This window comes from Peromyscus eremicus, chromosome 1 (assembly GCF_949786415.1).
Source record: "Peromyscus eremicus chromosome 1, PerEre_H2_v1, whole genome shotgun sequence".
NCBI lineage: Eukaryota > Metazoa > Chordata > Mammalia > Rodentia > Cricetidae > Peromyscus > Peromyscus eremicus.
In genome coordinates, this window is record NC_081416.1 from 159,212,896 (window position 1) to 159,273,843 (window position 60,948).

Sequence of the window (60,948 nt, forward strand, 5' to 3'; positions counted from 1 at the left end):
TAAAGAGAACAGGGCCAAGATCTTCCACACTGAACTGCTACCTCAACCTGTCAATCTACCACAGCTCCTCCTCAGGGGATGGATCTTTCCACACACACCCAAGCTTCTGGGGCTCTGGAGGCAACTTTCTCCTCGTCTCTCCTGGGCTCTGGGCCCAGGTTCTTGTCTGAAGATCACTGGCCGAAGCCCATGAACACTAGTGGGTTCTTTTTCCAGTAGGGAACCACACAAGACACACTCTCCCGAGCAGTTTCAAGCTAAGGCTTGTCTCCCAGAGCTCCGAGTTTGTTTAATCCCAGCCCCACTCCTTCCTGTTCTGTGAGGGAGTCTACAAAACTACCCATCTCAGAGGAACAGCAACTAATGAGAGAGATCTTTCACTTTAAAATATTGGGGATGGGGGCAACATACCACACTGCCCATGAGATGCTCAGAGAACTCTCTGGAATCAGTACTCCTTCAACCTCAGAGGCTCCAGCAGTCTAAAATAAAATGTCTTCCAAACAGGGGGAAATCTAACATCCTAAAGAGGCTAAGCGAGTAAACGCTTACAGCAGAAAAGCAGCTGAACAAGAGGGCATTGTTTGTTTGAGAAGGAGTCTCACTATAAAGCTCTGTCAGGCCTGGAACTCACTACGCAGAACAGGCTGGCCTCAAACTCAAAGAGATTCGCCCGTTTCTGCTTCTAGAGCACTGAGATTTAAGGCCAGCGCCACCATGTCCGGTAGGAGGAGGACTTTTAGAACACTTTTAAAAGGAGTGCGGGACTGCAGCCCAACACAGAAATCAGAACTGTGCCTTTTAGGAGAAGACTGAGTAGGCAAAATGCCTCCGTGCATGGCCACAGGACCAAAATATTTTAGTTTATAAATGCCCCTCTCCGGGAAACCGAAAGCAAACTGAGCGATGACTTCTAAGCTCGGCTCACAAACTCTCTTCCGTTTTACAACGCACATAGCATCAGAGGTCAAATATTCTAGCCTGGTTGGGCGTTATAGTCTCAACAAGTCAACTCCTGTAAGACGCGACCGTGATCCGGATTTCGAAGGGGCGGAATTGCCGACCCCACCGCCCACCCACTTCCCGCTCACAAGAGCTGGTTGCAGAAGCGCGCTTGCGCATGGGGACATAGACTGGAAAAAAAGAAAAAAAAAAAAAAAACTGATAAAGGGAGAAAGGGGAAAAAAAAGTCCCAGCCGCGTGCCTGGGCCCCCCACATGCCAGACCGCGGCGCCTGCGCACTGCGCCGCCTGCAGAGGCAGCCGCTTCCTCCGCCCCCTCAAGCCCCGCTACGGGTTGCGCGCACGCGCAGGCGACTGTCCTCGCGCAAACCCCGCCGTTTGCCCAACGCCTGCCCCTCCCCCACCCCACCAAAAGCGCGAGGGCTGCAGCGCGTGCGCAGAGGTCCCCCGCAAAAATAAATCGCTTTAAAGTAAGAAATTTCCCCTTTCTTCCGGGAGTCTAAAGCCCTGGCCTCACCCCGCCGCCGCCGCCCGCCGCCCCGGATCCTCCGCCGCCGCCGCCTCCGTGCTGGTCGCCGGCGTTTTCAGTCTTCAGCCGTTTAGGGGCTCGGCCTCCCTCGTTGCCGCCGCCGTAATAGCGACCACCGCCGCCTCCGCCGCCCGCCGCCGCCATCTTCACCATCGCTCCCGCCCGCCTCAGCTGCTCGTCCGGCTGCTGCCTCTGCTCGAGCCGCCGACGCCGCTTCTCCGCCCGGGGCAGCAGCCTCCGCGACATGGCGGCGCAGAACCCGCCTCCCCCCGCCTCTCATTGGGGGAGGGACACGCCCGTCACTCGCCGCCCCCACCCGATAGGGGGAGCCACTGGCCCTGCCGTGGGGGGAGGGGAAGGCCCCACACGATCCCTGCCTATTGGATAGAGCCCATGCCGTTCTATTGGAAAGCCCGCCCTCGTCCGTCAATCGCACTTCTTATAGGTGAACGTTTCCTGCCAGTCATTCCGTCAAGCCCCGCCTTCTTAAAATAAACTTCGATTTGATAGGTCGGCTTTTTGGCATCGCTCCGCCTTCCCACAGACAGCAAATGGAAGCGGCTCCCCGAAGGTCCGCCTCCTTCCCACTCTCATTGGTTTCCTCCCTTATCGATCACTCTGAAATCCTTGCGTCCCCCAGTCACAACGATTACCTTCCCGCGCCACTCCGCTGGGATACAAGAAAGGCCTTCCCTTCTGTGTTCCTGCAGTGGTTCCCGCAGGTGCCCATCTTCTACGTCACCACTCGATTGGTCAATGGAGAGTGGAAAGAAAACCCTCTTACCAGATGGTATAGGGCGACTGATAGTCTCTGATTGGTGAAAAAGGGGGAGCCCGTAGGCGCTCTCTGGCGCAATCTAGGAACGGGCCGAGGACGCATGCGCTACCGTACTTTTCGGGGCCTCAGGAAAAGAGGTGACTCTAAGGAAGCGACTGCTGGACTACCCGGACGATATTTTGCTTGCCTGCTGTTTGCAAGCTCCGGAAATCTAGACCAAGACAGCAGTTTGCAGCTATAACCCCATTAGTACGTTTCCACTTCACCTTTATCCTATCCAAAGCTAGAGGGTTGTTATTCTTTGAAAAAGAACCTCCAAATCTGAGCACTTCTAACTATAAAAGCACTCATTGCCAACTGACTTCGGACCCTGCCAAGCGGCATCATTTTACTTTAAATTCAGACACAATAGATCTCTCAGTTTAACTCGATTCGCACGTGGTAACAGCACCGCGTCCTTGGGATTGCTTTGTAGCCCGGACTAGCTCCCTGGAGACTGCCCTGAAGGGATTGGTCTTCCTCCTAGGGTCCTGCGAAGCCCGAGAGCTGTAACGCGGCCCAGAGCCCATTGGGGAGCGGGCAGGGAAGGTTACTGACGGAGGATCCTGACCATAGTCCCGTCCACAGGCGAGTCAAAAAGGCTGTGGAACGCTTGCCTAGCACAGACAAGGCGCAAGTTTACACACCACCACCACGACACACACACACAAGTCTGAAGGTCGTGGAAGATTCACAGGACGCCCCAAGCGTGCTGGGGTACCTTTCCACCAGGTCAGTGGGATCCCCAAAGCCGGGATCCTCTTAGGACTAAGTTTAAAATGTAAGGACACAGGGACTGGAACCCCGTTTGTTTGGAGAAGTAAAGTTTTGAGCATGGCGTGGTGGTTGCAAGCCTATAATTCCAGTGCTCTGCAGTCAGAGGCAGGATTCCCTTGAGTTCAGGGCTACCCTGGGCTCTAGTTTAAAAAAAGAAAAGTTTGGAGGCATCAGATGATCTAAACGAACCTCCACCCTATTCACTGGACGGATACTCCAAAGCTGGCACTCCCAACGTGGGGTGCGCCGCGGCGCAGCAGGTGACGCGCGGCGGCGGGGCGGGCCGCTCCCGCGGAAGGGCGGGGTCCCGCGGAGACGTCAGAGGTGGCGGTGGGGGAGGGGAGCGGGCGGTCGCCTCCCCGCCCCCGCGCCCGGCCCGGACGCCCCTCTCTCGGGCGCGTCGACGGCACTCGACCAGACCCTGGACAGTGCGGGCCGCTTGCGGACCACGCGCGCCCGGGACAGCGACTGGCGCCCGTGCCGGCTGCGCCCGCAACCAGTCCCCCGCCCTCCCGCCGGCGCGGCGACGTGCGTCCCGCCGGTCCCCCCGCGGCCCTCCCCGACCCCGCGGCCCTGTCCCCTACCAGCTCGGCGGCGAGCCTGGCCGGCCGTCCGGGATCGAAAAGAGCAGACACTGGGAAGTTTTGGGGGAGGGAGGGGCGGGCCTTAAAGGGACCACGACCTCTTTTCACTGGGGGAGTGGGGGAACCGAGGAGGTACCGAAGCTGGAACGGAATGGGAAGAACGTTGGGCCGCTGCGTTCGTTCTGGCTCCGCGTTCCCGCTCACCCTCAGTCCCACTCTCCACCTTAGCCAGGAAAAAAAAGTCCCCCAGTTGCTTGGGGTTCACGTGGCAATTTTCCCCATTTGCTGAGTGTTTTGGAGGAAAATGTAGACATGTATGTTGTACAAATGAGTAAGCAAGGCTCAGAGCACCCAAGGTGCCACAGCTGCTAAGTGTCTGACATCGAAAACTATTGCAGGGTGATGTCTGTGTGCTTATCAGAGAGCACTAGAGAATGGTGGAGAACAGCACAGGCTAGACCCCACGGCCGGGTTCAGCTACCCAGTGGAGACAGAGAATCTCGAGTTTAAGGACAACTTGGGCTATATATCTGGATCACACCGACATACCAGCAGGTCATCTGACTCTCACAGCCCTTGTAAAAATCCCCACCTACCCAAACCTGCCGATTCTCTGCCTGCCGAGATCAGAAGAGGGTTGTCTTCGGATTCCAGGGGACTGGAATAACAACAGCTGTGAGCTGACATGTGGGTGCTGGGAATTGAACCCTGGCTCCTCTGCAAAAGCAACCAGTGCTCTTAACGGCTGAGTCAACACTCCAGTCGTGTTCTATGTCTTTGCTTCTTTTCATCTAACGGCCTTTGACTCCATCTCAGTCCATCCAGTTAACCTCCACACACAGTTTTAATCATGGCTCATGCATAATCCCTGAAAGAAACCGGGTGCCGGCAACAACCGTCCTGTCTCAGAGACTCCTTTTCATTGCCAAGGTTATAGCCAAAGAAAGAAGTGATTAAAAGTGTGCCAGACAGGTGGAGACTGGCACACTGGAACATGTTGCTGCAAGGCTACCTGAAACCATGGATTCCCCTCTTGTGCTGGGGCCACCCCAGAGCAGGAAGGGTTATGAAAGGAACCTGCTTGCTGCTGGCCTGCTAAATTAGCTAATCCTCGCTAGGGGTACAAGGACAAAGCAAGCTAAGCTAATGAGGTCACTGCTAGATGTGGTCCAACCTTTAAACCCTCCCTCCTAGCCAGAAATTCAGTGGTGCCAACATCTACCTGTAATCACAGTTCTAGGGAAACTGAGTACAAGGTCATCCTCTGCTCCTAGTGGATTGGGGACAAACCTGGGCTGCATGAGATCCTATCTTCTCAAGAAACAAGAACATTTTTTTTTTTTTTAAATCAAAGTAATTACAGCCAGCGAGTCTGGCCAGATGGATTAGTAAAGCTGCTTTGGTACACAAGCCAGATGACCTAAATTGATCCCCAGAACCCAGTAAAAGTGGAAGGACAGAACTGACTCACAGAGTTGTCCCCTGCCTGCCACACGTGTACCATGGCGCTCAACCCCACACACACATCATGCACACACAACAATAAATAAAAGTAATAAAGTAAAACCCCTCTTCCGGGGCTGGGGCTATAGCTCAGCAGTAGACAGCTTGCCAGAATCCACCAGGGAGCAGCCAGGAAGCACAGGTCAGAGGCAGAGCTCCGCCTAACATGTATGGCACAGTGAGTTCCATACATAGGACCACACTAAACAAATCAATAAATACTTCAGGAGTGGAGAGAGATGGCTTAGTGGATAAGAGCACTCACTGGCCGCTTTTCTAGAGGACTCAGGTTCAACTCCCAACACTGACATGGTAACTCACAATCATCTATAACTCCAATTCCAGGGGGGTCTATGCACTCTTCCAGCCTCCTCGGGCACCAGGCACACGTGTCATATGCAGACATTCATGTAGACAAAACGCCCAAATGCATACAATAATAAAATGTAAAAATACATTAAAATCCCTCTTCCTTCAGTAACGGGCAGAAGAGCTGCAAACAGATTCCACCTTGCTCTCGTTTGTCTTCCCGTTATTGTTATTTTTTGTTTTGTTTGTGTAAGAGTGTCTCATTATGTGTGTAACCATGGCTGACAGAATTCTCTATGTAGATAGACTGGTTTTGAACTTACTCCCTCTGCCTCCTGAATTCTGGGAACAAAGCCCTGTGCCACCATGCTCAGCTTCCCTGTTGATTTTTTTAAAAATTATTGTTATGTGTATAGGTGCTTTGCCTGCATGTCTGTGCACCACATGGATGCTTAGTGCCTACAGAAGCCAGAAGAACTGCAGTTAGCAGACAGCTGTGAGCTGCCTTAGTGGGTGCCGGGAATCAAACCTGGGTCCTTTCGGGGAGCAGTCAGTGCTCTGTTTGTTTGGTTGGTTTGGTTTATTTCATGACAGAATCTCCCTATGTACCTCTGGCTGTCTTGGAACTCGCTCTGTAGACCAGGCTGGCCTCGAACTCACAGAGATCCGCCTGGCTCTGCCTCCCCAGTGCTGGGATTAAAGGCATGCGCCACCACCGCCCAGCTTGCAGCCAGTGCTCTTAACTTCAAAGTCATCTCTCCAGCTACTTCCCTTTTTGAAATGGTCTCATTTTAGTTTTGGCTGGCCTCAAGCTCTGTAGCTAGACTAGGGTGGCCTCAACTCAGAGATCTTCTTGCCTCTGCCTCCCATGTGGATTAAAGCCATGGGCCACCATGCCCAGCTTCCCTGTTTATTTCCACAATGCCTTTGGATAAAACACCCAACTGGTCTGTAGACCAGGGCTTCTTCTGGTTCCTTTTTATCCCCAAATTTTTCCTTCTTTTTTTTTTTTGTATTTAAATTTTTCTTTATGTGTTTGTTATGTATTGTGTGTATCTATGTTGTTGCATGGTTTATATACAGCACATCTGTACAGCTGCCCTCAGATCTTTATGTGTTTGTTATGTACTGTGCGTATCTATGTCACTGCATGGCTTATGTACAGCACATCTGTACAGCTGCCCTCAGAGTCCAGAAGGTGTTGAATGCCCTGGAACTAGAGTTACAGGTGGCTGTGACAAGGTCTTACTGTAGAGCCCTTGCTGGGCCTGACCTCGTGGCAATCGGGACCTTGCGTCCTCCACCACGCCTAGCTTTCCCTCGGAAAATTTTATTCTCTAACTCTAGGTAAATAGGTATATAAAATATGTGACCATGCCGGGCATGGTGGCCCACGCCTTTAATCCCAGCACTCAGGAGGCAGAGCCAGGCGGATCTCTCTTCAAGATCCCTGGTCTATATAGCGAATTCCAAGTCGGCCAGGGAGATAGAGACCCGGTCTCAGAAAACCAAAAAGAAAGGAAAAAAGAAAGAAAGAAAGAAAGAAAGTTGCAGCCACAGCATGTTCAGAAACTTTATTTACTTTTTTTTGTTTTGTTTTGTTTTTGTTTTTGTTTTGTTTTTCAAGACAGGGTTTCTCTGTGTAGTTTTGGTGCCTGTCCTGGATCTCGCTCTGTAGACCACGCTGGCCTCGAACTCACAGAGATCCACCTGGCTCTGCCTCCCAAGTGCTGGGATTAAAGGCATGCGCCACCACCGCCCGGCCAGAAACTTTATTATTGCCAACTTTTCGCCAATCCCACATTCAGTTATGCAACCCCAATATGGGCTTGATGGGCACTTCTGCCCTATGCCAGCCGCAGCCTTCCCAGCACAGCTAGGCTGAGGTATCACAGGTCCCTGCTCACCTACTGTCATGGTTAATATCGCCATCTTGACTAGATCAAGAATCTCCCAGGAAACAAACTCCGGCGTGTCTTGAGGGATTGTGTTCCTCCCAAAATGACCTAAACCTAAATGACCACTGACCTAAATCATCATGACCAAACTCATTAAAGCAAGTAATTACTTCAAGTCAGCTTTTTTATTCATGTCCACAGGCTGCCTCTCTCCCTAAGGTGGGGTTTGAGAGGTCAGCCTTGGAGGTGAGGGAGACAAGGCTTTTATAACTCAGGGGAAGGGGGACTTGGCAAGCGAAATAGGTGGGGTTACAGGACTAGAACATCATAACAAGTTAGTCCTAACAACCTCCTGAAACAAAGACATGGTTGCAAGGTGGGCATGACAAGGTAGTCATAACAACAGGTAGTCATAACAAGGCAGTCACAGGGGTTCATATAACCTTTTTTTTTTTTGGTTTTTCGAGACAGGGTTTCTCTGTGTAGCTTTGCGCCTTTCCTGGGACTCACTTGGAAGCCCAGGCTGGCCTCGAACTCACAGAGATCCGCCTGGCTCTGCCTCCCGAGTGCTGGGACTAAAGGCGTGCGCCACCACCGCCCGGCTCATATAACCTTTTAAAACAAAGATAGGGTTGCAAGATGAAGATGGTTATAAACAACTTTTTGAAACAAAGGCATGATTGGCTTTCCTGGAGCAGGCAGTGCAGAACCATTTGTAGTTAAGGTTACAGGTGGGGCACAGCCCAGTCTTTGAGAAACAGAGGTTTAATCATAAATAGGAATGAACCTAGTTTGTCTTTACTATAAGGTGGCTCTTAAGCCTAAGATGGAGGCAGGCTGGTTCTTCAGTTACCTAGATCAGGTTAGCCTCTGGACATGCCTGGAAGGGATTTTCCAAATTAGGTTAATTAAGGTGGGAAGACCCACTTTAATTTTGGGTGGCACCATTCCATGCACAGGAGTGTCAGACTTTATAAAAAGGAGAAAGTTACTGAGCACAAGCATTCATGACTCCCTGCTCCCTGACCGGTGATGCGAGGGGACCAGTCAGCTTTCTGCCCGGGCTGCCAGGCCTTCCCCTCCCCATCAAATGATCCCCTCAAACTGAACTGTCAGGCAGAAGAAACCCTTCCTTCTTTAAATTACTTTTTATCACAGCGATGAGAAAAGTAACTAACATACCAAATAATTCTTTCCTCCCACGTGGAGCAATTTGTTAATTTCTGACCCCTGTCTAGAACCTGGGCTCTTTAGGGGCTGGGTAAGCATAGTCACGCATTGTTTAAGGACACTGTGTTCCACCACAATGGATAGCACATAACACCAGGGCCCCTAAGATTATATTGCCTGAAATGTCTTGTTGAACCAGAAAACATAGATGTGTCCAGAAAACATCCAACGGGCATATGAACAAACCTGAAAGATGCTTCCACTGGCCAGATCTTGAACAACCAGGGAATCAAACTAAACCAGGAGGAAGAAGAGATGGCTGTGGTGGTGTGTACCTACAATCCCAGCACCGACGAGGCTGAGGCATGAGTCCCAGGTAACCCTGGGATACATAGTGAGACCTGGTCTAAAAAAAAAAAAAAGTAAAGTCTGGGGAGATGGCTCAGCAATTAAGAGGACCTGAGTTCAATTCCTAGGACCCACAACATGTGTAACTCCAGTCTCAGAGACTTCAACACCCTCTCCTGGCTTCTGTGGACACTAGGCACACAAATGGTACACAGACATACATGCAGGCAAAACACCCATCCACCTAAACATACATATGTGTGTGTGTGTGTGTGTGTGCATGTGTGTGTGTGTGCATGTGTGTGTGTGTGCATGTGTGTGTGTGTGTGTGTGTGTGTGCGCGTGTGTGTGGGAGGCACAGAGGTTCTTGTGCTCACAGATAAGCTCTAGGGGAACCAGGAGTATTAAAGATCTCTTCAAAAGGAGAGGGTTTTTATTTCAGCCCAGAAGGCTAGGAACAGATGTGGTTAATAGCCTGGTGACCCTTGCGCTATCTGTGTGGCTGAGACCACACCAGATCCTCCTCTCAGACCCATGATAATCATGAGCCTGTCAATCTGTAGAGCCCATCTTTATGGGGTCACCTGCAGTCAGTCTACTGACCCCATCTTTAGGGAAGATGTCACATGTACCTTACAAAGAGTTTTGTTGTGGTCACATCTTTTTAGGTTTTTCGGGGGTTTTTGTTTGTTTGTTGTTTGCTTGTTTTGTTTTGTTTTTCTGAGACAGGGTTTCTCTGTGTAGTTTTGGTGGCTGTCCTGAAACTTACTCTATAGCCCAGGCTGGCCTTGAACTCACAGAGATCTGCCTGCTTCTGCCTCCCAAGTGCTGGGATTAAAGGTGTGCACCACCACCGCCTGGTTGTAGTCACACCTTAAGCTTTATTGTGCACACAGGACTGAGTTATTATCACCAAGAAAATTTCCACCAAATTGTACTGTGCTTAAATATGCCTTTAAAGACAGACTTGGGGTCAGACTTTCAAAGTTTGAACCAACACCAAGTGTCAGAACTGAATCCAGTTAGACAAAAACTAGCTGGTGTCTAAGACAGAATTACTTGCTCCATAGTGGGAGAAATGGGGGATGGGAGGGCATGCGTGCGCACAGATACACGCAGGCGCACGGACACATGCATGGACATGCGCACCCTGACCAACAGAGTAATGATCTGAGACAGGTAAGAAAGAAGTTCAGTTCAGCATGACCAACAGAGTTGGGTACAGTGTCAGGTCATATAGATTAAGGCCTCAATCCCAAGACTGCTTCCCCACTTTAGATGCCAGTCGGTGACAAGCCACACATGTGGCTTCTGTGCTTCTGGTGGATTACCTATGCTACCACTTCAATCTGCAATGTCCCCTGTTAGTTCCTGTCGTGGAGCCCTCGTGCTCTGGCTGGTGGACGCTACTTGGGGACGATGCTGTGGAAGCTGAGGCCTCCCTGAAGGAAATGGGTCACTGGGGGGGCGGGCTTCTGAAAGTCAGACTTCGCCCAGGCTCCTATCTTGCTATCTGCTCCCTGGTCCATGATGTGCGAGCAGCCTCCCCTACACACTTGCACCTCCAAGAACTGAGTGGTTCCTCCATGCCTTCTGGCCACCCTGGGGTGGACCGCTCCACAGTCCTGGGCCAGATCCATCCTCCCTTCTTTAAGCTGGACTTGTTGGAGCGATACAAAAATGGCGAGTACAGGCTAGAAATCAGGGGTCCCATCTGTTCTCTTTCCCTCTCCGCTGCTGCGGATAAAGCATTCCAGTAAAGCAACTAGGCGGAAAGAGTTCATTTCACCAGGTCATCGTCCATCACGAGGGATGTCAGAGCAGGAACTCAAGCAGAGACCGTGGAAGATTACTGCCAGCTGGCTCGTTTGGGCTCTTGCTTAGCTGGCTTTGTTAGAGCGCCCTGGACCAACTAACTGCCTGGGGAATGGTGGCCTCTTGACAAAATAAGACTGATCTAATCTCACCTCAGGTGAGACCCCCTTCTCAGGGGATCTGGGTTGTGTCATACTGGCAGTTAAAGCTACCAGAATACTACCACCATCTTCCAAGCTGGTTAAATTTGCTGAGCAACTGTGGCTTCCACATGCTCTGTGCGGTATAGTTGGCCATTTGGGGTGTGTGTGTGTGTGTGTGTGTGTGTGTGTGTGTGTGTGTGTGTGTTATTGATGATTGACCCTAATACAAGGTCCCTGCCAGGCAAGTGCACTGCTGCTGAGCCTCCGCCCCCAGGAAGTTGGGCTGTTTGGAAGCTCTCCCAGCCTTGTCCTTTTGAGGTCTTATGGAGGCCGCACGGGCAGGATTGCTAACAGATGGGGTGGGGAAACCCAGAAAAACCTGTTGGTTCAGATTCTCCCGGCCTCCCCCGCAGCATTCCTTTCTCCAGGGCAAAGGACAGGATGTGTGGGGACGCAGGGTTAAAGTTCTCCCAGTGAGAATTTACTCCAAACGCTCAGGGAATAAGGAAAAAATTCTTTAGTAGTCCAAAACCAGCCACAAACGGACGTTAGTAAGGAATTATATAAGATTTAGACTTTAACATTCCACATACACCACTGTTCACCTGCATATGTCATAAGGTCCCAGCCCCAAGTTACGCCCAACAATTAAACAGGGACAAGAGAGTGTAAACCTGGCCATTTTCAGCTATTGGGAAATGTACACAGCAAAGTTATGGTCACAATTACTTTTTTTTTTTTTTTGGTTTTTCGAGACAGGGTTTCTCTGTATAGCTTTGCGCCTTTCCTGGAACTCACTCTGTAGCCCAGGCTGGCCTCAAACTCACAGAGATCTGCCTGGCTCTGCCTCCCGAGTGCTGGGATTAAAGGCGTGCGCCACCACCGCCCGGCTCACAATTACTTTCAAAATATACCAGTATCGTTCTTTTTGGGTTGGCTAATATTACCCAGGGCCATCCTGCCTACCTGGCAGAATCATTACCTCATCCTGATAAGAGAACCAGGACTTAATGTCAGACTAGAACTCAATGGTGGCTGCTGGCCAGTGCCATCCCTTTGAACTGCCAGGCCGAGGTGTGTGCTTTGATAAGGGAATGGAGCCTAATCGGCAGCAATCTTGGTGGACAGATCTCAACAGAAAATTTTCTCAGCAAGCCCGAACTGCAATTATGTTCGAGGTATGACATTTCCCTACAGTCTGACGGTCTGATCAGTCCTCTACTTATCTCCGAGCCATATTAGGGGCAGCACTGCTGTGAGTGAATCCGACCTTGTACGACTTAGAATTTCCTAAGCAAGTCTATTGGTGAATCCTTTGTAACCTCAATTTATTACTCTCAGTTTCTCCTGACCATCCTGACCAGGAAGTAAGTCAGGGTCATGATTCAGGAATTGTGGAGAAAAACATAAACACTCATTCACATTTGCTTTGTTTTGTTTGTTTTTGTTGAGTCAGGGTTTTACTGTGTAACCCCAAACTGGCCCCCTGCCTCAGCCTTTCAAGGTCTGCGATTACAGGTTTGTACCACATGACCTTTTACATTGTGCTGTCTCTGTCTCTCTCTGGTGTACATCTGTGTGCACATGGGTGTGCTGTGCAGGTTCACATTGGTATGCTCTGCAATAGTTTCTCTCCTTTATTTACATTTGTGTGTGTGTGTGTTTATGTATGTTCACCTGCTAGCCTCATGTGTGGGCACAGATGTGAAGGCATGAGAACCAGGAGCTGATTCTCTCCTTCCACCACGTGGGCTCCAGGCTTCACACTCAAGTCAGGCATGGCAGCAGAGACCTTTACCCACTGGTTTTTGCTAGCACCACATTTAATTAATTATTTTTAGTGAGAGTGTTTTGCTTCCATGTATAAATGTGTACCACGTGTGTGCCTGGTGCCCATGGAGGTCAGAAGAGGGTGTAAGACTGCCTGGAACTGCAGTTAGAGTTGTGAGCTGCTATACGGGTGCTGGAAATTGAACTCAGGTCCTCTGCAAGAGCAGCAGACTGCTCTTAACCACTGAGCCATCTCTCTAGTTTCCACGTTGGTTTTTTTTTTTTAATTATTATTATTTTTATTTCATGTGCATTGGTGTTTTGCCTACATGTATGTCTGTGAGGGTACCATATCCCTTGGAACTGGAGTTACAGTTATGAGCTGCCATGTGGGGGCTGGATCCTCTGGAAGAACAGCCAGTGCCCTTAACCACCGAGCCATCTCCCCAGCCCCCACGTTGTTTTTTAAAACAGGATCTCTCACTGAACTTAAGCTTGCTGTTTTGGCTAGACTGGCAGGCCAGTGACAGTCTCAGCCCCCCCAATATCTGTCTGTCTCTACCTCAGCATGGGGGGTTACAGGCACCTGTCGCCATACCAAGGACCTGCACTTTACTCACCGGGCCGTCTCCCCAGTCTAGTTTGGTTTTGAAGACATGGTTTTTACTATGTAGCCTAGGCTAGCTTAGAACTTGAGGGAATACTCCTGCCTCCGCTTTCTAAATAATGCAGTGGACGATAGACATGCATCTTTAGAATTTTTTGTTTGTTTGGTTGGTTGTATTTGTAAGACAAGGTTTCTCCATATAACAGTCCTGGCTGTCCTGGAACTTGCTCTGTAGACCAGGCTGGCCTCAAACTCACAGAGATCTGCCTGCCTCTGCCTCCTGAGTGCTGGCATTAAAGGCGTGTGCCACCACCGCCCTGTGCATCTTTTTTTTTTTTTAGGTTTTTCGAGACAGGGTTTCTCTGTGTAGCTTTGTGCCGTTCCTGGAACTCACTTTGTAGACCAGGCTGGCCTCGAACTCACAGAGATCCGCCTGCCTCTGCCTCCCGAGTGCTGGGATTAAAGGCGTACGCCACCACCGCCCAGCAACATCTTTAGAAGTTTTAAATATTGATGTCATGGTAGTTTGATGAGAAATGTCCCCTGATGGAAGAATTCCCACATGACTACACCCGGTTTGACTCTGGAGTGTTAGCACCTGGCTTTGATCTGCCTTTTGTGATTGTTACCCCATCTCTGTGCCTTCTGTTTGAAGTCTTAGCTGAGCGTTTTCCTAGGGGATCAAAGCCTGTGCAAACTTAGTAACAACAGCCCAGAAAACTGTGGTATTGTTACTGAGAATTTGCATTTGGTTCTCTGGGGAGCTTAGATCAAAGACTTTGGTGTATGGAATTGACTTGTTAAAGATGTGATTTGTATAACAATAAAGGGGCCTTTTGCTTGGCGAAAGTTCATCCTTGTGGTACCTCTGTACTTCTTTCCACAGACCCACGTGAACCTGCACCTACACTCTGTATACAACAGTGCCCCATAGGCTCAGGTATTTGAACACTTGGCTCCTGGTTGGTGGCACTGTTTGGGAAGGTTTTGGACCCTTTAGAAGGCAGAGCCTTGTTGGGAGAAGGACTTGAGGCTTTACAGTCTGACCCCTACTTCCAGTTCTCTGTGCCTTCTGTGGGTTAGATATGATCTCCCAGCTTCCTTCTCTGGCTGCCTGACGCCATGCCTCCCCCACTATTCTGTAATCATCTAGAACCATCAACCACAATAAGTTCTTTCTTCCTCACATCACTTTTGGTCATGGTGTGTTATCCCAAGCATCAGTAACGAATCCGGGTGCAGTCCACTTGATTTTTCTTTGGCTGTCTTCTCCTCTGCTACCATTTCATACATCGTTGTCCAATCTGTCTGCATGAAGATGTTCTCATTTTTGTGTAAAACCTGAGAACCACACATTTCCCACTCCCACACAATTCACACACTCTGACACCAGATATGTGGAGGTTTCCCACACATACATCAAGAAATTCTATAGCCAATAAAGATGGGTGTCCTATAATTTAACTCCATCCTGACATGACCTGGAGATAGCCTCGGATCCCACAGGGAGCGGGCTTGGTTCTGCAGGATAGCGCCCAGCTCTGCTGCCTCAGGGCCAGTCTTGAGTTTCAGGTTATAACTGCTCCTTCTGGCCAATGGGCTTTTCGATCCCTGTGGGCTCTTCCTGGTGTTAACTGATTGATTAGGAAGGTTCACATAACTCAGGGAAACACACAGATATGTTTACCAACTTAGTATGTACATTCCCTAATTTCCGATGCCTTGACTTACATTTTAAAAATAGTTAAAACTTTTACGTGTGTGGGTGGTTGGCCTGCATGCACCACATGTGTGTCTGATATTGGGGAGCCAGAGGAGGGTCTTAGATCCACTAGAAGTGGAGTTACGGAGGGTTTGGGGCTGCCATGTGGGTGCTGGGAATTGAATTCTGGTTCTCTGGAAGAGCAGTCAGGACTCTTAACTGCTGAGACAGTTAAGAGTCTTCACTTAACATTGTGTTTGTGTGCGTGCGTGCGTGCGTGCGTGCGTGCGTGCGTGCGTGCGTGCGTGTTGCTGGTGATAAAATCTAGAGATAAAACAAGCAAGACAAACAGGCCGAGCCGCAGCTCCACGATGGTGAGTGTTAGGGAAGCTGTTGTGCTGAGCCGCACCCGCAGCCCTTCACTGGAAACTCTAGGTACGAACACGATCACTGAGTCCAGCAGGGCCTCAGGTAGCCCAGGCTGGCCTCAATCTCCTGGTCCTCCTACTTCTCCCTCCCAAGTGGTGGGATTACAGGCCTGCACCACCATTCCCAGAAAATAAATTTTTTTACAAAAGGTTTATTTATTTATTATGTATAGAGTGTTCTGTCTGCATTTACACCTGCAGGCCAGAAGAGCACCAGATCTCATTACAGGTGGTTGTGAGCCACCATGTGGTTGCTGGGAATTGAACTCAGGGCCTCTGGAAGAGCAGCCAGTGCTCTTAACCTCTGAGCCATCTCTCTAGTCCCCCAGGAAATGCATTTTAAAAATGTATTATTGGCCAGGCGGTGGGTGGTGTCACACTCCTTTAATCCTAGCACTTGGGAGGCAGAGGCAGGCGGATCTCTGCGAGTTGAGGCCAGTCTGGGCTACAGAGAGAGTTCCAGGACAGCCAGGGCCCCACAGAGAAACCCTGTCTTGAAAAGACAAAACAAAGCAAAAAAACTATAATAATAATAATAATAGTAATAGTAATAATAATAATGGCTGCACAAACACTTTTGCCAAATAAGGTAACATTGATGGGTCACAGAGATTCGTGTTTTCAAGGCTGATGGAAAACCTAGCCCACTGTTTCCTGAACTCTACTATATTTCAATGCCATTATCCTGGACATCTAATATGTCCACAATGTCACAGTGTCCTCGTGGTCTTGGCCTCAAGTAATCCTCCCACCCCATTCTCCAGAGTAGCTGAGGGCATAGACTCATGACCTCCCCATACTTCTGCCACCCTCTTAACTACTTAGGGCACAGAAGAATCCAGAATAAGCTCCCACTTTAGGTCCAGACATGCTATCATTTTTATAAAGATCTCTTGAGCTGGTGAAGTGTCATAGATGTAGACATCTCTGGGGGACCGTGCTTTTATTCCACCTGCCCCAAAGGGGTTCAGGTGAGAGGGCTGTAGCACTGTTTAGGGGGGTTGTGTCTGCTGGAGAGAGCCTCCTTGAGGCAGACCAGAGGGGAGGAAAGAAAGGAGGGGTGTATGGCTGTTAGGGAAGGGTTCGTATGAAGTAGGAACAGCCAGGGCAATAAGCCGGTCCCTTTCCCTGCCCCACCCTCCGGCTGTCCCAGATGCCTCCAGCATCTTGCTGAGCAGAGGAGTGAGCGGGGTTTGAGGACTCCATCACTGGTCCTCTACTGCCCATGGCTCCTCAAAGGGCAGGTTGGCCTGTGGGGAGAGACGGGAGGCTGTGTCAGAGGGGCAACAGATCCCACCTTCCCTTTGACCTGGATCCCGCACAGGTGGTCACCTGGGCTGTGGGCAGGGCTTGCTGGTGCAGCGTCCGTCTTCGGTGCCACTGGCGCAGGGAGGCCCGGGCCTCTGAGCTGAGCCCCTGGGGTGCACGGCCAGAGTCGGGCTGGTGGTGAGCAATGTGATAAAGAGCCCCAAACCACGTGGTAAGATAATAGCCAGCTAGGGGAGAGAAGGCGAGATCATCATGGCCCTCTGGGCTTCTCTGAATGCCCATCTCCCCTTCTGAGACACAGGAAGATGGGGCTCACCGAGGGTGCCCCCTTCTCAGTGTCTGGGCATACTGGAGGTGGGAGCTCACCTTCTCCCCGCAACTCCTCTGGATCCAAGAGCTCCATAAGAAACTCCACATCCAGCTGCGTCTCCCCTATGTGTGGACTCCAGATGAGCTCCTCGGTCAGGGCCGGCAAAAAGGCGTCGGCCCCTAGGGGCTCTAAGGAAGTCCGAGGACAGGTCGTGAGCTCGGCAAGGGGAGGCACACACACCTTCCTTCGGGTCCCCAGGCCTGAGTGGGCACTGGCCACCAGAATGGGCTACCCTTCCCTTGGATATGGGTACCCACCATTAACCCAGTCTACCTCCAGAGGTTCTTTACCTTGATTCTCGCCACCGGCCAGGCCGGCGTAGACGTCGCTGCACACCGCCAGCAGCAGCGCCACCTTGCGGCGCGGGACGCACGCGGCGTGCAGGTGCGCGAGGCGCGCGTGGATCCGGCTCCGCAAGGCTGGGGCAGGGTGCTGTCCCTCGGGCCCTGCCCCCGCCCGCAAGACTATTTGGCGCCGGCGCAGTAGCCGCAGTTCCTGGGCTCTGAGAGTTCGGAGTTTGGTCCACAGGGCCGGCTTCAGGGGCTCCAGAACTGCCCGACAGAGGGCCACTTCCACAGCGGAGCCTGCGGGGTGTGTGGCATGTGAGGACAATGCCACCGTGACCCACCCTGATCCCTACTCACCCTGTCTCCTGCTCCAGGTCACCTACAAGTGTAGATGGAAGTAGGGGCGTGGGGGCGTGTGAATACTCCAAGGATGGGAGAGTCTAGCCGGCAATGCATGTGTTAAGTGGAGCTATGATGCAGTAGTTATATGAAGAAAGGGTGGTTTGCCCATGGGGAATGAGAAGTCGGATGTGAACACATACTGGACCGAGTCATGGCATCCCCAAACCCTTGGGAAGTTCCCCTCCAGTTCTCATTACCAAGATCTTCGTCCCGAGGGACCCTAGGTTCCCTGTTCCCAAAGACAGCTCTGACGTCGGGGTCCTTTGCCAGGTAATTCTGGAGATCAGTGAGGAGCTGGCGCACATCCTGAAGCAGCTCCGTGGCCGGATCCCCGGGCCTGTAGGGATTTCCAGAGTTTGAGGTGAGGCGTGCCCGAAGGCATCGGTACTGCCGGGCTACATAGCTGCTCCGGGCCCTGGCCAGAGCACGGATGTGGTCAGTGAGCAGGTCCTCGCGGCCTTCCTCTTCATCTCTGGACTTGTCACTGCCCACTTCCTCCTGCTCCTCCACCACACTAACTAGAGCAGGCCTAGGAAAGGACACTTCTGCTCCAGGACGGTACACTGCCACTTCAAGGTGGTGAGTGTCTGGTCCAGGATGATGCACTTCCTGTCCAGTGTGGTGCACTTCCGGTTTCAGTGGGTCTTCCACCCAGGAGACCCGATGTGGGGTGGGCTTCCTAGGGGCTGAATGTGAGAAGTAGGTTGGGTCCCTTGTTAGAGTGGCATCCATTCCCTCATCCCTCAGGGTACCCGGGCCCCGCCCAGCTAACCTGGACTGTATTTCTGGTCAGTCTCTGGCTCTGTTTGCTGTGGAGCTTGCTCTGTCCCCCAGCCTCCATGCGTCTCCAGATAGAGCTGGTTCACTACAGACAGCACCCTCCCTGAGGTGTTGACCTGAATGCAGCCAAGTCGCACAGGATCTGAGAGCCAGCAGAAGAGACAAGGTGTCCCAGGTGTGCAGGGGGCAACCAGGAGGCTTCATCGCCAGCCTTGCTCACTCAGGACCAAGAATGCAGTCCCAGCTCAGAGGTCCTCAAGCTCTATCAGGACCCGGAGATAGTCTCATCCCTACTGCTACAGTGGCTATTGCTTCTGCTTCTTCTTCTTCTTCTTCTTCTTCTTCTTCTTCTTCTTCTTCTTCCTCCTCCTCCTCCTCCTCCTCCCCCTCCTCCCCCTCCTCCTCCTCCTCCCCCTCCTCCTCCTCCTTCATCTTCTTCTTCTTATTTTCCAGACAGGGTTTCTCTGTGTAGCCCTGGCTGTCCTGGAACTCGCTCTGTAGACCAGGCTGGCCTCGAACTCACAGAGACCCACTTGCCTCTGCCTCCCGAGCGAGCGCTGGGATTAAAGGCGTGCACCCATCACTGCCCGGCCCACCACAGCTTCTTTTCACACTTGCCCCAAGCCCAGCTTCACCTCTCTCAAACCCAGTTATCTGGTCCTAATTTAGATCCAATCTCTGGACCAAAGAGACCAGCAAATTGACCTCTCCCTCCCCTGGAGCAGTGTGCCTCACCTGTGTCCTTGTCTCCTGGCCCTATAGGTGGAGTGGGCAAGAGCAGTGTCCTTGGCAAAACGTCCCTGAGGAAAAAGGGAGACCTCAGTCTGGATGGGGTATCTCCGGGAAGGGCCCCCATTGCCGCTTCGCCAGGGCACCTGTACCTGCTGGCTGACAGGAAGGCCAGGAGATGGGGAAAGTCTGGCATGCAGAGGTTGGAGGATTCCAGGGACACACCTGGGAAGAGATGAGAAAGCAAAGTTGCAGGGTGGCCACTGGCCTCCTCCACCCTACCCCTGTGGCCCAACCCCCCCCCCCCCCCACCTCTTGGCATAGAATCTCTATTCTTATATTCCTCTCAGAGAAGGAAAGTTTTCCACTCCTGGGAGTTGATATCTCCTTTTGCGACGTTGCATCCCAGCTCTGACACCAAATGGAAGTCATCAAAAATTTCTTCACTATTTTTTGTTTTGTTGGAGCGGGGTCTCACTGTAGCCTTGGCTGGCTTGGAATTCACTATATAGACCAGATTGGCCTCAAAACTTGTAGCAATCTTTCTGCCCGTGATTATAGTCCTGAGCCACCATGCCAGGCTTACATTTCTTAATTTTATTCTATTTTATTTTATTTTTAGACAGGGTCTTGCTATGTAACCCAAGCCATTTTTGACCTTGTTATGTAGCCCAAACTAGAATGGAACTTTTTTTTTTTAATTTAAATTTCTGCCTGGCGGCAGTGGTGCATGCCTTTGATCCCAGCACTCGGGAGGCAGTGAGTTCGATGCCAGCCTGGTCTACAGAGCGAGATCCAGGACAGGCACCAAAAACTACACAGAGAAACCCTGTCTCGAAGAAAAAAAAAAAAGAAAGAAAGAAAGAGAAAAAGGGGGAAAGAAATTTTAATTTCTATTTTAAATTTATTTCTATGTGTGGGTGTTTTGCATGCACGTGTACTACATGCATGCAGTGCCCACAGAGGCCAGAAGAGGGCATTGGATTCCTGAGACTGGAGTTACAGGTGGGTTTGAACCTCTGATGTGAGGACCTCTGGAAGAGCAGCCAGTCCTCTTAGCCAGGACCCATCTCTCCAGCCCCAGACCTTGCACTTTTGATACCTTTTTACGGAGGCTCTCACGGCTGCAGCCTGCGTCAACCAACCACTCAAGGAGGGAGGCTGATGCAGGAAGAACAAGAGCAACACTCTGCAGCTGGGTTAGCAGGAGCAGAGAAGAGAGCCCCAGGTCTGAGCCGGGAGGGAGGGAGGGAGGGAGGGCCAGAAGCATGTGAGATCAAGCATGCTGCGGCTCATGGTGACCACCTAACTCTGTATCTGAGGATGTTACCAAGCCTCTCCAGGGTTTGGGGAAGGGATGGACAACATGTAGTCTATGTGTGAGAACACCTGTTGGCTGTGCTCAGCATGGATTGTAAGGAAAGGGTAGGCACAAAGGCACCTGAGAGGAGGCCACTGCAATGGTCTGGGCAAGAAGGAATGGGCCAGCTCAGACTACGTGATGGATGCAGGTGGTATTGGGGAGAGTCAAGAGATATTGGGGATCAAAGCTGAGAGTTCTTGATTCATTTGCAATGTGGACTGGAAACCTAGGAATAGGTACCTCACCTCCAGCAAACTTGTGAATTGGATAGGTGTTGACATCTCCTGATGAAGGCCCTGTCTTCAGCATCAGGACCTGGCTAGGATCTTGTCCTATGACCAGGAAGCTCTGGAGAGGGGGGCAAGAATCAGCTTGATGCAGGTATGTGCAGTGTTTCTTTTTGCCTGCTTGGGGCCACTTCCCTTTAAACCAGTGGTTCTCAGCCTTCCTAACGCTGTGACCCTTAACACAGTTCCTCACGTTGTGGTGATCCCAACCATAAAATTATTTTTGTTGCTACTTCATAACTGTAATTTTGCTACTGTTATGAATTATAAATATCTGATACACAGGATATCTGATATGGGTCCTCCTGAAGGGGACATGACCCACATGTTGAGAACCATTGACTGCTTTAGGGAAACCTCTCTCTATTCCTAGTGCCTGTGGATGGGACCCTAGCAGGTGGGGCCAGATCTAGAACTAGCCAATAGAATGGGCTACTGTCTGACCACTGTTTGGTTCAAGGATGGGCAACGGCCTAAGTGTGACTAATGAACATCTGCCATGGGATTTTTCCTAGAGATCTTTGAGTTTTGTTGTTTGTTTATTTATTTTGTTGGTGGGCTCTCTCTCTCTCTCTCTCTCTCTCTCTCTCTCTCTCTCTCTCTCTCTCTCTCTCTCACTCTCTCTCACTCACTCAGGATTGAACCCAGGTTCTTTGCTGAGCTACATCCCCAGTATTGTTTTCTTTTCTTCCCTTTTTTCTCCAAAAGGGTCTCACTACATAGCCCAGGTTAGCCTCAAACTCCCCTCCTTCAATCTCCCAAATACTGGGATTACAGGCTTATCCCACACACTTAGCTTGAGGGAATACTTTGGAAAAAGTGGGGAATTCTTGTAGGGGGGGAGCTTAAACCCAGGGACATTTGCTCACTATGCAAGAATGCTGCCGGCCACTGAGCCACACCCCGGATTCCAAACACCCTTTATGCGAGTTTCTGAAGCTGGCAGGACATGGCACTGACGGTCGTCTTGACCGTCACAAGGAGGGGCAGCTGTGGTCTGCCAAACTCTGTTAGCTGTCCTTTCCAAATTTATCCTGTATTCCCTGGAGAATTCATTTATTCAGTTATATGTTGACAAGGACTCAATGTCGTCCAGGCTGGCTTTGAACTCCTGATCCTCCTGCATCAGACTTCTTAATGGTAAGATGACAGGCATGTGCCACCAGGCGCAACCCTGTGGAATGTCTCGTCCAAGGCATTAGTATTCTGAGCTACAGGAAATAATAATGGTAGACATCCGGGCTTGGTGGTGCACACTTGTAATGCAGCACTCTGGAGGCTGAGGCAGGAGGATGGTGGGTTCAAGAGTAACCTGGTTACATAGTGACATAGAGGTACTCAGTGCTGGCTTGGCTGTACTGTATAACTCCTAGGTGATTTTTTTTAAAGATTTATTTATTTATTATGTATACAGTGTTCTGCCTGCATGCCAGAAGAGGGCCCTGGATCTCATTACTGGATCTCATTACAGATGGTAAGAGGGCACTGGATCTCTTGTGGATCATTGCATCAGGCAAGATCTCTGAGCCAGATATATAATAGAATTAAATTATTAGCCCTTGCCCTAGCTGGAGCAGCCTCGAGTCTTGTCTTCCTCTGAGCCAGAGGCCAGAGCATGGCTCACTGGTGCCTGGCAACATGAGGATTGTCCAGCTGGGACCTGGCTAGGATCTTGTCCTATGACCAGGAAGCTCTGGAGTGGAGGGGTGAGGAACAAGAATCAGCTTGATGCAGGTATGTGAGCCACCACGTGGTTGCTGGGAATTGAACTCAGGACCTCTGGAAGAGCAGCCGGTGCTCTTAACCTCTGCGCCACCTCTCCAGCCCCCTCCCAGGTGATCTTTTAAAGCTTGGCTGCCCGGCCCTGGCCATGTGTTCTGCGTCAGGTCAAAGGCACAAAAGCACCTGCCACCTCTCTTCTTCCTGCCTGGGATGCACATAGCGTGGGCCTGGGCCACCCCGGGTAAGACAAGGAAAGCTCAGAGAGCTTCACAACAGCCAGCCCTGATGTCACTGGGCTGCAAAACTCCAGCTGCCAGGTGCCTTGCTGTTGGGAAGACAAACAGCTGTTTGGTGATGCCTATGGGACAGGCCAGGAGATTAAACTCAGTTGGTAGAGTGCCTGCCCTGAATGCATGAAGCACTGGGTTAAATCCCCAGCACTGCATATGCTGGGTGTGGTCTCTCTCTTACACACACACACACACACACACACACACACACACACACACACCTGTAATCTTAGTATTCAAGGGATGAGAAGTCAAGAGGATCAGAAATTCAAGGTCAGCTAGTGCTACATAGTGAGCTGGGGACCAGCCTGGGCTACATAAACCTTTTCCTAAGTTTTGGGTTAGCCCAGTTTGCATTGTGTCGGTCTCTTACCTGACACAAGTTGGCAATAGGGATGGTCAGAAGTGACCCCTAGCCGTGAGTACTCACCCCCAGTGGCCACAGCTCCAAAAAGGCCTTGGCATGCTGAGCATCCAGCTCTGGGACCTGCCACACCCTCTGTGTCCTCTGCAGTCGAAGAAGTGGTTCTGGGGTACTGAGGACCCCAAGTGAGTTCTTGCCTGCTCCATCTGTTAGTGGCCAAGCCAACCTGGGATGTACAGGTTCCAGGAGGTCAAGGGTCATAGCAGAATCTGGCCATTGACGTGGGGTCCAAGAGGCAGGGATAGCCCAGGGACAAAAGGTCAAAGATGGATCTGGGGACATTGGGTATCCTCACCTGTCCCTTTCAGTAGGGGCTGCAGACACCATGTCCTCCGGCTGGACAATCCTCATGTTGCCAGGCACCAGTGAGCCATGCTCTGGCCTCTGGCTCGGAGGAAGACAAGACTCAAGGCTGCTCCAGCTAGGGCAAGGGCTAATAATTTAATTCTATTACATCTGGCTCAGAGATCTTGCCTGATCAGAATGGACTTCAGAAGTCCCCAGCTATGCCAAAAGCTATTCTTTGTTTTGTTTTTCAAGACAGGGTTTCTTTGTGTTCTTTGTGAAGCACCGGCTGCCCTAGAACTAGCTCTGTAGACCAGGCTGGCCCCAAACTCATGGCAATCTTTGTACTTCAAGCTTTGAGATTATAGGCCTGAGCCACTATGCCTGGCTGGGGTGGCCATGCAATGCAATTCTTTAGTTGCTGGGTGGCAGGCAACTCTGGGGACCCCAGGAGAAAGGCCTGTGTATCTCGGGGGTGGAGGGCAACATTCCCAACAGGAACTTACAGAACAGAAAGGGATATTCCAAGATCTTTGCAACCATACAAGTGCATGAGATCTGGATAACCACCACAGTTAAACCCAGAGCCTAGAAAAGTTCTTGGCTCACAGCGGAGCACTCTATCCAGATGCAATGTGACACACACTTCCTCCTTTTCCAGCCTTCAGAGGAGGCCCAGCATACCCTCCCCACATTCAGTTTTTGGTTTGTTTGGTTTTTTTCTTTTTTGGAAATAGGGTTTCACTATGTAGCCCTGGCTGTCTCTATATAGACCAGGCTGGCCTCAGACTCACAGAGATCCACCTTCCTCTGCCTCCAGAGTGCTGGGATTAGAGGCATGCACCACCATACCCAGCCTTGATTAGAAAAAAAAAAAAATTCTAAACATATAGAAAAGTTGAAAGAATATTCTAGAGCCTGCCATACGCCCAATATCTGGATTCTCCTGTGAAAATCTTGCTCTTAATTATCTCACATCTGAGCTATCCATTTATCTGTCAAACCTTAACTTTTTGTTGTTGTTTTTCAAGATAGTTTCTATGTGTAGCCCTGGATATCCTAGAACTCACTCTGTAGACCACCAGGATGCCCTCGAACTCACAGAGATCTGTCTGCCTCTGCCTCCCGAATGCTGGGATTAAAGGTGTGCGCCACCATTGCCTGGCCCAACCTTAATTTTTCTTTCTTCTTTTTGAGACAGGGCCTCATGTAGCCCAGGCTTGTCTCATACTTGTGTATTGTAGTAGAGGCTAGCCTCTTACTCTTGATCTTCCCCACCCCCACTTCCCATGTTCTGGGATCACAGGCATGCGCCAACTATACCCAAGAAGGGAACCCTGTAAGGGATTCTCAACTCAGGGTGAGCCTTTTGAATATTTCCCCCACAGCAGTCTCAGGATTAGGGAGGGTAGTCTGGAGAGAGACCATTCACCCATCCATCTTTCCATCATCCCTCCATCCCCATCCCCCCATCTTTCCATCTGAATTATTCAGCCTGGGCCCAGCATTAGGTGACTGGCCTGGGAAGAGGGCTGATAAGTGGCTAGCCCTTTTATGAAGTGGGCTAGCCCTTTTGAGAAGGTTCCATTTCTGTTAGGGTGTTGTATGCAAGCCAGATAATTAACAGCTATATAAATCAATTAGCTGCTGAATGGCAGCTTCAGGTGTCAGGGGGGCAGGGGGCGGGCACACCTCAGGGATAAGCAGGGAAGAGAGGTGGAGAGGGGAAGGCAGGTGCCCCTCCCCTCCAGGACCCTTGGGAGGAGATCCAGATGTGCCTGGTGCTGGGCAGGGTTGGATGGAGGCAGCTGTGGGTGCAGAAGCCAGATGCTGGGTCCCTGGGGGCCCTACCTGTTCCGAGGGGAGCCTGAGCAGCAGGAAGCGAAAGTGTTCTCTGGAGAGGAAGCCCGCATGCAGGGGAAGAGGCGGGGCTGGGGGCATCTGAAATCACCTTCCTCTCTCTTTCCGGGGACCAGCCTTAAGGGCTCCTCTTTTGGAGGAGTGGACCTCTGACAGGCTAAGAGCCAGGGTGAAAAGTCGCCAGGCCACCATCTCCAGGGGGCATCCTCTTGGCCCCACCATCACTCCTAAGATCCTGGAGCCATAGGTCGGCAGTCTGCTGTCTTTATGGCCCCCCTCCCCTCCCCCAGATGCCGCAGGTACCCACTAAAAGAAGCAGAGGCCACACAGCTCATGGTTAGTTGCTTTGTTTTGGTTTTTAATTTGTTTCCAATAAGCAAGTCTCCTGCTCATCCCCCACTGGCTGGCAAGAGGGTCCCTAGGAAAGGGAGGCCAGCACCCACTTTGTTTGTTGGAGGCAGAGAATTGGGGGGCCTTCAGGCTTGGAGAGCCCACAGACTCTAACCCCTGGGTGAATGAAGTTCTACATCACCACAGAAGTCCAGCCCTTCTGTGGGGTAGGTTAATTTGATTTAGACACGCCCCCCTGAGAACAATAGAGAAATGCCTTCTTCTGGCACAGTTAGCAGTTTGGGGGTAACCTGATCTCTGGGAGTTGTTAGGAGTTAGGGGAGGTCTCTTCTTGCCCTCGGTGGTTAGAGGCTGTGGGCTGTTAGGGATGGGCTGCGCAGCCCTCAGCCCTCAGGTACATTAGAATTTTCTGGGATTGAGTTGGGGACCCTGGTTAAGAGAATGAAGGATCTACTGAGCCCCACAGCAGCTCATGTTAGAGGGGCCAGTGCTGGCTGGGGCTCCACTGTCCTGCTCAGGAGGTAGTGGTCAGGGGTGCTTCTCTCTCTCTTGGGTCCTGGCCGCCTCCTTGGCTGGAGGTGGGGACTTTCTAGGGGAGCTGCTAGTGCCGGGGTTGGGGGCCTGGGACCCTGACTGAGCATCTATGCTGGCATGCTCCCTCCGGACAAGGTCTTCCAGCTCCTTCTGCAGGGGGCAAAGTTCATATAAGTCAGAGGTTACCATAACATCCTATAGGGCTGGGCTCAGGGTGGGCTGGGGTGGCCTAGCTCCTCACCTTCCATCCGAGGAGGTCAGCAAGGGCCAGGCAGCCTTGGTCACAGTCACCTAGCCAGGCCACATCCCTGCAGTGTGAGCAGGAGGTAGAGAACAGACTGAGGCCTGGCCAGGCTTCTGTCTTCTCTCCCACCTCAGCTTGCCCTTCCCAAGCTCCTTCTGCCCGCCCCCCCCTCCCCCCGGCCCAGACCTCACCTGTAAGCTTTCTTGGAATCAAAATCCATGCCGCCTCCCAAGCCCATCATCATGCCCAGGAAGGGATCTGTCTGTGGGGAGAGAATAGCTAAGAGCACAGCCCTGGAGCCACCAGACCTGCCTGTATTTATTTTCCAGACAGGGTTTCTCTGTGTAGCCCTGGCTGTCCTGGAACTCGCTTTGTAGACCAGGCTGGCCTTGAACTGACAGAGATCTACCTGCCTCTGCCTCCCGAGTGCTGGGATTAAAGGACTGCGCCACCACCGCCCGGCTTATTTTTATTTCTTAAGTGTATGTAGTAAGTATGTGTCTCTGTGTGTGTGGGTGTGAGATCCCCAGGAGCTGGAGTTGGGGTAGTGGGGAGCCTCCCGATATGGGTGCTGGGAGCTGGAGTTGGGGTAGTGGGGAGCCTCCTGATATGGGTGCTGGGAGCTGGAGTTGGGGTAGTGGGGAGCCTCCGGATTCGGGTGCTGGGAGCTGGAGTTGGGCCTCTGGAAGAACAGAGTGTTCTTAACCACTGGGCCACCTCCCCTGTCCAAAACTATCGTGTTTTTTTTTTTTGTTTTGTTTTGTTTTTTTTTTTTTGTTTTTTTTTTTTCTGACAGTGCTGAGGCTTGAACCCAGGGCTCTGTGTATGCCAGGGAAACACTCTGCCACTGAGCTATATCCCCAACCCAAACATATTCTTTTTGAGACAGGGTTTCTCAGTTGGCCTGGAACTCGAAATTGGTGAGACTGTCTGTCCAGTGAGCCCCAGGTATCCACCAATCTTTGCCTCTCCAGTATGAGACTGCAAACGCATGCCACCATGCCTTCTTGTGTCATTTCACGTGTCCTTCTGTCCCCTGTGTCTCCTGTCAGCTGAGATTTGTCACAGACGTGTAATCAGAGTCTGTTTGGGAGGGCGTTATCATTTTACCTGAGCTTTTTTCCAGAGCCTTCCATCCACAGACGCCCCCCCTCCACCCCCCCTCTTTAGTATTGTCAGCAGTTGCTAGTGAGATGGGACATGGTGACATTTAAACTTCTAAGCAGTTGCCAGGTGGTGGCGCACACCTTTAATCCCAGCACTCGGGAGGCAGAGGCATGCAGATCTCTGAGTTTGAGGCCAGCCTGGGCTACAGAGTGAGATCCAGGACAGCCAGGGCTACACAGGGAAAAAAAACAAAACAAAACAAACCACAAACAACAACAACAACAACAAAAAGCTCCTCCAAACAAATAACACAGCCAGGTGTGGTGGCACAGGCCTGTAACCCCAGAATTTGAAAGGCAGAGGCAAGAAGATTAGGGGTTCAAGGCCATCTGTAATTACACAGTGAGCTTGAGAGGACAGGCCACACGAGAGTCTGTCTCACTGTTTTAATAACTACCCCCGGAGTTCACACTGTGTCGCACCACACATCAAGTAGACACACTTAGCATCTCCAGGAGGAGGTGTGTGCTGCATACAGACAATCTACCACTTCATATGAGGGACCAGAGCATCTCCAGGAGGATGTGTGTGCTGCATACAGACAATCTACCACTTCATATGAGGGACCGGAGCATCTCCAGGAGTAGGTGTGTGCTGCATACAGACAATCTACCACTTCATATGAGGGACCGGAGCATCTCCAGGAGGAGGTGTGTGCTGATACAGACAATCTACCACTTCATATGAGGGACCGGAGCATCTCCAGGAGGAGGTGTGTGCTGCTGATACAGACAATCTACCACTTCATATGAGGGACCGGAGCATCTCCAGGAGGATGTGTGTGCTGCATACAGACAATCTACCACTTCGTATGAGGAACTGGAGAGTCCCCAGATTTTGATATGTGAGAAGGTACTAGAATGGTAATGGTGGAGCCCTGTGGCACAGTCAGCCGTACACTGGTCTCCTGGGTCCCAGGAAGCACTTGGGCTTCAGCAGGTTCAAGGTGTGATTCTGTCATTTGCTCAGAGGAATCCAGAGTGGGGCAGAGGCCTGCAGCGTCAGGTTGGCCCAGCACCTGACGCCCATATTCTCCAGCCTGAACTGGCAAGTCTAAAGCACTGATGCTCTCTTACCGATGGGACACACTGAGACCTGTCTCACCCTCCTGCGGGAGGGGTGAAACCCCCCAGTGAGCAGAGAGCGAGGGAAGCTGAGACAGACTCACCTGGCCCGTCTTCTCCTTGTTGATGAGCAGGCGTGGGGTAGATAGTGGTGCCCTGGGGATGGGGAGCTGGATTCAGGATCTGCCTTGTTCCCTGTCCCCAGCCGACCCCCAGTCCCACCCCTCAACCTACTTGCTGATGAGGGAGGCGAAGGGCTGCACTTGCAGGGAGGTGCCCATGATGATGAGGAGGTCCACCTTCGAGAAGTCCTGCAGGGAGTAGCCAGGAGGGACTGGACCCCACTGCTCTGCCTTTGGGCCCCACCTCCCTCCAGCTCACAGCCCACATGGGCCAAGCCCAGGGTGGACACTTACTGACTGCATGCAGGAGAAGAAGCGTGGCGGAAGATTCTCACCGAAGAACACGATATCTGAGGTAGAAACGGACAGGAGAGGAGATATAGGAGACAGCTAGAACAGGCAGCAATCAGCTGAGGCCTGAGGGGGGCAGACAAATACCCACCCTCTGTAGAACAGGAGGGGGTGGGCCACACAGCAGAGGTGACCAGAGGTGGAGTGAGGGGAACAGTGGGGGAGAGGGCCCCAGCTCCAGTCCCCCCACCCCAGGCCCTGAGGCTCACCAGGCTTCACCACACTCTGACATTTTTCGCACTTGGGGGTTGCTTCTGAGAAGATCTTCTCTGGATGGGAAGAGGGAGGGAGGGAGAGGCGTGAGGCCTCCCAAGGCTGGAGCAGCCATCTTCCTTCTGTCCCTCCCCACTGTCAACATAAATGCACCCAGGCAGGTGGCAGACGTGCACGCCACTAAACCTGCTTTTGGGAGAATTCAGGAGGAGGACTGTGAGTTCACGGCCAGCCTTGGCTATACAGCAAGACCATGTCTCAAAAACCAAGAGCTGGGGCAAGGAAGCAACTCAGTGTGTAAACGCATATGCTGCCAAGCCCGAAGACCTGAGTTCGATCCCCAGAACCCACACGCTAAAAGGAGAGAAACAAGTCCTGCAGACTGTCCTCTGACATCCACAGGCATGCTGTGGATGTATACACCCACACACATACACATGCAAACACACAAAGAAGTAAATGTGAAAAGTATTCAAAAACAAAAACAGGAACAACAAAAAGTCAAGAGTAAAGGATGTAGCTCAATGCTGGAACATTATGGGACTTGGGACGTGATTCATCAGTAGAGCCCCTGCCTAGAATCTGACTGTGGGCATGGCTCAGTGGTAGAGCCCCTGCCTAGAATCTCCCAGTGAGGGGCTGGGGTGTGGCTCAGTGGTAGAGCCCCTGCCTAGAATCCCCCAGTGAGGGGCTGGGGTGTGGTTCAGTGGTAGAGCACCTGCCTAGAATCCCCCAGTGAGGGGCTAGAGTGTGGCTCAGTGGTAGAGCCCCTGCCTAGAATTCCCCAGTGAGGGGCTGGGGTGTGACTCAGTGGTAGAGCCCCTGCCTAGAATCCCCCAGTGAGGGGCTGGGGTGTGACTCAGTGGTAGAGCCCCTGCCTAGAATCCCCCAGTGAGGGGCTGGGGTGTGACTCAGTGGTAGAGCCCCTGCCTAGAATCCCCCAGTGAGGGGCTGGGGTGTGGCTCAGTGGTAGAGCACTTGACTTTGCATGTCCAAGCCCCAGCACCACAAAACAAACAGCACACCTCACCACTAAGGGATCTCCGGGTGTCCTTCCGGCTTATTAGAGAAGAGCTCCCTTCTTAGAGGGCTGTCCCCTTCATCTCCAGGCTTCCAGGGGCTGGCTCCAAGTACCACTGCCTACAGCTCGTGAATGAGATGGTAAACACAGGAGCAAATCCACCAGACCCCCATCTGTGGAGTGGGGGTCAAGCCCTTCCACTGGGTCTTGAGGACAGTCCTATTTGCCCTGGGTCAGGAGAGGACATACAGATAGTCGTGGCCCATCTGCGTGTCCGTCCCCCGGCTCCCCCCCCCCCCCCCCGTGGTCTCTGTGACAGACCCTCTAATACTACCCTTAGGGCAGTCACACTCCTTATTGTTCATGGAACAGGGGCTCGAAAGCACATCTGTCACTTGCAGAACTGGAACTCAGCTGCCAGCCGCTCATCTAGCCGCGCACAGAGTGCGGCTTTAACCACCACCATGCAGGGTACTTCTACACAAACACCACGCTGTTCTGCGGGGGTAGATGCAACTCCACAGAGACATAAAGGGGTGATGTCCATTGTCCGGAACCCCCAGCTGTGCACGCTCGGACTGCTCGGACCCTCAGTCTGGGGGCAGCTGGCTGGCATTCTGTCAGAAAGGCCACCTTCCATGGTCCTGCCACAAAGGCCACAGCTGTCCTGATCTCAGGGGACACGAGGGGCTTTGTGAAGTCAGCATAAAGAATACAGCTTCCCCGCACAGCGACAGGGCAGCCTCAGACTCGGCACAATGGCTGCCAGAAGCAGGCTGGGGCCGGCACTGAGGGCGTGGGACTGGCCGTTTCTCTCGGTGCTCTGTCCTTCTGTGGACGGGGACAGTGGCAGTAGTGAGCCCGCCATGTGTGCTCTCACACTAATCTCTGACCGGCACGGCACTCGGCTGCTTCTCTACACATTCCTTCTCTACACATTCCTCTCGCACTGTCTACTATGGGAGTCCGGGCTACATGGAACTTAGAAAATTCACTGTTTTTTCTTATTTTTATATTTGTCATGTAGCCCAGCCTGCCCTGGAACTTGCTATGTAGCCAAGGCTAGCCCTGAACTCCTGCTCCTCCTGCCTCTATCTCCCAAACAATAGATAACAGGCATATACCATGGCTCCTGGTGTGGCACCTACAATTTAAATCAACAAAAATGTAATAAAATTAAAGACCCTGTCTTTAAAAAGAGAAAAGGAAAAGAAAGATTAAAATGTCCTGGGTCAGCAAGGTGGTTCAGAAGGTAAGGTGCCATCTTCTTTTTTTTTTTTTTTGTTTTTCGAGACAGGGTTTCTCTGTGTAGCTTTGTGCCTTTCCTGGAACTCACTTGGTAGCCCAGGCTGGCCTTGAACTCACAGAGATCCGCCTGGCTCTACCTCCTGAGTGCTGGGATTAAAGGCGTGCGCCACTGCCGCCCGGCTAAGGTGCCATCTTCAAGCCTGGTAGCTTGAGTTCAATTCCTGGGACCCACATGGTAGCAGAGAATTGATTCTTTGGTTCACTAGGCTCATTTCTAGTGCTCAGTGGACACCTGGAGCATTGGGCACCAGACTGGACACAGACAGGCCCCCGACAGGCCCCCTCGTTCCAATGCTGTCCTCAGAACACAGCTGTGTTTGCCTTGACGGAAGGACTCTCATGTGAAATGGTGAAACACCTCAGAGGCCACAGAGCCAGTGCTCATGACTTCCGTGGCTCTGTGGCCACTGTGGGTGTGAGTCTAGCGTGGCTGGCCTTGCTCCGTAGTTCAATGTATGACAGCCTGGCAGAGAGGTGGTAAGGGAGCCACGACTCCGTGGGGCTTCCACAGCTACTGGAAAGAGCAAGAGAGCTGAGTGTGGTGGTGCATGCCTGCAATCTCAGCACTAGGGAGACTGAGGCAGAAGTGCAAGTTCAAGGCTAGCCTGGGCTACATAGGGAAACCTAGTCTCAAAGGAAACCAACCAACTCACCGACTAACCAGCAAGAGCTGAAAAAGTGAACAGGACCACACTGGTGCCAAAGCACGTGGTGACCTGGCTATGGAACGGGCAGGAGTGGGAGGTTGGCCTCATTGTGATCCCAGCCTCACCTTTCATCCAGCTCAGCGTGTATTCTTGTCGGCAGCTGGAGCTGACGCAGTGGGAGGTGTAGAAGGTACCGTGGGCCTCCACCAGGTCCTCGGGCTCCAGCCCCGCCACTCGCTCCAGCGTGTCTATGTTCTGGAGCGGGAGACAGAGGGAAGGGCAGGACAGTCAGCCCTCATGGGCTCTGAGGAGCGGGACTGCAGGGGACAAGGGGGGGGAGGATATGTGCCAAGTGCACACTCTTCCAGTGGGCCACCGAAGGGTTAACAGTCAGGGCTACAGGACTGCCCAGGCTCAAATGTCTATGCAGCCAGGCCCACGCCATCATCAGCCCCATGTGACATTATTCTGTAAACCTGGGTCATTGCTTCTATTTTTCAGAGACGTTCTTTTGTTAGAGAGCCACACTTTCCTGCTATTTGCCACAAATTTATTAAAATAACTGTACCTGTGTGGCCCTACCTGCACAGCTTGGACGCAACAGCTCTGGCCAGGCATTAATATAATAAAATGAATCAAGCCAGGAGTGAAGGTGGCTGCTTGAAATCCCTGCACTTGGAGACTGAGGCAGGAGGACTGCTGTAAGTTTAAAGCCAGCTTGGGCTACCCAGCTATTGTCAGGCCAGCCAGGGCTATATGGGAAGACCCTGCCTCAAAAACTGAAATAATAGCGCACACCTTTAATCCCAGCACTGAGGAGGCAGAGGCAGGCGGATCTCTGAGTTCGAGGCCAGCCTAGTCTACAGAGTGAGTTTCAGGACAGGCAGGGCCACACAGAGAAACCCTGTCTCAGAAAAACAACAACAACAACAACAACAACAAAACTGAAATAAACAATAAATAAAGCCAGGCATGGTGGATCATGCCAATAATCCCAGACTGCTACAAGCTTGAGGCTAGCCTAAGCTACACAGTGAGTTCCAGCCTGGGCGACAAGAGTGAGCCGCTTGAAAAACCCCAGTAAAGGGCTGACAAGATGCCTCAGCAGGTGATGGCACCTGCCACCAACCTGCCAACCTGATTCTGACCCCTGGAAACCACATGGTAGAAGGAAATACCTCCCCCAAGTTGTCCTCTGAACTCTACACACACACACTAAATAAATGTAATAATTTTTTTAATTAATAAAAGAATGTCTTATTTATCTCTTTGGGAGGAGTTATGTTTTTTGAGACCCTCCCTCTAGAGTGCTGGGATTACAGGGATTCACCACCACACCCGGCCTCACATCACAGACCCCGCCTCAGAGTTGTAAATGACTCAGTTTAGAGTCCCTCACTCGAGAGTAAGCAACACACATGCAAATGGCTAAACTACCACAGCCTGTATCCGCGGGAGACACGGTTCAGGATCATACCAGAACCTGTATCCGTGGGAAACACGGTTCAGGATCATACCAGAACCTGTATCCGTGGGAAACACGGTTCAGGATCATACCAGAACCTGTATCCGTGGGAAACACGGTTCAGGATCATACCACTGCCTGTATCCGCGGGAGACACGGTTCAGGATCATACCACTGCCTGTATCCGCGGGAGACACGGTTCAGGATCATAGGAGATGCCTGAAACCTCAGACTGGGTTGGCTCCTATCCACACAGACTGTGGCTATGTCCTGATGACCCTGTTGTGAGTTGAAGTTGCCTCAAATACATCTACCCTATTGCACATCACAGCTAAGTGACCCAGGACCTGCCTGGGTAAGTCTGCATGGTTTCCCTTCATGATGACGTGGCAGGACAGCTGCCTCTACCCAATGCCAACAGAGTAAAGCTGGGCTAGTGCAAGTCTGTAACCTCAGCTACAGGCGGAGGTGAGACAGAAGGATGGCAAGTTCAAGGCCTGCCTGGACTCATGGCTCAGCAGTAAAGCATTTGCCTAGAATCCCCCATTGAGGGGCTGGGGTGTGGCTCAGTGGTAGAGCCCCTGCCTAGAATCCCCCATTGAGGGGCTGGGGTGTGGCTCAGTGGTAGAGCCCCTGCCTAGAATCCCCCAGTGAGGGGCTGGGGTGTGGCTCAGTGGTAGAGCACCTACCTGCCTAGAATCCCCCTGTGAGGGGCTGGGGTGTGGCTCAGTGGTAGAGCACCTACCTGCCTAGAATCCCCCATTGAGGGGCTGGGGTGTGGCTCAGTGGTAGAGCACTCCCTCCCCGCCCCCCAGCTCCCCAACCCCCCTTTCCCCATGCATGCATCACTGCACACACCACCCCCACCCCAGACCCTTGGGGGAAAAAAGGAAAAAAGATTAATCTTCAGCTTGTAAAAGGCATGGTGCTGCTGTGTAGTGTGTGTGGAAGGAGCCCAGACAATGGGCTGAGTGGGAAAAGGAGCTTGAAGAGAACCTCTGTGTTGTGAATTTGAACATTCAATTTGAAAGATCTGCAGCCGTCACTGTGGGGACCACAGTGGCTTGAGTGATCACGACAACTGTCGGAATGTGTGAATGGGTTCCTGTGTCCTGAGCTGAAAATAGCAGCACGCAGCTTCAGAGATGCTGCGTTGGCACAACTCAGAAGCAAAGCTGGTGTGTTCCAGAAGGTGGGTCAGTGACTCAAACAGTGACTGAGGAGGAGGAGGAGGAGGAGGAGGAGAAGGAGGGCCGAGTGCTTGAGAGGAAAGACGGCACAGAGTGGGCAGGTGGAACATTCTTTTCCACTGCAAGATATTTTACATAAGTCACTCCAAAATCTATGTGTGGGGGCTGGAGGGATGGCTCAGCAGTTAAGAGTGCTGCTTGTTCTCACAGAAGACCCAGGCTGGGTTCCCAGCACCTACCTACACAGCAGCTCATACCACTGTTATCGCCCTCTCCTGGCCACTGTGGGCACTGCATGCACATGGTACACAGACACACATAAAATAAAAATAAAGCCTCTTAAAAGTGTATGTGTGGGGTCAGAGAGATGGGTCAGCAGATAAAGGTGCTTGCCACCAAGCCTGATGATCTGAGTTCTACCCTTGGAACCCATGTGACGGAAGGAGAGAGTTGACTTCAAGTTGTCCTGGGACCTCCAAACTTTTTATGTGGCATGTCTGCACATGTGTGTGCATACTTGGAAACACACACACACACACACACACACACACACACACACACCAACTAAATTAAAGCTTAAAAAATACTGCAGGTAGCGGGGCGGTGGTGGTGCATGCCTTTAATCCCAGCACTCAGGAGACAGAGCCAGGCGGATCTCTGTGAGTTTGAGGCCAGCCTGGGCTACAGAGTGAGTTCCAGGAAAGGCACCAAAGCTACACAGAGAAACCCTGTCTCGAAAAATTAAATAAATAAATAAATAAATAAATAAATAAATAAATAAATAAATAAATAAATAAATAAAACCTGCAGGTAGTTCTCAGATACCTGCACATTTCACACTGAGCCCGCCTGTGCTGGCCTTCTGGTGAAATCTGAACATGCCAGCACTCAGATACCTGCACATTTCACACTGAGCACGCCTCTGCTGGCCTTCTGGTGAAATCTGAACATGCCAGCACTCAGATACCTGCACATTTCACACTGAGCACGCCTCTGCTGGCCTTCTGGTGAAATCTGAACATGCCAGCACTCAGGGCACTTGGCAGCCACTCCCAGCTGGCTTTGTTGGCGGCCTCAGGTTTTCACTCTGTCTGCGGAGTCAATACCCGTATGCTGCTTCTCCAGCTATTGCCTCTCTGCTCAGCCCAGGGTCCATGTCCAACTGCCCCCGACCCTCTATGTAGCTCTCTCCCAGGGTCTCAAGGCAGAATGCCATCTCCCCGACATCTCCCTTCCAACAGTCTCAGGAAAGCACAGGAGGTACTCAGACGTGGAACACCCAGCATCCAGGCTTCATCTTCCAAAGAGATGCCTAGTCTTCCTGCTGTTCTTCCTCAATGGCCCTCACCAAAGGTCCATCTCCCATCCACTTTGGCTGGATAAACATGGCAGCTTCCTGTCTGCTCTCTGCGGCTCCATGGCCGTGTCCCCACACACACCCATAGTGAGCTCTGCCTGAAGATTCCTTCCCGCCCAGTTCTCAGGGCTTTGCTTCAATGCCACCCTCTGGGTGAGGCTTCCATGCCTACCCTGTGCACACCACCATCCGCTCACACAGACCCGACTGGTCTCCTGTGTAACTTCAGAGGCCTGGTTCCATCTGACACACAAGGTCTGTGACTCGCCCCGCCTTCATATGTCACACATATGAGAATATCAGCACCAGGAGTGCAGGGGGTTGCTCTACTCACGCTGGCAGTGCTCAGCACTGGGTGGACATCTGCTGTCACCTAAGCTAGTAAACAACCACATGCAGGGAGGGTGGGCTTTAAGGAGGCTGTCAGCATCAGGCCTGGGCCTCGTTCTGTGAATGGGGTTGAGTCAGGAGTGTCCTGGCCTTGGGCAGCACCTGAGGGTTGAGCTGTCCCTTCCCCAACTAGGGCCTCCAGCCATCTGGCCCCAAAAGAATTCATCCTCCCCCTGGTGGCCATTTCTGACTTTGCAGGTACCTCATCGGGTTGCTTGAAGAAAACAATACCTATTTGTATTCAAGCGTTAACTCTTCTGTAAGATTTGGAGTTCTGTTTTTCCTTTTTGATTTTTTTTGGCGGGGGCGGGGGGAAGGTTTGGCTCTGGAGCAAATTTGAATTCACTATGTAGCCTAGGCTGGCCTTGAACTCATGATGTTGGGCTTGAACTCAGCATGCCAAGTGCTGGAATTACAGGTGTGTGCTACCATGCTCAGCCAGCTTGTGTTCTGAGGTGTAATTTATAGCACACATGTAGACTGCCGCAGAGCAGTCTGAACGCCAACACATGGACGAGACAGAGGTAGAGGCACACACTTTTTTTTTTTCTCCTGGCTACCAGCTGCTTGAGCACCCTTCCGAATACTCCGGTGTGAACACAGTGTCCTGTTAGCCACTGTGTTCAAGGCCAGGCTCGGAACTATGCAAGTCATAAAAAGCACACCTTTTTTTTGCACCAGTTAGAAAACTGTCCCAGTTTGCTGACTTGGGTTGGCTGTGGTATGGATGGTGTCCCCTCAGACAGAGTCCTTTTGTAGTATGCATGGGGTGACCTGATGGGAATATACTGTCACCTCACAATAGACTTCAGAGAGCCTGAAGCTGTTTTGGCTTTTTTTATTATTGAAAATTTCTTTTTAAAAATTCTTTTATGTATTAGTTTATATTTTAATAAATTAATTGACTGATCAATTAATTTAGAGATGAGGCCTCACATCCCGAAGGCTGGCCTCAAACTCACTTTGTAGCCAAGGATGACCTTGAATTTCTGCTCCTTCTGTTTCCACTTCCATAAGCACCAACTTGCCCAGTTTCTGGCCCATTTTTATAAAGGGGAAACAGGCTAGGAGGATTGGCTCACTGAAGATCACTCACTACAGTGAGCTACACCCTGGTCGCTGGCCCTGTGCCTGCCTGTGTCATCCCCAGCTCTGACTGGGGCTCCAAGACCCATCCAGCCTACGCCCCAGCCCCGGCCCCCCGGGCCCCCCCCCCTCCCCCCCCCCCCCGGTCCCCCTACCTGCGTGTAGCAGCGCAGCAGCAGTCCTTTCTCCTTCAGCAGGCGGATGAAGTAGTGGCAGATGGTTGGCTGGAGGAGAATAACAAGGCTGATGGCCATGGCCACGGGCCGTCCCATGGGCCAGGGACGACGCCAATCACACGCCCATCCTATCCCATGGCCCCATCCTTGCCCAGTGAGGATGAGCATGGCATTCTTCCTGTCACCGATGCGGAGACCATCCGAAGGCACGGCGGTGGCTTGCTGGCATTACCAATCGGTTAACTGCACAGTTAGGTTCATAGCCAGGCTCCGGCCTCAGCCCCTTCTGAGACTCTCAGCAGCTTTGTCTTACAGGTGGGAAAATTGAGGCTCAGAGCCACTAAGTAAAGAGGTGAGGGCCAAGAGGGAGGCCAGGCTGGGCAGGCCGGCAATCCATTCCTCCTCCTTTCCTTTAATTTCCTAAAATTGTTTAGTATTTATTTAGTTTGTTTTTTGTTTGTTTTTAAAGACAGGTGTTTTGTTTTGTTTTGTATAGGCTTGGCTGTCCCAGAACCAGCTCTGCAGACCAGGCTGCCCTCGAACTCATAGAGATCTGCCTGCCTCTGTCTCCCGAGTGCTGGGAATAAAGGCGTGCGCCGCCGCCACCACCTGGCCCGGGGATCTAAAAACAATGATTTATCTCTCTCATGTGCATTGATTGGCGTTTTGCCTGCATGTGCAGGAAGGTGTTGGACTTTCTGGAACTGGAGTTCCAGACAGCTGTAAATTGCTATGTGGGTGCTCCAGGCCACCAAGTGCTTGGACTAAGGGTGTGCACCACCACACCAGGCCTTCCTCTCTTTTACAAAATATTTAACATTTTTAGTTACTGTGTGTGTGGGTGGGTCTGTGTGGGTATACGCATGTGAGTTCCAGTGCCCACTGAGGGTATCGGATTCCCTGGAGCTGGAGTTACAGTCCCCTCACATGGGTGTTGGTTCTCTACAAGAGCACTATGTGCTCTTAAACATATCTCTCCATCTCTCCCACCTTTTTAATTTTTTCATCTTTTTTTTTTTTCTTTTACTTTTGAGACAAGGTCTATGTAGTCTATCTAGGCTGACCTTGCATTTGAAAGTTTCCCATCTCTGCCTCCCAAATGCAATAGTTACGGGCATGCACTACCACATCTGCCCAGAATTTATGGCCCCCCCAAACAGTATTTATTTATGTACATATTTATATGGGAGGGGTGCACTTGCCACAGTGCATATGTGCAAGTCCAAGAATAACATGTGGCAGTCAGTTCTCTCCTTCAGTCATGTCGGTCCCGGGGATTGAACTCAGGTCGTCAGGTTTGGTGGCAAGCACCTTTACCCAGTGAGCCATCCTGCTCGTTCCAGAGCCTGGATTCTTAATAATCATGCAACGCTGGTCTGAAGGGCCTATAAGGATCCTCCTTCCCATGTCTGCTCATCCCAATCTCCCCTGCAGAAAAAGACCTCACCTTGAACTGCCCGGGGTAGAGCTCCTTGGCAAGGGCAAAGAAGGGTTCTGGATGTTTCTGTAGGAGAGAGAACCAGAGGGCCACACACCAGGTAAGATAAGGCCTGGAGGTGGGAACTCCCTCCCTCATCTAGCTGTGTACCTTGAAGTAACTGATCTCAAAGATGGCTTCCGGGTAAGGAAGGCGGTACTTCTCCAGGTTTGCATAGAGGCCAGTGGATGGGGAGCGGAAGTCAGGGATACCCGCAGCTAGGGAGGAGCACTCAGTTAGAGGTTCTAGCCCCATATATGCACACACCCTCCCAGGGCTCCCACACCCCAGGAGTGGCTGGAAGGAGGGGCACTTACATGTGGAGATTCCGGCTCCCACCAAACAGATGACCCTGCGACCTGGAGGAGAGAGTTCCTATCATGTGATAGGGTTCTCCTCCCACTCGTAGTGCAGGTGGGGAGGACAGTGCTGGCAAGCCCACATTCCGGGTGAGGGAACACAGCCAACCAGAAGGGACAGCAGAGGAGAGGAGGACAGTAGGGTGAAGTCTTGGGAGAGCGCTACAGCCAGCCCAGCAACGCAGAGCTGGCTGGTTTGAGTTCCAGTCTGAGAACTTTGAAAATCAACCCAAACCAAACCCTGGTGACAGCTTACCTTCAGGACACAATAGTGCATGACTTAAAAATTATTTTTAAATAGTTTTCTTATTTTGAGACAAAGTCTCATTATGTAGCCCTGACTGGCCTAGCACTGGCTATGTAGCCCAGGCTGGCCTTGAATTTGCAGAGATTTGCCTGCCTCTGCCTCCCAAATGCTGGGATTAAAACTGTGTGCCATCAAAGCTGGCTTTAAATCTCTCTCTCTGTTTTTAAAATCTGAGCTAAGGAGGCAGCATGTCGGTGCACACCTGCAGTCCCAGCACCGGGGAAGCAGAGGCAGGCAGATCTGTGTGAGATCCTGGTTTACACAGTGAGTTCCAGCCAGCCAGGGCCAGGAAGGGAGACCCTGTCTCAAGTACAAGACCAACAACAGGAAGAGGAGGGCTGCACAGAAGGCTGAGGTTGGGAGCACGTGCTGCTTTCCCAGAGGACCTGCACCCGCTAACTCCAGCTCCATGGCAGCCACCACCTCTGGCCTTTGAGGGCACCTGTACACATACCTCTTGGGTGATGGGGCTATGGTGTGTGCCAGCGCTCCTGGTGTTATTTTCTTTGGTTTTGAGACAGTGTCTCCCTATCTAGCCAGGTAGTCTGGAATCCTGAGCCTCCTGCTTCAGCCTCCCAGGATGATAGGCTTCACCTTCAGATGACCCATTCCAGCATGTTCCACTCTTTCCTTCACCACACTGCTGTGCTCACACGGAAGCCACCAGTGAGTCTGCCCCTTGGAGTCAGCTGCACTCAATAACCTCTTTTTCGTTTGTTTGCTTTTGGTTTTTGGACAGGATCTCATGTATTTCAGGCAAGCTTTAAATTCACTGTGCAGCCAAGGATGACCGTGAACTTCTGATTCTCCTGCTTCCATCTCCAAGTGCTGGGATTACAGGCACGCACCACCATGCCCAAAGACAGGGTCTCACTATGAGCCTGGCTGTCCTTGAACACAGTGACCTACCTGCCTCTGCCTCCTGAGCATTAGGATGAAAGATGCATGCCACCATGTCTGGCCATGCCCCGTTTCTGTATGCGGTGTAGGGGATTGAACCTGGGGGTCTGTGCATGCTAAACAAGCACTCTACAAACTGAGCCACATCTCTACTTCTTCAGACCCATGGTTTGTATTCTTTTTTTGTTTTGGTTTTCAAGTGAGATTTTCACTGTATAGCCCTGACTGTCCTGGAACTCACTCTGTAGACCAGGCTGGCCTCAAACTCACAGAGATCCGCCTGCCTCTACCTCTCAAGTGCTGGGATTAAAGGGGTGCACCACCACCACCACCACCACCACCCCCTGGCTGGTTTGTATTCTTATGAGGGTTTTGCTCCCAGTTTTTAATAGTTCTTAGAAAAGTAGATGGCAATGGTTGTGCATGCCTTTAACCCCAGCACTTGGGAGACAGAGGCAGGTAGATCTCTGTGAGTTCAAGGGCGGCCTGGTCTATAGAGTGAGTTCCAGGACAGCCAGGGCTGTTACACAGAGAAACCCTGACTGGAAAAACAAAGAAAAAAAAAGGAAAAGAAGATGGCATGATATGGTCGAATCCATTCACAAGCACATAGCTGGCCAGAAATAGCCTTGTTGCTGCCTCAGCTGCTGGCTGGCAGGCCGCCCAGCGACACAGAGCCCTGGCATCTGTCTGTCAGCTGATGGACAGACACAAGTGTGGTGTCCCATGAATTGGGCACCCCTGGGGCGTTCTGTTTAAGGGACAACAAGTGTGAACAGAGGTCAAAGTCTGCCACAGGAGCTGGTGAGATGGCTCAAAAGGTAAAGGCACTTGTTTGCTGCAGGCCTGAGTTTGATTCTGAGAAACGTCATGGTGGAAAGAGAACTCCTGAACACTGTCCTCTGCCAAGCACACACATGCACCTACACTAATACACACACCACACACATGTACACATACACTTATAATGTTTAAACTGGGCATGGTGGCACACGCCTTTAATCTCAGCACTTGGGAGACAGAGCCAGGTGGATCTCTGTGAGTTTGAGGACAGCCTGGTCTACAGAGTGAGTTCCAGGGCAGCCAGGGCTACACAGAGAAACCTTGTCTCTAAAAACAACAAAACAAAACAAAACAAAAAATATTTACCAAAAAAAAAAAAAAAAAAAAAAAAAGCCACAGCCTAAGCCTAGTCACAGCTTTTTTAGGATGTCACTGGCCCTGGTCTGGTTGGAGGTCATGGGCACTGAGACTGGGGATGCACACATTCTAGATTCAAGGGGCCTGATACTCCTGTGTGTGGTAACACATGTCTGTAATACCAAAACTTGGGAGACTGAGATAATCCTGTGTTAAAGCTAGCCACAGCTTTAGAGCAAACCCTTGCTTCAAGGGCCCTGGTATCAAGTCCTGACTGTGCCACTTGCCAGATGTTCACACCAAGTCACAACCTTTCTGTGCCTCAGTTTCCTCTTCAGTTCAGCTTACTTCTAGAAAGACCTCCTGGCTCTTCTGAGATAATCAGTACAAGGATGCTTGTGAAGTCCTTAGCCCAGAGCCTGGCACACAGCCAAACTGAGCTACATCTGGTTAATCACTATTTATCCTAAGTCCCTCTCCCTACAGGCCAGTGACGCTAAGACCTGAATGGAAGAAGATGGAAGGACAAACGGCCCCCCTGGCCACTGCTGGAGTTCTCTCTGCAGGCGGCTGCCCAGCCTGTGGCAAGAGAGGGAGGCCCAGCCGCCAAGCCTGGCTGCCAAGGAGGGGGACGAGCAGCTGGGCGAAGGGGAAACCGGAGAAGACGGCCTCAACAAAGGGCTGTTCAGGACCCTCAAAGATCCATTGTTCCACTGAGGACCGAGAGGGCCTGGTTTCTCAGACTTCGGTGACTCACCCTCAACAAGCAATACCAATTTCACGGTGAGCCAGCCAGGTGGTTTCTAAACAGCACATCCACCTGGTTTTTTTGGTTGGTTGGTTGGTTGGTTGGTTGGTTGGTTGGTTGGTTGGTTGGTTTTTCACACATTTATTTGCGTGTGTGTTGGAAATCAGAGCACAGCCTCTGAGATTCATTTCTCATCTACCATGTGGGTCCCAGGGACCAGCTGAGGTTGTCAGCTTTGGTGGTAAGCGCCTTTCCTTGCAAAGCCATCTTGCAGATCCGATTATGTTTTTTAAGGCAAGGTCTCTCCCCGGGACCTGGGCTTGGCTCCTCTTGCTTCTGTCTCCCCAGCCCTGGGCTTACAAGCACTGAGCTCCTATGTGGGTGCTGGGGATTACACCCAGGTCCTCATGCTGGTGTGGCCGCACTCTGTGGACTGAGGTATCTATCTCCTCACTCTCTACTTCTCTCGTTTTTACGAAGCCCAGGCTAACTCTGGATTCAGACCCTCCTGCCCCAGCTTCCCGAGTAGCTGGATTGCAGGTGTACCAGCCCGTTGGGCACATTCACACCTGTTAACTTCCTTAGCCTCACCCTGGGTCACCCCAGAGGGATCATCACTTCTAGTCTCAGGCCTGGTGGTGCTGGTCTACATTCGCAGCTATCTGGGAGGCTGAGAGGGGAGAATCAACCTTCAGGGACTGTAGAGTGAATTCATACCCATTCAAAATTCAACAGTAAAAAGAGGGCTGGGCTGCAGCTCACCGGTAGAGCGCTTGCCTGGCATGTGGGGGCCCTGGGTTCCATCCTCAGTACCTACTTGTTCCACCCCTCAAAAAATAAGCAGTGACTCAGGTCTGCCAATCAGACAGGGAACTCAGAGGAGGCGGAGTTCAGGGCAGTCATTTCACTCAGCCTGGGCCGAAAAAGTGCCCTCTGGAGTAGCTCTGGTCTCCTGTGTGGAGCTGTGCGTGTGCGCGCCACACAGACACACACACACACACAAACACACACACACACACACACACACACACACACACACACACACACACACACACCCCACACACAGGCACAGACAAACTTGTCAGACTTGTGGGGCTTGTGAACAACGTCCAAGCGCCTCACTCCATCACATTTAATGCTTAGAGTCTGCGTGCTCCTTTTTGGGCTGGGTTCTTGTCTGTCTGTCTTTCCTTCCTTCCTTCCTTCCTTCCTTCCTTCCTTCCTTCCTTCCTTCCTTTCTTTCCTTCTCTTTCTTCTTTCTTTCTCTCTCTCTTTCTTTCTTTGAGTCAACACTCTTATCATGTAGCTCAGGCTGCCCTCAAATTCATTATCCTCTTGCCTGAATTTCCTGAAGAGCTGAGTTTCTTTTTAAGTGTCCGAGTGTTTTGCCTGCGTGAGTGTCTGTGTACCAGGTACATAATCGACACCCATGGAACCCCCTGGAACTGGAGTTACAGATGGGTGGGAGCCACCATGTGGGGCCTGAGAAGCCAACCCAGGTCTTTTGGAAAAGCAGCCAGTGCTCTTAACTAGTAAGCCATCTCTACATGTCAAGAGTTGGGTGTCCTCCAATTCTTTATTTTAGAAAAGCTGTCATGTAGCTCAGGTTAGCCTTAAATGCACAATATAGCCGAAGCTAACCTTGAAAAGCTGATCCTTTTATACCTGCTCAGAGTTGAGATCACAGGTGTGTGTCTCCATACTCAGCAGTTTTTCTTGCTTCTCATACCTGACAAATCTGAAGTCACTGTGGGCCAGGGGTGGGAGAAGTGGCCAGGCAGTGGGGGACTCACAGCGCTCGCTCTGCATGTAGCGGGTCACTCCTTCAAGGCTCAGCTCGTCCAGCAGACGCTCCTTCTGGGAGCCCAGGCCCAGGGTCTGGGAGAATAAATTCCGCAGGAAGTCCACTGACCAACAACAAGAGAGACAGTGCCAGGTGGGCATCGAGCCAGGGCCCCAGGCCTTGCCCAACCATGCAATCTACTATCCTCCCCTCCCAGCAAAGTCCCAGTGTCCCCCACAACCAGCAGCCTCCAGTACCAAGCTCATTATTACATGCTTTAGGTATCACTCCTATTAGCTACCCTACAGTCCAGACCCCAGATCACCTCCCACCCCTCCTCCAGGAAGACACTTACTCTCTGCCGCTCCGCCAGAAGCTCCTCCCTCAGTGTCCGAGTCTGAATCCTGGAAGGGGCAGGTGGGATGGCCAAGCCCAAGAAGTGGGGTTAGGGAGAAAGGGAGGGGAAGGGATGGGGTGCCACCTGGTTCAAAGAGGTAGGGCTCTGACTGGGAGGTGGCCTAAAGAAGTAGAGGGCCAGTAGAGGGCTCTAGGAGAGGTTGCCTATAGGGAGGGGACCTAGGTCTCCTCATGTGACTGACTTCCTAGGCCTTATCTTTTTTTTGAAATGGGATCTCTCTAGCTGGCCTAGAACTGGCTATGTAGACCAGGCTGACCCAGAACTCCCAGAGATCCACCTGCCTCTGCCTCCTGGGCTTAAAGGCATGGCCCACCATGCTTGCTCCCATCTTTTTTCTCTTGACAGGGTCTCATTATATGTCCCTCATTGGCCTAGAACTCACTATGTTTACTACAATGCCCTTGAACTCAGAGATCCACCTGCCTCTGCCTTTTTCTGACTGTTGGAATTAAAGGCATGTGCCACCATACCTAGCTTGCTTTCTGAAATAGGATTTTATGTAGCCCAGGCTGGCCTCAAACTTGCTATGAAGTCTACAGACCTTGAACTTCTGATCCTTTTGTCTCCACCTCCCCAATGCTGGGATTACAGGTGTCACGTTGGAGCTCATGTCCGACATTCTAACTAGCCCACCATCACAGCCTGACAAGACACTAGGGACTGAAGCCAAGGCTTCCTGAACACTAGGCAACCACCACCTCGAGCCCATGGGCCTCAACTTGTGCGTGCAGCTCAGAGTTTGCTGTGAGGCTGAGCAGTGAATCCCTTGGCATCTCGGCTGGTCCTCTCTACTTCCCTGGGCCACCTGCCACAGCTATGCTACAGCCTAGGCACTGGTGATGCTGCTTCTCTGTCCCCAGATGTGAGCCTCTCAAGGGGACCCCACTTTGCTCCAACCATGTTCCAGAGTGGCCTTAGCCAGCTTCTGCTCCCAGTCCCCATGCCAAGTGGCCTCACTGCCCCTTAGTTGACTGCACCCTGCCCTTATGCCAATTTCCAGTGTTCCCACTCAGCCTCCCGATCTCCCTCCACTGACCCCCTCTCCCAACCCCAGAGCTCTACCTAGTTCAGCCTGTTCTCTCTCCTGGGGTCCTGCTCTGGCTTCCTTGACTCAGTTTCCATCTCTGATCCTCCTATTCCCCCTGGTAGCCTATTTAGGGCCGTCCACCCCTCTTTTCTTTAAAGCCCCCTGAATCACAAACACCTACCGTGTGCCATAAGATCAGCCAAACAAGGGCAGGGACTTTATCTACATTCACCACTTACCACCCAGCCTAGATAACAGGACTTCTAGAACCTTCTGCCACTAAATGCATGCAGACTGGGTGCTAGGCCAGGGTTTGATCTACTCAGTCAACTAACTGCTCAAAAGCCCCCAGGCCACCCCTTCCCTACTCTGCTCCCAAACCTTCTTTCTAAATTATTTTTTAAAAAGATTCTTTCGTTGTTACTACTGTTTTGAGACAGGGTCCGACTAGCCCAGGTTGGCTTCAACCTGTTATGTATCTGAGAGTGACCCCGAACTCCTGGCCCACCTATTTTATTTCTTAGGTGCTGGAATTATAGGGATATGTCACCACCACGCCTGATTCTAAGATAATTCTTTCCTGATGTTTTAAAATTACACAAGCTGGCCGGGCGGTGGTGGCACATGCCTTTAATCCCAGCACTCGGAGACAGAGCCAGGCGGATCTCTGTGAGTTCTAGGCCAGCCTGGGCTACAGAGTGAGTTCCAGGAAAGGAAAGGCGCAAAGCTACACAGAGAAACCCTGTCTTGAAAAATCAAGAAAAAAATATTACACAAGCTGGCAAGAGGGTTACCAGGGAAAGGTGCTTGCCACTAAGCCTGACAATCTGAGTTTGATTCCAGGTCCCACATGGTGGAAGGAGAGGACAAATGCCCTCAGATTACCACACATCACTGTGGCATCTTACCCACAAAACAAACAAACAAAGTTTAAAAATTAAAAAAGAGATTATACAAGCTTTTTTTTTTTTTTTTTTTTGAGACGGGTCTTACTTTCTCACCCAAGCTGGCTTCCAACTCATAATCCTGCATTTTCAGCCTCCTGAGCCTTCATACAATGAACAAATGCCAAGCAACGTCAAATAATGATTAAACAGAAATAACTCCAGCTGTATGTGCTGCATGAGTTTTTACTCATTCATATTACAGAAACGGGTGATGTCAGAGTATAGTACTAAACATTGTCTCACAGACCCACCTTATTCTTTTTTTAGATTTAATTCTGTGTAGATGTGCATGTTTGTGCATGTGTGTGCAAGCGTTCATGGAGTCAGATCCCCTGGAACTGGAGTTAAAGTCACTTGTGAGTTGCCTGATGTGGGTTCTTGGAATGGAACTCAGGTCCTCTGGAATAGCAGTATACATTCTTAGCCACCGGGCCATCTTTCCAGCCCCCACCTCATTCTTTATTGTGGCTTCATAGTAACACATTGTATGATGAACCATAGTTCATTGACTCCCCTCTCCTGATGGCCACTGGGGCTATTTCTAGTGTTCCTCTGTCTGGATAAGGCTGCAATTGACACCCCCACATCATCTTTGCCACTGAGAACCCCTTCTGACTGAAACCTTTGGTCTAGCATTAAGTCTTATTTTGGAAGCCAGACAAGAAAGATACTAGAGACCCACAGCAGGGTTGTCACAGCTCTGCTGAGCACTTATGGGTGTATTGTTGACCACAGCTTCTGTACCTGCCTCCCTTTGAAGAGTGATCTCATATCGATGGGCATGCTGGCATTCAGTGGTTGTAGGCATTGTCTAGTACAATGGTTCTCAACCTATGGGTCATGATCCTTTGGGGGTTTGAACAACCCTTTCACAGGGGTGGAATATCAGATATGCTGCATATTAGATATTTACATTACAATTCATAACAGTAGTTATGAATTACTATATTATAAAGTTATAAAGTAGTAACAAAAATAATTTTATAGTTGGGGGTTACCACAGCATGAGAGACTGTATTAAAGAGTTGCAGCATTAGGAAGGCTGAGAACCACTGGTCTAGTACATGAGGACAATCTGGACTCTGGGACCTCTAGAGGCATTGGCAGGGTCTTCAAACATCTTTGAGATGTTCATCTGCCTCCCCACTGGACTCACAGCATATTTCCTACAGGTTCTAAGCCCTTCCCTGTCCCTCTACCCAAGAGACACTGCATCAAGTTCCTCATCTGTAAAGTGTCCATGAAGGGCCTGCTGCTCACCAGGATGCTGGAGAGAGCAAATGGGGTCGTGCACACTAAAAGTACAGGGAGAGCATCAATAAAGGACTACCCAGCAACCATTACTGAAAATGTTTACTCCTCCTCCTCTTTGCTCTTCAGGTCTTCACACTCTGCATGAAACACCATATCTGGTCTTATTTAAGAAAATTCGAAATCACTTCACTTATGACACTGTGACTATATCTTGGTCTTGTTCCTAGATCCGCTTGTGAGTTCCTCCAAGGAAGAGTTTGTCTAGAACCTTCTATAATCACTCCTGGAGTGCCTCTCCCCAGACAGAGCCTCACTATATGGTCCAGCTGCCTGTCAATTCTCCATCTTCCTACCCCAGCCTCCCAGGCGCTGGGATTACAGATGTAGGACATCACACCCAGCTTCTGTGCTACTTTTAAAATCAACCCTATAAGGTCATGTCCCCCACCCCATGAGACCTGTGAGTTTGAGGATCAAACCGGAAAACTGTCCCTTTCAGGCCCAGCACACATGAGGTTCAGAAGGGATTGAGGAAGGGGGTGGGTAACAGTCAGCAAAGGGGACAATATGGAAGGGCCACCAACCGGTGGTTGAGGCTGTTCATTTTTCCTTGACAGTCCTCAGAAGCCACCATTCCCCAGGAGGCTGTACTAATCCCCACACAGAGTTAGGGATCAGGACCATAAGCCAAGGGCCCTCGGGTAAAAGTCTCCCCTTGCCACCTCCCCCCAGTGTGGAATGTGGAACCAAGTCCATCTCTCTCCTTCCCTCCACCCTTTCCCCCATCTCACCTGAGCCTCCTGCACCTTCCCTGCCTGGGTCTCCAGAGGGTCAGAGGCTGGGGAGGAGGGGGAGCAGACGTGGTTACAGTGGGGGGAATAGTTAGGGGGATGAGGGGTTCACAGTGGTGGAGGGCAACAGGAGGACCCACCAACCTAATCATCCTGGAGTCAGGGATGGTAGTAAAACTGTCAGAGATGGGGAAAGGCTGTGTGAGGTGGAAAGGCTGAGGAGGGGAAGGTTTAGGAGGAGAAAGCAGGCGAAACAGGACTGAAGGAAGGCTTCAGAATTAGGCAGGACATGGTAGCGTGTGTGTCAGCGGGGAGAATGAGGGAGGGCGAAGTTTTTCAGGAGATACGAGTAGGGATACTTCTGCTGAAGAGTTGAGTATGGGAGAGGAGATGCAGTGGAGCTTGGAGGTTTAGGAGAGGCACAGGAACCGAAGGAATGAGATAGAAAGGGGCAGGAGGGGTCCCCGAACATCCTATAGTTGCCCCTAACACCAGACAAACTTAGCAACCAGGATCGTGGCAACTTTGGTCCTTAGCAACGAGGGTCCTCAGCAACCAAAGTGCGAGAAATGCGATCATTAAGAACTTGGCAAACGGACCCTTAAAATCTCACAGCCCAGAAACCCACCAACCTAGCAATATCGACCACTTAGCAATGGCCCTCCAAATCCCACTCCCTTAACGTAGCCCCTTTCTCCCACCCCACCGAACCTGCCCTCGGGCCCCGGGGCCTGCAGCCCAAAGCCAGGCCCCGGCGCGGCCCGACCCTCCCATCTGGGCCCCCGACTCACGGTCCGGCTCGGCCATGGGAGCGGGGTGGGGGCCCTCGGAGCTGTCACCGACTGCTCTGTCCCGTGACGGCACCGGAAACAAGAGGGGACCGAGAAAGGATTAGAGAACTACAACTCCCAGTAGCCAACGCAGTCCCGCAACCGCTTTCGTACACTACACCTCTCATGGCATAGAACTACAAATCCCAAAAGGCATGGCGCTTGTAGCCATATTGATAAAGGGCGTCTGGAAAAAGTGGGGAAACTCAGCGAGCCGGTGTCCACCTCATTATTCTGATTGGTTCTGGTGCTGCACAGGGGCGGGGTGAAGCTATGTAACACATTTTGATTGGGTAGAAGAGGGGGCGTGTTGGGGAATTCCCAGCAGGGCGGAAGCACTGGAGATCACCGCGGAGCCCAGCGACAGGCGGGCGACCACAGGGGGCCACCCGAGGTGGCTGGGACCATGGCCGGGGTCGCGTGCTTGGGGAAAACTGCGGACGCCGATGAATGGTGTGACAGCGGCCTAGGCTCTCTAGGTCCCGACGCCGCGGCTCCCGGAGGACCAGGGCTGGGCGCAGAGCTGGGCCCCGAGCTGTCCTGGGCGCCCCTGGTCTTCGGCTACGTCACTGAGGATGGGGACACGTGAGTAAACCTTAAATTACCAAACGGAGCCCTGGGATCCTACCCGAGTCCCCGTTACCCTATGGTTCCTGTGGCTTCTTCTCCTTCCTAACGCTGACCTCTGATGCTGGACTTCCTGACCCATAACTCCCAAATACTAAGTTGTGAGAAGACTAGTCTGTCTTCACCCACAGTCAAGAGTCTCATCTCTCTTGAACTCTAAATTTTTGCTCCTGAAATCCACATCGTACCTACTGATCCCCAAACTGGATCTGAACCTTTCCGACCGGATCCCCAAACCTTTGTTAGCACTCTAGTTCCCACACCTTCTGACATCTTGCTTCCAAATGTGGTCTTTGATCTTTAGCTACTCTTGTATAAGCCAGATTTTGTTTTCCAAAATTAGTCCTGGGCTCTACAACTCTGACAATTCCAGCGCAGATCTGCAATTAAGAAATTGAGGCCGGGCGGTGGTATCGCACATCTTTAATCCCAGCCCCCGGAAGGCAGAGGCAGGTGGATCTCTGTGAGTTCGAGGCCAGCCTGGTCTACAGAATGAGTTCCCGGCCAGCCAGAGCTACATAAAATTCAGAATCTCATTTCCATGAGGATAGATTCATCTGTTAACCAAATGTTTCTCCCACACTACCACCTTCTAGTCCCTGTTTTTAGTTGGAGCTGAGTTTGTGACTACATTTGTAATCCCAGCACTCAGTGGGCCAAGACAAGAGGATCTCTAGTTGTTTGTTTTTTTTTGTTTTTTTTTTTTTTTTTTTTGTTTTTTTGTTTTTCGAGACAGGGTTTCTCTGTGTAGCTTTGCGCCTTTCCTGGAACTCACTTGGTAGCCCAGGCTGGCCTTGAACGCACAGAGATCCACCTGGCTCTGCCTCCCGAGTGCTGGGATTAAAGGCGTGCGCCACCACCGCCCGGCGGATCTCTAGTTTTGAGGACAGCCTGGGAGAACCTGGAAAAGGAGGAAATGGAGATTAAAAAATAATTTTTAAAAGCAGGAAATTTTGCTTAGTACCTAAGTTGGGGAGAAGAGACAGCTGTGGTGAAGGTCTGTGTAAGGGATTGTACCCGGGATTTTTTTGTCCTTTGTGCTTATTGAGTATGCCCAGTGACTCAGTGTCTGACCCATGAGGGGAACACAATAAACGCTAATCTTAAAGAACCAGGTGTAGTTTCCTTAATTTTCTTATTTTTCGCTTTCTATTTTATTGGTCCCTGTTCCTTTATTATTTTATTCTAATTACTTTGGATTAAGTTTTGTAATTTTCTTTTTCTCCCTTCCTTTTTTGGTTTTTTTTCAAGACAGGGTTTCTCTGAATAGTTTTGCTGCCTGTCCTGGAACTCGCTCAGTAGACCAGGCTGTCCTTGAACTCACAGAGATCTGCCTCTGCCTCCCAAGTGCTGGGATTAAAGGCGTGCGCCACAACTACCTGGCTAGCCTTAAACTCTTGATCTTTCTGCCTGGGGTTCTAGGCATGGTGGTGCATGCCTGGCTTCTGCTGGGGACTGATTGTGAACACTAAGCAAGCACTCTACCAAGGGGGCTACTCCCCAGCTCACCTTTTCTCTTTTTTTTTCTTTTTTAATGTATTTATTTCTATTTTATGTACATTGGTGGTTTTTGCCATGGGTGTCAGGGTCCCCTGGAACTGGAGTTATAGACAGTTGTGAGTGGCCATGTGGGTGCTGGGAATTGAACCTGGGTCCTCTGGAAGAGCAGCCAGTGCTCTTAACCACTGGGCCATCTCTCCAGCCCCCTTTTCTCTTTTCTAATGTGCATTGAGCACTATAAATATTCCCTCCAGAGAACTTCTGATATATTGTATTTTTGTTTTCACTTAATTGAATATTTTCTGATTTCTCTTTTGATTTCTCCTTTGGCCAGTAGATTATGAAGAAGCATGTTCATTTCCACCCTTGGAGGAATTTCCAGATGTCTTTTTTCTGTTGCCAGTTTTGAATTTCATTTCACTGTGGGCAGAGAATATTCTTTGCTTGATTTGAAGTCTCTAGTTTTTCTCTTTGAGTGCTGGGCATCAACCCCAGACCTTCTGAGTGCTAGGCAAGTGCTCTGTCAGGAATTGTGTCCCCATGGGAATTCATTTTGATTTACTGAGACTCTTTTTTTTTTGCCCAGAATGTGTTATTTGTACACTTATAAAGAATATATAAAATGGGATTGGAGAGATGGCTCACTAGTTAAGAGCAATAGCTGCTCTTCTAGAGGACCCACCCAGGTTCAGTTCCCAGCACTCACATGGCAGCTCACAACTGTCTATAACTCCAGTCCCCAGGGGTCTGCTGCCCTCTTCCGGCCTCTGTTAGCACGCCATGCACATCCATACAGTCAAGGACACATACACTGAATAAATAAATAGTCTGTGATTTAGAGGTAGTGTTGGTTAGCAGTGTTATTCAAAGCTGTGTGTGTATTTCCAGCTACAACGAAGACTGAGGCAGGAAGATTCTGAAGTTCAGGACCTGCCTGGGAACAGAGTGAATTCAAGTCCATCCTGGGGAACACTAACAGCAAAGCTCTATCTCAAAATAAAGGGAACAAAGGCTGAGGATGTAACTCAGTGGTAGCATGCTTCCCTGCATGCACGGGGCCTTAGGTTCAGTCCACTGCTGCAAAAACCAAGCACCAACAACCACAAACCCTGCTCTTCTAGTCTACTGTCTCTTTGCTGATATCTTCCGTTCCTTCGAACAATCGGTGACAGAGACCTATGGAAATCTCCAAGTCTATGGATTTGTCCATTGCTTCTCATTCTGTTAGCTTTTGCTTTATGTAATTGAAGGTCTGTTATTAGAGCCATTGTTGTGTGTGTGTGTGAGGTCTTGCCCATGCTAGGCAAGTGCTCCCCCAACCCACCCCAGCCCCAGCCCTTGTTTTCCACTTTTTTGTATTTTGATTTTTGAGTCAGGGCTTCCCTGTGTAGCCCAGGCTGGCCTTAAACTTGTGATCCTCCTGCCTCAACTTCTGAAGTGCTAAAATTAGAAGCTGGGGCTATCATACCCAGTGAGTCTGTGTGTGTATGTGTGTGTTTGTGTGTGGAAGCCATTGACCCATGGTCACTGTCTACCTCCATTGCTCTTCACTTTCATTATTATTATGTGAGACAAGGTTTCACAGTGTAGCCCTGGCTGACCTGGAACTCACCGTGTGGACCAGACTGGCCTGGAATTCACAAAGATCCACCAGTCTCTGCCTCTTTCACAATGCCACCATGCCCAGCCTATTTTTGGTGACAGAATCTCACTATTTAGTATTTGACCATGCTGGTCTAGAACCCACCATGTAGCCCAGTCTGGCCTTGAAATAACAATCCTCCTGCCTCAGCTTCCCCAGGTGCAGGAATTTGAGCTATTATAGCTGGCTAAGTTCCTTATAAACACTGGTGAAACCAAGTTGGTGGCTGGGCCTACTTTTCACAGGCTTGCCAGCCCAGCTACTCAGGAGGCTGAAGCGGGAAGAACTTGAACTCAAGGTCAGCCTGGGCAATTATGAAGACCCTTGTCTTATCTCAGAACACCAACCAGCCAGACAAACCAAGTTGCTGGATTAACTCCTGTCCCTGCTCTCCCGGACACCGAAGTGTTCCAACTGTGGCCACAGTCTGTAGCAGACAGTAGACACTCTGTTTATTGACCCCTGCCTTCTGTCCCCAGGGCCCTGCACTTGGCCGTGATACATCGGCATGAGCCCTTCCTGGATTTCCTCTTGGGCTTCTCCGCCGGCACTGAGTACCTGGACCTGCAGAATGACCTAGGCCAAGTAAGCCACTGGGGATGGTCGCTCTAGGGAGCTGGGTCCGGGATTGTCAATATGGCCCTAACCCCTGCCCTCTATCCCTGTAGACAGCCCTGCACCTAGCAGCCATCCTGGGGGAGGCATCCACGGTAGAGAAGTTGTATGCAGCTGGCGCAGGAGTGTTGGTGGCTGAGAGAGGGGGCCACACCGCGCTGCACTTGGCCTGCCGGGTGAGGGCCCACACGTGCGCATGCGTGCTGCTCCAGGCCCGCCCCAGATGCCCAAGGGATGCCTCAGATATCTACCTCACTCAGAGCCAGGACCAAACCCCAGACACCAGCCACACCCCTGTTGCTGTGAACCCCCAGCCCAACCCAGAGAACGAAGAGGAGCCGAGTGATGAAGACTGGAAGCTGCAGCTAGAAGCTGAAAACTATGAGGGTGAGGGAAGGACGCGAACTCCTGGCCAGAGCCAGGGAACCAAGCTACTGGCTCTTACCCAACTTGAAACCCAGCCGCTGGCTGCAGATATAACTAAATCGATGGAGTGCTTATCTGGCATACTCGGAGCCCTGGGTTTGATCTCCGGCACAAACTAGGCATGTTCAGGGTCATCTTTGCTGCTATCTAGCTGGTTTGAGGCCAGAATAGGTTCAGGAGACCCTGTCTCAAACAAACACCCACCTCAGGGCATGGCTATGTGTGCCTATAATCCCAGCCCTTGGGTGGTAGAAGCCAGAAGCAGAAACATCATGAGGTCAGGTTCAGCCTGTGCTACATAGTGAGCCTCTGTTTAAAAAAAAACAACAACCAAAAAACAAACAAACAAACAAAAAAAAACCCCAAAGCTCGTAAAAGCAAGATTATCCCCAGACTCCAGAAATCCCAGCATTGGGTCCAAGGACCTTCACTCCGCCTCAGGGGTATTAAGAATTAGACATACAGAGCTCCTCTTCCCCTGGTCATCAAACCACTTGAGGCCCAGACCTGCCACCCACAGATCCTGAAATGCCAGGATACAGTGGTTGAGCCTGGACTACCCATCTGCAAGGTGCCTTCCCTCCAGAACTGTTCCCAAGTATAAGTCACTAGCCCAGCCTGCCCAGGATGAGAGGATCCATCCCACGCTCCCAGCCATGGGCAGAGGATGCAGAGTTTACCCTCCTCAGTCAGGCCTCGTGGGAAAAGAACCTGGCTTCTCCATAAATGGGCTGAGGTCACCTGGTAGCCAGTGTCCCAGGTCCTTTGTGGGACTTCTATTGTTATTATCCTTGTTTGTTTTCTTTCTGATGCTGGGGATGGAACTCAAGAGCTGTACATCCCAGTCCAGCCTCTGTTCTTTGTGAAGGCAGACCAAAGACTTGGTTCTGTTGGTCCACAGATTAAGTGCTCTCATTCAGCGTCCCCAGGCTTGTAGATCCCAGACCCTGCACCACTCAGGCTTACACCCACCAGCATGCCGACACTGAGGCATCTGGAATTCAGCAGCCAGCCTCCAAACCCGGTATCCTTAGCTCACATAGCTCTTCTTAGGGTCATGACCAAGCTGAGGCTCCTTAGCCTCTCATCTGACACCAATTGCTCTATCCCCAGGCCACACCCCACTCCATGTAGCTGTCATCCACAAAGATGTGGAGATGGTCCGGCTCCTCAGGAATGCTGGAGCTGACCTCAATAAACCGGTGAGCCACGGTGGTGGGCCCGTGTGGGGGAAGGCACAGTCCCCTCTTCGGTCTCACTGACTGCTCTGGCACATCCACAGGAGCCCACGTGCGGCCGGACCCCTCTGCACCTGGCAGTAGAGGCCCAGGCGGCCACCGTGCTGGAGCTTCTCCTGAAGGCCGGGGCTGACCCCACCGCCCGCATGTATGGGGGCCGCACGCCACTTGGCAGTGCCCTGCTGCGGCCCAACCCCATCCTTGCCCGCCTCCTCCGTGCGCATGGAGCCCCTGAACCCGACGATGAGGATGATAAGCTCGGCCCTTGCAGCAGCAGCAGCAGCGACAGTGACAGCGACAGCAGAGATGAGGGCGTGAGTCGGGTGCGGGTACCCCAGCTGGAGGGTCAGGGTCAACCAGCAAGGAGAGATGAGGGCGTGAGTCGGGTGCGGGTACCCCAGCTGCAGGGTCAGGGTCAACCAGCAAGGAGAGATGAGGGCGTGAGTCGGGCGCGGGTACCCCAGCTGCAGGGTCAGGGTCAACCAGCAACGAGAGATGAGGGCGTGAGTCGGGAGCGGGTACCCCAGCTGCAGGGTCAGGGTCAACCAGGAACGAGAAAGCTGGGCGGATGCTCTCAGGGAACTCAGACAGGGGACACAGGAGATGGGGGAACTGCCGTAGACTTGGGCAGTGGTGGCCGTGGTGGCTGAACAGCTAAGGCAATCTGTCATGGTGGCACACATTAGCCTGGAATCCCGGGATTCAGGAGGCAGAGGCAGTGGATGTCTGTGGGTTTGAGGCCAGCAAGGGCTGCATAGTGAGACCGTGAAAAAGAAAAACACCAACAAAGACGAGCTAAGTTAGACTTCCTCCAGAGGTGGGCATGAACACAGGCAGAGAGGGTCTGAACTCTGACAGCAGGAGATGCAGAACTTGGGCTGTAGGTAGGTGACCTTGGTCAGAGTGGCCGGAACACTGGTGGTAGGGAAAGACCTCAGCCGGGGGGTGGGGGGGGTGGGGGAGCACTAGTGAAGAACCCAGACAACAGCATACCCCTGGGGATGGGCTGGTAGAGCAGGAAGAGGGCCGGAGGTGGGTGAAGGCAGAGGGGAGAGAGCCAAGTCAGGTGGTTGTGATACCTGAGCCACTGGGGGGCTGGGACCACAGGGTAGTGGTGGGGAAGGGGTGCTGAGCCATGGCCTCCAGCATGGCGCATTGAGAGTGAGGATATTAAAGGAAGGGTAAAGGGGACCCAGGTGTCACAGTGAGACCCCATTAGGTGCTGTGACCTGGGCAGTGGGCAGTACCTGACCCCTGTGCTATCCCTCTCTGTCCCCAGGATGAATATGATGACATCGTGGTCCACAGTGGCAGGAGCCAAAACCGGCTACCTCCCTCCCCGGCATCCAAACCTCTTCCTGATGACCCCAACCCCGCCTGACTTAAGTTCTAATATTAATATAATTTCCAATTTAATAAAACTTCCGACCTGACAGCCAGAGCCCAGATCGATAGTGCTTCCCTGCTTATTTCAGGCCCATCCCTCCAAAGCCAAGAGTGAGCCAGGGGTTTGCTTTGTGCTTTATTCACTCAGAGGGATGGTGGGGGGGGGGCGCTGAGTCAGTCTGAACCCAGCCCCTGCCCCCCTCAGACTTCTCTCAGACTCGGTTCTCAGGCACACCCTTGTACACCAGTCCCTGCCAGCTGGAAGTGGAGCAGGATGCCAGGTGGATTGGGGGCTCTGAGGGCAACTGTCTGAGCCTTAGGGAGTATGGGAAAGGAGGAGAGTGGCGAGGGGTTAGCCTTCCCTCCCAAGTGCCTCTCCCAGCATGGCGGTGGCCTTCTTTAGCTGCTCCTTCATGCGCTCTAGCCGTTCCACATCATCTTCCTGGGGGAGATCAGAAATCCAGTTACCACCTCTGTGACCACTGTGAATCAGACCTGCCACTTCATACACTGAAGTCTCTTCCTAGCTGTCTGTCATGGTCAGTGATGGCTACCATCTTTGTTCCCAGCTGACCAGCATGGAGGTCCACATTTCCTGCCACATTGATCTCTTGATCCTTCTGCTTCCACTTTCTGAGTGCTGGAATTACAGATGTGTGTCATCACAGCTGGTTTATGTAGTGCTTGGAATTGAACCCAGGGCCTGTGCATGCTAGGGATACATTCTACCATAAACCTATATCTGGCCCTGGGTGACCCATCTGAGGTGATGGCCATTTTGATTGCTGCTCCCAATTAAGGTTATATTTAATTCGTGTAAAAGAAAACTGTTTTGAACTGTTAAACCATCTCTCCAGCCCATAATTGAAAAAGGAAAAACCAAGTTTATACCTTTATTTGTTGTGGATGTGGATGTGCACATGTGTACCACAGCGTGTGTGGAGAGTCAGAGGACAACCTGTGGGAGTCAGTCCTCTCCATCTTCCATGGGGGAGCTAGGGATTGAACTCAGGTCCCCAGGCTTGGCAGCAAGTGCCTTTACCCCCTGAGCCATCTTGCTGGCCTGTGGGACATGTTCAACTTTGCATGACTTAGCCAACAGTCTGTCACTAGCCTAGTGAACCAGGAGAGTAGCCGCTAGCTCCCGTGGGAGCCGACTTACTGGTGCAGACCGGCAACGGTGGCTTACCTGATGCTCTGGGTAATTAGTGGGGTCTTCCTGGTCACTGTCCTTGCTTGGGCGATGCTACCTAGTCCTGGTGCATACTTGGTCACTCTGACCCATCTCATGGTGGATTTGATTGTGGCCCAGCACTGGGAGGTGTTGGAAGAGACCCCTTGGGTGGCCTTGGAGTGCCCCCCCCCCCCACTCACCTGCTCTGATGCCTCTTCTTCCTCTGCCTCTTCCTCCTGTTTGGCCTTGGTGCCTGGCTGCTCCGGGTGGCGATGGTGGCTTGAGGACCCTTCACGCCCTTCTGCCCCGGCCATCTCGGCCCCCTGCCACAGGTGGCGGCCTCCGTCCAGCAGCTGCATGCCCTTCTCCTCTGCCCGAAACTGGGCCGTCTCCTCATCATTGGCCTTCTCAGCCACCCGCTTCTGGGGGCCCCTGGCACTCTCTAATTGCTGCTCCCACATACGCTCCAAGGCCTTCCCTGGCTGGCTCTTCTCTTCCTCCTCCTTCTCCTCCTCCTGATGGAGCCGGCTGTGGAGCTGTGTGTGGATGGCCTGTTCCCGCACCTCAGACTCGTGGGTCCTCTCTGCTTCCTCCTCTTCCTTGTCCCTTATCTCCTGGCTGGACCTCATCTCTCCAGCCTCCTGCTTGTTGAACTGCCCACCCAGCATCCTCTTCTCCTCAAGGGACACACAGCCACGGGGCTCTGTCTCGAATATCTCTGGCAGGAAAAGACAGGGTGCTCTTTGTGCATCCAACTGAGAAATGGAGGCCCTGAAGAGTTCCGGGTCCTCCCCGCCATCATGAAGGTAACTGCTTGGCACTGGGAGGGGGCATCACTGGCTGCAGATGCTCCAGTCCCTAAGCTGCAGGGAGCTTCAAGGGAGCAAGGCTTGTCATGTGGGGGGGGGGGGGGTAAGTAGTACCACACTATCCCAGACCTGGGAATTCTTCCACCATGCACTGTGGGCCAGTAGGAGAGTAGGGAAGGATGTTGGGAGTCTGAGGGGAACTAAGGCCTCCCTACCTTTGTGGAGCAGAGCTGTGCAGGGGCCTCTCTGGGCCTGGCCCAGTGTCAGCACCTCCATGACCACCTCCGCTAGACAGCGGGTTAGCTGGGGGCAAGAAGAAAGGTCAGAGGAAGGCCAAGGGCAAGGGAGTTGGGAAAACAGAGTGGCTATCGATCAAAGGAAAGAGGTGGGGATCCTGGAGAAGTTGGGCAGAGGGGACCCAACGGGATGGGGAGGGCAAAGAAGGTTTCCTCTCTCACCTCCTCTTTGGAGGGTCTGGGCGCCAGGGGAGCCGAGGAGGCTGTGGAGGGAGGAAACAGCCACTGTCCGTGGTACTGATCCCAACTCCCCAGAACCTCAGTCCACCAGCCACACCGGCCACGTGTGCTGTCCCTATGTGTACGCTCCGCTGCCCGTCTATAGCCCGACCCCAGGTGTACTGCCCTGCCACCGAATCCCTCTGTGGACTCTGGACTCACCAGCCCCCAGCAGCAGGGCCAACAGCGGGAGCAGCACTGTGGAGGTGGGTACCCGGCGCAGCATGGTGGGGAGTCTGGACCTGGGACCTCTCCCCTGAGTGGACAGCCAGTGCCAGAGCCTTATAACCCAGGTGCAGTGGCCCCAGCAGGGGGAGGAAATGACATCACCACCACCCTCTCCCCAGCTTAGGGAGAGAGGACAGCTGTGGGACGCTCCAGGACCCTCAATTATTCATGGGAACACACTCAAGCATGCACCCCTCCGGGCTTCTGGCCCAGGAGCACGGGGTGGGGGTGTGGGGGAAGGTTCTCCCCAGAGACTCACATGGGAACTGGGCAACTCTCCTTTTCTCAGCTCCCCTCATCTGGAAAGTGGATCCTCCTAAATCTATTTCCTCGGAGGTGCGAGCTCCTCTGGCCAGGTCCCCGCTCCACCATCCACCAGCTGTGCAGTGCTGGGACAACTGCTTAAGCTTTGTTATATTTAGGAAAGTTTTGGTGACAACCTACTCCAGAGCTCTTGGGTGAGAATGAAATGTGAGGGTGCTTGGGCAGTGCCCTGCACTGGGAACTTCATGGGGCTACATGCCACCCCAGTACCATGTGTGTGACATACGCACTTTATTTTCTGAGATGGTCTCTTACTGAACCTGGAGCTAGGATAGACCAGTTGGCCAGCAAGCTCCTGAGATCCAACTGTCCGTCCACTTAGTGCTTGGGTTACAAGAGCACATGGCTTCTATGTGGGTTCCAAGGA

At 51.7% G+C, this 60,948-nt stretch overlaps 5 protein-coding genes across 10 annotated transcripts in view; 1 reads left to right on the top strand and 4 right to left on the bottom strand.

The window, feature by feature from the left end:
* Positions 1-3,792, bottom strand: part of Hnrnpl (heterogeneous nuclear ribonucleoprotein L) — a 13,184-nt gene extending 9,392 nt beyond the window's left edge. The window contains exon 1 of one of the 3 annotated variants that reach the window (XM_059276623.1): positions 3,670-3,792. Coding sequence is in view for 2 of the 3 variants with exons in the window: in XM_059276612.1 (XP_059132595.1) it covers positions 1,480-1,737 (258 nt within the window). In the remaining variant the exon portion in view is untranslated. Of the gene's footprint in view, positions 1-1,479; positions 1,779-3,669 lie in introns of those variants that run through there. The other 2 variants (XM_059276612.1, XM_059276616.1) reach the window with 2 other exon arrangements.
* Positions 3,793-16,535: 12,743 nt separating this feature from the next.
* Rinl (Ras and Rab interactor like) lies at positions 16,536-23,501 on the bottom strand. Its single transcript, XM_059253391.1, has 10 exons — positions 23,292-23,501; positions 20,808-20,910; positions 19,352-19,424; positions 19,206-19,270; positions 18,463-18,612; positions 17,888-18,376; positions 17,292-17,585; positions 16,998-17,129; positions 16,695-16,858; positions 16,536-16,612 (listed from the first exon to the last, which is right to left on the bottom strand). The coding sequence occupies exons 1-10, from the start codon at positions 23,484-23,486 to the stop codon at positions 16,568-16,570; spliced, it is 1,710 nt and encodes a 569-aa protein (XP_059109374.1). The 5' UTR covers positions 23,487-23,501; the 3' UTR covers positions 16,536-16,567.
* Positions 23,502-25,767: 2,266 nt separating this feature from the next.
* Positions 25,768-50,297, bottom strand: Sirt2 (sirtuin 2). Of its 3 annotated transcripts, none has more exons than XM_059276633.1 (16): positions 50,059-50,297; positions 49,268-49,314; positions 45,186-45,234; positions 44,841-44,954; positions 39,911-39,952; positions 39,705-39,811; positions 39,564-39,620; positions 38,096-38,164; positions 32,578-32,707; positions 29,473-29,532; positions 29,207-29,262; positions 29,025-29,101; positions 28,895-28,946; positions 26,751-26,821; positions 26,557-26,623; positions 25,768-26,465 (listed from the first exon to the last, which is right to left on the bottom strand). In XM_059276633.1, the coding sequence occupies exons 1-16, from the start codon at positions 50,072-50,074 to the stop codon at positions 26,310-26,312; spliced, it is 1,170 nt and encodes a 389-aa protein (XP_059132616.1). In that variant the 5' UTR covers positions 50,075-50,297; the 3' UTR covers positions 25,768-26,309. The 3 variants fall into 3 exon arrangements, with proteins under 3 accessions (XP_059132616.1, XP_059132622.1, XP_059132630.1); XM_059276639.1 differs by lacking the exon at positions 50,059-50,297 and adding an exon at positions 49,412-49,465; XM_059276647.1 differs by lacking the exon at positions 49,268-49,314 and having other exon boundaries at positions 50,059-50,294.
* Nfkbib (NFKB inhibitor beta) lies at positions 45,169-57,591 on the top strand. Of its 2 annotated transcripts, XM_059276660.1 has the most exons (7): positions 45,169-45,247; positions 48,603-48,676; positions 54,346-54,451; positions 54,535-54,868; positions 56,021-56,109; positions 56,190-56,459; positions 57,425-57,591. In XM_059276660.1, exons 2-7 carry the CDS (start codon positions 48,618-48,620, stop codon positions 57,524-57,526), a joined length of 960 nt encoding a protein of 319 aa, XP_059132643.1. In that variant the 5' UTR covers positions 45,169-45,247; positions 48,603-48,617; the 3' UTR covers positions 57,527-57,591. The 2 variants fall into 2 exon arrangements, with proteins under 2 accessions (XP_059132643.1, XP_059132635.1); XM_059276652.1 differs by lacking the exons at positions 45,169-45,247; positions 48,603-48,676 and adding an exon at positions 49,503-50,682.
* Positions 57,592-57,732: 141 nt separating this feature from the next.
* Ccer2 (coiled-coil glutamate rich protein 2) lies at positions 57,733-60,255 on the bottom strand. Its single transcript, XM_059253392.1, has 5 exons — positions 60,192-60,255; positions 59,973-60,013; positions 59,730-59,817; positions 58,918-59,423; positions 57,733-57,973 (listed from the first exon to the last, which is right to left on the bottom strand). The coding sequence occupies exons 1-5, from the start codon at positions 60,253-60,255 to the stop codon at positions 57,884-57,886; spliced, it is 789 nt and encodes a 262-aa protein (XP_059109375.1). The 3' UTR covers positions 57,733-57,883.
* Between the last annotated feature and the right edge of the window lie 693 nt (positions 60,256-60,948).

Excerpts from the sequence above, each read along its gene's own strand:
- Rinl (XM_059253391.1), bottom strand. The coding sequence starts at position 23,486 with ATGACCCTTGACCTCCTGGAACCTGTACATCCCAGGTTGGCTTGGCCA. Across the intron at positions 20,911-23,291 it reads TGGAGCTGTGGCCACTGGGG|AGCTTCCTGGTCATAGGACA; the intron begins GTGAGTACTCAC and ends CCCCCTCTCCAG. Across the intron at positions 18,613-19,205 it reads GCCAGGAGACAAGGACACAG|ATCCTGTGCGACTTGGCTGC; the intron begins GTGAGGCACACT and ends GCTGGCTCTCAG.
- Sirt2 (XM_059276633.1), bottom strand. Across the intron at positions 29,263-29,472 it reads TCAGAGTGTGGTGAAGCCTG|ATATCGTGTTCTTCGGTGAG; the intron begins GTGAGCCTCAGG and ends TTTCTACCTCAG. Across the intron at positions 26,624-26,750 it reads GATTCCAAGAAAGCTTACAG|GGATGTGGCCTGGCTAGGTG; the intron begins GTGAGGTCTGGG and ends CTCACACTGCAG.
- Nfkbib (XM_059276652.1), top strand. The coding sequence starts at position 50,504 with ATGGCCGGGGTCGCGTGCTTGGGGAAAACTGCGGACGCCGATGAATGG. Across the intron at positions 50,683-54,345 it reads GTCACTGAGGATGGGGACAC|GGCCCTGCACTTGGCCGTGA; the intron begins GTGAGTAAACCT and ends TTCTGTCCCCAG. Across the intron at positions 54,452-54,534 it reads TGCAGAATGACCTAGGCCAA|ACAGCCCTGCACCTAGCAGC; the intron begins GTAAGCCACTGG and ends CTATCCCTGTAG.
- Ccer2 (XM_059253392.1), bottom strand. The coding sequence starts at position 60,255 with ATGCTGCGCCGGGTACCCACCTCCACAGTGCTGCTCCCGCTGTTGGCC. Across the intron at positions 59,424-59,729 it reads CACAGCTCTGCTCCACAAAG|AGATATTCGAGACAGAGCCC; the intron begins GTAGGGAGGCCT and ends TTTTCCTGCCAG. Across the intron at positions 57,974-58,917 it reads AAGAGGCAGAGGAAGAAGAG|GAAGATGATGTGGAACGGCT; the intron begins GCATCAGAGCAG and ends GATCTCCCCCAG.